We start from the raw sequence: 67,448 nt of genomic DNA, 5'->3' as shown, positions 1-67,448 counted from the left end.
TATACACAGCAGGCTGTGCGTTAATGTAACACAGGAGTTCCAGAGATGCTACATTGGTGTAGCTTCTAGGCCATGTCACGGGGGTCTCTGGGCCTAGTTGATAAGGCTGGTAGCTGATGGGAAGAAACTTATTGTGGGTTGAGGTTTTGGTGCTGATGAATCGCAGCCTCCTGCTAGAAATGGCTGAAATAGTTTGTGTCTGGGGTGCGAGGGATCACCCAAAATCTTCCCTGCAAGTGTACAGATCCAGAAGAGATGGAAGATTGCATCCAATCACCTTCTCTGCAGACCAGATGAAACGCTGTAGTCTGCGCTTGTCTTTGGCGGTGGAGCCAGCATACCAGATGTGATGGAGGAGGTAAGGATGTACTCAATGATGGAGGAGTACAACTGCAGCATTATTGTCCTGCTGCTCACTCTGATGACACATGACTGCATCCCTAGGTTCACCACCAATCAGATCATTAAGTTTGCAGAGATACCACAGTGGTGGACCTTATCAGAAACAACAACGATCAGGACTACAGAGAGGAGGTGGAGTAGCTGGTGGGCTGGTGCAGAGATGACAGCCTTATCTTGAACATGGAGAAGACGAAGGAGATCATTGTCGACTTCAGGAAGAACCTGCCTAACCACACTCCACTGCTCATCAACATCTCAGCTGTAAAAGTTGTCAGCAGCACCTGTGCACATCACAGACAACCTCGTCTGGACTGTAAACACCACCTTAGTGGTCAAAAGGGCACAGAATATATATATATATATATATATATATATATATATATATATATATATATATATATATATATATATTTATGTATGTATGTCTTGGAATGCTCTGAACTTCCATATCTTTGCGTTTTGCAACATGTTTTTTCTCCCAAGCTGTTTACATTTGATCATTGCTGCACTTTAGGAAATAGAAATGTTCATTTCACTGCTAAGCTTCTGTTCATTTACTGTCTGAAAGCTGTACAAAACAAAATTTCGTTTTCTATACACTATGTTTATACAATATGACACCCAGATATGATACTTACATACACAGTGCAGCATAAACAGTGAAAACTGAAACTGGTTTTTCACATGCAAAAGACCAACAACCTACGGACCAATCATCAGTATTCTGACGCCTGCCTATTGTTTCCAGAGGGTTGAGTCATGCATGCAATAACGCATTATCAAGTCAGAGGGGGGCAATTGAACTCAAAGGTCTTTCTCACAAAATGGGATTCTTTACTCCTCTCATAGAACAGAGTTCCTTTCTAGACAGAATTAGAAAATCTGCATCCCTGATCATTTTCCTGTAAATGAGTGTAAACCACTGGATACTGGACTGATTATTTTTGCTCTTCAGGGCTGGCCCATCCTTTTAGCCAGTGGCTCTTTTGTTTCCCCAATGTATAAGTGGTCACAGTCCTCCTCGTATCTAACAGCATACAAAATGTTACTGTGTTTCTGCTGGGGTATCAGACTCTCATTTTGATAAAGGCTGGAATGAACCAGCCTTTGTCAAAATGTGTGCTGGGATTTGAAAGCGATGTCATGTTTGGAAAATGAAACTTTTAGATCTCTGAAAATCCTGCAATATAAAGAACTAATGGTTAGGCTTTGGGTATCAAATTTTCAACTGCTGGCTGGCTGGAGTCCTATTGGGTTTATTATCAATTAAGTTAATCATCTTAATGAAAACTGAAAGGATGGGGACGCTACCTGACTATTAGGAAAAAGTTATCAGCTTGTTGGTGTTCAGCAAACAATATGGATTGAATAAACACAGGCAACTCTTCTCAAGAGTAGACTATCCATCCATCTTCTCCCACTTATTACGTCAGGGTCATGGTGGGGCCAGTACCTATCTCTGGTAGTCTATAGGCAAGGTCGCCAGTCAGCCACAGGGCAACACATAGAATAGAATTCAACTTTATGGTCATTAAATTGTTGCAAGTACAAAGCAACAAAATTCACTCTCTGCATTTAACCTATCTCTTTTAAAGAGTAGTGGGCTACCATTGTGCGGCACTCAGGGAGCAGTGTGGGGGTCAAGAGTCTTGCTCAGGGACCCAGAGCAGTAGTCCGTGGGAGTGGGGCTTGAATTCAGAACCTATGAGACCCAAGTGCAATGCCCTAACTACTAGGCCATTAGTCCCCTAGATTCAATACCATGCAGACACACCTAAGGACGATTTAGAGAAGCTTAACCAAGCAGTGGCAAACTCCATGCAGAAAGACCCTGGACAGGGAATAAAACCAAGAAGATTCTTACTGCAAGAAAATAACAACAACCTACATCACCGTGCAGCTTATACCTAAACTTCTTTTTCAAATACTTCAATTAATTTTACAAATTGGGGCTGCTGCAATAAACATGTGCTCCATTGCAAATAGAAGTGCAATTAATAGGAAATTTTAGCTTGTATAAGAGCTGGTGACGTTACAGACAATTACAGCTCAAAGAGAGCCAGCTGTATAGTAAACATAGTAGGACTAAGGGTGGTTACAGTCTTAAGTCTACGGGCTATTTAGGGATATTTTGATGATATTTTGGTAATGTTGGTGTTTTAAAGAATAACACAAAAATACATATAACATCATTACAGACAAGCAACTTCAGATGAAAGAAACTCCAAAAATGTTATTATAAAACCCTTGACAGTGATGTGCATAGATCAGAATAGGGTTAGTAACATCCAATGACATACAGAACATTGTTTACAGTATTTACACATGTCCTTCAAAAGACCCAGCAGATAGTAGATACGATTAAAACACATAAAACAAATTACTAAAAGATCAACTGTAGGTGAGTTTCTCTCTGTTAAAGACAAGCCTGTTCTCCATTGAGTGAATTTAGTCTTGGAGGGTGAGGTAGCCAGTCATTTTACTCAAGATTAACAATACTTTTATTCAAGTGAAAGTAAAAAAGACACTACATCAACACTACACATAGAAACACGTTAAATAAAGTTACTAAAGAAAATGTAATCACTTGCTACCTCTGCTGGTTTAGGATAGGCTGATGCAGAAGGCATCAGTTTCAGAAAGCACATTTGATTCTTTTATATGATTAAAGGTGTCTAGGGTGTCTCTGAGGTCCATTGGTTACTTTGTTTTAGTGTAGTATAGCATTTATAAATTTTTTTTTTATGAAACTGTAACAAATATATATAAAAAAACAGATACGATTATGTTAAAATGAGAAATAAAAAAACAGCCATTTCTTTCCTAACAATCAGCCCTATTTTATATTACACTGATTGTATATGTGAATGACTACCAGATCCTATCCTAGGTGGGATAATGGGAGCCGATCATACTAGGAGATACCTCCATCTGCTGTGTGGTCTTTACTGCCACACACATTTAGACACAGATTCACAAACAGTCAAGGATGGCTGTCTGGTTGAAAGGGCTGTCCCTTAAGCATTATACACTATATGCTTTGGCCACACAAACATGCTACGCCGGGGGTTTGAATGGCATCTGCTGACTTGCTCATGTAGCCAAGGCTTGGGGCTGAGGGAAGAGCCTGGGGGCAAGATAAGCTTTTCCTCTCCTGGTCACTGCTACGCCACGGGGACCGGACAGGCCCGGAGCCTCAGCTGAGCATGACTGATAATATCCACCAGAGTGTACAAGTGTGTGCAGTTGTATCAGTGTGAGTTGTACATGCAACATGAGGCTTGGTTATGGGGATGTAAGTCTGTCTTTGTGTATCCATAGTTGCACATGCCTTTGCACATTAGTGGTAATGGACTCATATAAGTCAAAAACAATGCTCTCTTAAGTAATAAACGTTAGCTGAAACTGCTAATAATTTCCTCCTGAGGGAAGCTTTTGATTTCTGATTCAACAAGAAAAAGTAAAATCAATGAAGGCACAAAAGTTGCATCTTTTAAAAGATATCTTTATAACTAAGGAAACTGACAAATATCACACATTTGCCAAGGAATGAGCATTACTGTCCCAAATAGTGTCCTTCTATCAAATTCCTTGATTCTGATTCTGATTTGGGGTCAGCAAATGTACACAGGTTTGATAATGAAGCCTCTGCAAGGTTTGGGAACACACAGTATATTACACCAATAAAAACATCTGACAATGAACAAATAGCACACCTCGCTGTATTTTCCTGGTGTTTTGTCCTATTTCCTGATTAAATGGTAGATTAAGTTTGTTGCTAACTGCGAATCAATCTGTTCTAATCCACTTGCTCCAGTTTATTGCTAAATAAGCATGAGTGCAACCTCCTTCTTTGTCAATTTGTTATTACTTGATGTATTGAAACTCCCTTTTTTTAATCATGCTAAGTTCACATCATCTACTTATGCTGGGGGTCGCAAACTGAATTAATTTGGGGCTGCTTTAAATTTTGTTGACATCTGTGTATAGCAAAATAGTTTGGGTGATGAAACATAAAGAGGAAGGATCTGTTTTACAATAATACAACCTAACTTTATTAAAATATGATCATATCATGACATTTCACAAGAAGAGCATTGGGATTGATCTTGGGTAATGTATCATATAAAAATGAAAAACTCTAATAGCCATAAACCATCTATTAAATGTGATGTTGGTGTCATTCTAACCACATTAATCATAACCATGTTGATTTTGGGAAGGGAATCTAATAATTAAACGGATAGCTATAACTCAAACTCATGGCACAAGAATTAGAGGCAACTGTTTAATATTAAACACTCTGTAGCCTTAATGAAACCTAATATAAAAGTCTAAATTATTTTAAGCAGCAGGCCAGCTGCATTTTGATTGCAAACAGAGGTGAAGCTTTAAACTGAAATGGACATATAGGATCACTTCAGCTTTTTTCTCATCCTTGTAAAGCAAGCAGCAAAAATAAAACAAAAGAACAAAATCAATAGAAAATATTTTGATTAAGGAAGCTTAGTAAAAGAAAGTTATCTTTATAACGGAAAGCAGTTTATGTTATGGGAGGAGTGGTTTACATTGCAGAAACACAGACAATTGGAAGGATTGTTATATGCAAAGTGAACATTTGAGTGTTTTATTGCATCATTACTGTATTACTATCCACCCGGTCCCTTTGCAGTTGCATTCATTTCATATTTAAGCGCTATTCTGTGTTGTCCATTGGACCTGTGGATCTAAGTTGTTTAATTGTCCTGCTCTTGTTGTGAATCTAGTATCTAACATCTGCTACCATCTCATATTTTGCGCTTTCTTAGCAAAAGGTGACAACTTCCATTGGAAATTTTTCTGGTCCTATTTGATATGGAAAAACCATCTGAACCAATTGAAATAAAGTTAATTTGCCTAAAATATGTCAACTTAAGTTTGCGTAATGGCAAGCTAGTATGTATAAAGAGGATCTAAGAGATTTATGTGACATGCGCTTTCTGTAGCTAGTAAATTATTAACCTATTTTGTTTGTCTTTTTTAGATTGTTTCAGTTTTGATTCCAGTTTCTCTAAAATGTTTAAAATGACATTATTGTGCAACGTTAATAAAAACATTTAAAACATGCCCTATTAAAAAAAAATGAAAATAGGTATTGTGCAATAATTTTTTTTTTATTGTACGTTTGTGATGTTTTATTCAGTTTTTGATATATTTTTTTCATTCTTTTAAATAGTATGTTCGTAGTTCCAATGCATAAATATGCAGTTTGCTTCTAAGTATGCACAAAATCCATCTTGAATAAAACGCTTCGATTGTTTTCTAGGTCAGATGCATTCAACATGTACGAAGTTGTCGTCACATCCGCCAAACAAAGCAGTAACTTATGAACCAAAGTAAATTTTTAAATATAGGCTACAGGCCTACATTGTTTTAGTCATAAATTTCAGTAAAAACTTACAAAATGTCTCTTTAAGGATAGGCATTTCAGACATATTGCAGATAGATAAACTAAACGAAAAATTATTTGTGCCATTAATTCATAAGGAAAACCAGAAGCAAAAACTTTTCTTTCTTATTAGTAAAAACAATGTTTCCTAAACATACTTAACTGGATATTGTTAACATAGATCTTCATTTTATCTAACCTCTCACAGTGACTGACTAGTTAAACCGATGGATTGCTGAGATGGAGTGGAGGCAAATAATTATGAGCTTACGATAGGGTGACCAAACGTCCGTATTTCCCGGGACATATCCGTATTTCAGGTCCTGTCCCGGGCGTCCCGGGTTTTTTTTAGAAAGTGAGGAAATGTCCTGATTTCACTGCGCACAACGCTCCGTGTCACGTAATCCCTGAGCCGCGTCAGTGCGGGCAGCCCTGTTCTTAATCAGAGGCTCTGTTGGAAAACCTAGGACGCATCCCCAAAGGACACCGGCTACCTAGACTGGATCCTTCGAAGTCCTTAAAAATAAGGAGGCCGGAAGAGTTTTGGCTGTAAATTCGAACAGGTCCTCCCTTCAGCGGGTTTTACTGCCGTATGCTCTGTTGCTTAGCAACCGTGAAAGTTGACACACAAAGCAGGAAAAGAATGAATACCGAGGTTTTCAAAACTGTTTGTTTATTTATTTATTTTTTTAAAAGTTAAAGTGAACAAAGACTACACTCACAAGAATCCAGAGTGGAATAAAGATTCCAACCACCAGGAGCAGGAACAAATAAAATCAAATGTAATGATAGAAACCTTAGTCAGTTAAATAACCTGCTGCTGTCATTCTGCACATCTCTGATGTTGCTGCTATTTTCAAATATCCATTACTGTAAAAATGTCCATAGCTGCATATTGGTTATGTATTCTCCAGTTTTATATTGTTAAAACACTTTACAGAATTTTATTTTTTATATTTTAACTCTTCCCTATTATGTTATTCTTATACATTTTTCTAAGGTCCTCATTTGTGTGACCATTTTCAATAATCTTTCTGCGGCTGTAAATTTGCCCATTGTGGGACAATAAAGGGATTTTCTATTCTATTCTATAAAAGGGGTAGAGAGATATAAGTAAATCTAAACAATGTATCTACAAAATGTATCTGCAAAATCTCTAATATTCAACAACAAAAAATACTTAGTTAAGCATATTGTGCAAAACAACAATAAAAAAATTAAACTCCTATCAGATTTATAATTCTTACTCTGCAGATTTATTAGAATCTGTCCTTAAATTCCAGCCAAACCCATTTACACAGTAACAGATAAAACCTTTAGATAAACCAAACATTACCGCCATATATCTGACTCTATAACCATTAAAAAAAACTAGTAGCAAGTAACATTTCCTCTTTCAATCATTTGTTCTTTCAATCAACCCCCACCCCCCACCCCCCCACCCCCGCTCCAAGGTGTCCTGGTTTTCCCAAATGAAAATATGGTCACCCTAGCTTACGATATAGCAGATGGACAGCAGGTGTGATGATGTCACAACAGGGATTAGCCCTTTAGCTAATCAGAGAATTGTGGCTTCACTGCTATTTGCCAACCCTTCTATGTCTCATATGTACTTTCATATCCTATTAATAAAACTAATAACTTTTTTATAGGTGCTGATGAGTTGGTACAATTGAACAAAGCTGGGACAGAATGAGCCGTATTATATTACCAAAATTATTCACTCACCTGCATTGACTTACATATATACAGTTAAGTGGCATCCCATTCCTAATCCAGTGGGGTTTAATATGACATCTGTCCACCCTTTGCAGCTAGAATAGCTTCAGCTCTTCTCGGAAGGCACTGCACAAGAGTTCGGAATGTGATTAGGGGTACTTTTGATCATTCTCCCAGAAACACATTTGTGAGGTCAAACAAGGGCCTGGCTCTCAGTCTCCTCTCTAATTCATCCCAAAGGTGTTCTATCAGATGCAGGCTAGTCAAGTTTGTTCATACCAAACTCTGCCTTCTGTGTCTTTATGGACCTTTCTTTGTGCAGTGGTGCACAGCCATGTTGAAAGGGGAACAGGCCAGCTCCAAACCATTCCACAAAGATGGGAGCATAGAAATGTCTAAAAGGTTTTGGTTTGCTGAAGCATTCAGAGTTCACTTCAGAGAAACTTAGAAACCAAGCCCAACTCCTGAAAACAACCACACACCATAATTCCCCCTCCACCAACTTTATACTTTGCACAATGCAGTCAGTACTGTTGTCCTGGAAACCACCAAAGCCAGACATGCTTATCAGATTACTAAATGGGGAAGCTTGATTCAACACTCTATAACATCTCAAATGCTCTGGAGTCCAGTGGCAGCGTCTTTTCCACCACTAATGCTTTGCATTACACTTGGTGATGTATTACTGGTATGCAGCTGTTTGACCATGGAAACCCATTCCATGTAACTCTCTGTGAACTGTTTCTTCAGCTAATAGAAAGGCCACAGGTATTTTGAAGGTGTGTAGCGAATGACTCTGTGGAAAGTTGGGACCTCTTTGTATTATGCGCTTCAGCATCCACTGGCCCAGTTCAGTCAATTTACATACTCTACCACTTCATTGCTCAGTTGCTGTCATTCCCGAACACTTAAATTTTATTATGAAACGCTGACTGTTAATTTTGCAAATTAGGAGCGAATTGGATTTGTCGCACAGGTTGGATCCTATCACAATTTCACACTGGAATTCACTGAGCACCTGAGAGGGATCCATTCTTTCACAAATGTTTATGACCACTTTCTGCATGCCTAGGTGCTGGATTTATACCTGTGTGCATGGAAGTGATTGGAACATCTGAATACAGTAATTTGGAAGGGCGAAAAAATACTTTTGACAACAGAGTGTATGTTGTAAACACATGGTGGCACATATAGTTGTGGAAGAAGGAAGGGAAAACAAAACAAAATGGAACAAGCCTCATTACTGGGCTATGAGCTCTCAAACCACTCCAAGTTTATTCTTCCTGGTCAGAAACAACCTTTTACTGAACTACATTGACGAAGAGGAAAGCAAGCTGAGCACAACAGATCTAATGAACAGGGATTATTTGAGGGCTGATCTGGGTGGTTAGGGGGAGCTCTGATCAAACTGATGCACACATCAGCAACAAGCTCCAGTTGTGGTTGTTTTACTTTAAGTATAAAGAAAACAACTTCATAATTAAAGATAACAATTGACATGATATCTGCTAGAGTCAGCTCCAGTAAAGAAGGTGATGCTAGTCCAATAAAAACCAAAACAAAGTCCAGCTGCCAAAATTTGTACTTTTTTAATGTCACCATATCCTTGGATACCTGGAACTGTCCTGATATTTTGCCTCTTTGATTTATTTACACAGCAGCATTTACCTGTGATACAAGTGGGAAATATTCATTCTAGCTAAAAAAAAACAGCTCAATTGAACTGTGCTTGACCATGGACAAGCCAGACAAATTGTGTTTATTGGATTAGCATCTGGTATTAATAGGATTGCTTGCATGTGATTAACTTAACCTTGGGTCACAAGTTCAGGATATCATTATACCAAAAACAGCTCAGGCAGACATGGCGTGTGCAGCAGTGCAACCTCTCACACAATGTCCAATTCTGCCTTGTATTAAAAGCCAGAATCTAAAGATAAACAACCAATTGCTTCTGGATACTATCAGTGCTGCTGTGATGGATCTGAGTTGAGGTTTGGCATTCCAGCAGCGAATGAGTAGCTTGTTTCTGCCAGTGTGCATGTAGTTAGGATTGTATTGATGGCTGGCTGTTTAGCACCATGGAGCATGTAGTGGTGCCAGGGACCTAGAATTTAATGCTACCTCTTGTCTGACTGCATGGCAGAACAATGGGAAACCAAACCCCCCCCCAAAAAAAACAATGACAAGAATTCAACAGTCAGCAATATTTGGACATTAATACTAAACCTGGGATTGAGTTCTACCAGAAAAAAACAAACAACAGACCAGATTGACTGTAAGAGTGGCCAAAATTACACTTCCCCAACAAACATAAACAGCACAAAAGCTGGTGAGTCTCTGACAACTTAAAAAAAAAAATCCTCAGTTTAAGAGCCAACAGCCCTCAAAGTTGTTTTCCACCCTTAATCATGCAAAAGTTATATTGGATATTTATGTAAACCTAAAAGGTCTACTCGGAAAAAAAACATTTTAATATTTGAAGGTTTTTAACAAAGTTTGATCAGAATCTGTTTTTATTTTGCAACTCAAATCTGTTTTATTTTTATCTGAAACCTGGCTTCCACTACAGACTAATTGATTATGGTAGGGTATGATGTTTTTTTCGACGACATAAAATAGTCCAAAGTAAGGAAGGGGTATTGTTTTATAAAAGGGAAATATTAAGGGTTTGAGTGTCTTAAAACATGTGCAAATGTGTTTTGATATTTAAAGCAGATCTTTAAATAGGGAGCCAAATAAATTTTGTCCACAATTCAGCAGACAGCATGTGCAAACCCTTTTCTCTGTGTGTAACAATATCTAGATCATATTCTAATGATGGCAAACTCATGGATGGAGGATATATAAATCTAAACATGTAGCACCTGCAAAGTAATTCTCCAAATCGGAAACTCAACTGTGACTGCAGTTTTGCGTCTTCTTTAGTACTTTTAAAAGTAAATGCAAACTGACATGCAGACTGTAAGCTTTCATCTGAAATGCTTTGGCTTTTAGGCTCGGCAGCAGGTAGATCCTTGGGCCCTCTCCACAATTCAACAGATCCAAACGTCCCTTCTCCTAGCAGCTTGGACAATAAGCATAAGTCCAAGGACAACAACAAGTAAGAAAGTGGATATTAGTGTAGAGGCAAGGATTCATTTTGGTAATGTCTCTAAGGGTAGGCTGCATGTGTTAAAGGTATGTATGGGCATGTGTGGGTGGAGCTATAAGTGGGTGTTGGCATGTGTCTGAGTGATTGTCTAATTAATATTACCTGGATCTGCTCTGAGGCTGTTTTTGTTTGTTTGATTCAGAGAGAGGCTAAGACACGGTGCCAATATTTCTGTTGACCGCAAGTTGTAAGCAAATAAGTCTGCAAATCGACCTGTTGTACAATGCCTCACAGAAAAGGAGTGCAATAAACATCCCTAACTGCAGAAAAGCTTTATGTTTCCTCCTTGAATTCAGCGCGTCAAACAGATCCCTGCTCTCCTCTCAGTGACTATTTTTTGGATGATAGTCGCCTACAATTAGTATTGCTAAATATGAAACCATTTTTTTTATATTACAAATAAGCCAAGCACTTCAAAGAATTGCTAAAAGCCTGCACTCAAAAAATAACTCTTTGAATGAACTTTAAAAAATTATGGAAAGTATTTCCGTGTGATTAAATAGCTTTCTTTCAACATTAAGCAGTTTTGTTTGTCCAACTTTAGACTCTTCGATAGATCCAATGCAATTTATCACGGTCGATTGAAGTTATTTAAAAGGTCTGTTCCCTACTTAATGTATAAGGGTTGGGTCAGTTTAAATATATGAGTTTATTTAACTTGTTTTATATGGTAGGGATGACTGAATGTATTGGAACTGCTTATTTGACAGCAGTAAAAGATAGACCTGTAAATCAAGTTGATCCAACTCATATAAAATAAGTAGGCCAAAGATAATTGGTTTTTTAAAAAAATCAATCAAATTGAAATACTTTCCATGATTCTGTAAAGGTAATTCAAATAATATAAATTCCGTATTAATGCTACAATTTGCATGGAATTCTAGATAGAAAATAGAGAAAAAAATAAACTGTAGATGTTACCATATAGTTTTTTTTTTTTTTTTTTTTACAAAACTTTTTTCTTTACAAAACTTTTTCTATAAACAAAAAAAAAAAACTTTTGATAATTGGGAAAAAAACTAAAATAAAATAAAGCACACTGTCCCAACCCTACTTTAAGTACTATGAGAATGAATAACAGTACTAGAGAGAGAGAAAAAAATCATTGCAAATGCGTGCAAGATGATCTGATTACCAAGACACTTTGGGAGTGAGTTCCCCAAACATAACCTGATTTTAATAAATGGTTTTAGTCCCACTCCGTGCTCCACACATCCATCTGGATTCACAGAAATGCTACAGCTTTTCAGGACAGCACCCCTTCTTCTAAATCTTAACATATTTTTCAGGGCAAACATATCTATGAATTACAATAAATGGTTAGAAAATAAACCAGAATATTATTGCTAACATCTAAAGTAGTTGCCTAAGTACCAACTACATGTTCTTTCAAACTCAAAGATTTCCTGAGTATTACAGCTGCTGTTCCTGTTTTTATGACCATAGTTCTTAGGTTATGACCGTTATAAGCCGGCAAAACAAATCGGAAGGGTTTTATCTGAGCAAAGGAAGTAATTAAAGTAAGTAAAGGAGAATAAACTGGCTTTTAAAGATGATTTTAGCTCCTAATTCCAGACTCTCTCTATATAGATTTTAACGTTTTAATATTAAAGGAATAGTACACCCAAAACATGATTAGCCTTCATTTTCTACTCACCCCCATGCTGAACAACACTCTGGAGTACTTTTTTGATATCTCAAATGCATCTGGAGATCTGGGAGGCTTCTTGCTGTCTGCTGACATTCAAATAATGGAGGTCTATGGTGCCCGAGGCAGAAAGGTCCATAAAAGTCCACAAAAAACGTGTCAATATTCCTCCATACTGCTCGTCCAATGTATTCCAAGTGTCCTGAGGGGGTAGCGTCCATAATTTACTCGAAAAAAAGTCATTTAGAAGGTTTTTAGAGCATAAACAGTAGTGTATAGGATTTCCAAAAAGCGCGTTCACGAGTCTACGGAAACTGCGGCAGACCAAACCAGATGAAAGTGCGCATTCAGCGTCTGCTCTGCCGATAATGCAAGCGTAGAAGAAGAAATGTGCTGTTTACCTGTGCAAAGAAAGAAAAATGTCTGAGGACTTCAGTGTTGAGGAAGAGCATGAGTTCTTTGCCGAGCTGAATGCGCACTTTCATCTGGTTTGGTCTGCCGCAGTTTCCGTAGACTTGTGAACGCGCTTTTAGGAAATCCTATACACTACTGTTTATGCTCTAAAAACATTCTAAATGACTTCGTTTTGAGTAAATTATGGACGCTACCCACTCAGGAAACTTGGAATACATTGGATGAGCAGTATGGAGGAATATTGACACGTTTTTTGTGGACTTTTATGGACCTTTCTGCCTCGGGCGCCATAGACCTCCATTATTTGAATGTCAGCAGACAGCAAGAAGCCTCCCAGATCTCCAGATGCATTTGAGATATCAAAAAAGTACTCCAGAGTGTTGTTCAGCATGGGGGTGAGTAGAAAATGAAGGCTAATCATGTTTTGGGTGTACTATTCCTTTAATACATGATTGAATGTAACTTTTGCTGGTTAATATTTTCAACTAGTCAATATGCACAACGAATGCTTGGTTCCTTGACTGGAAATCTCTGCCTGACAAACAGAGCTTTTAGAATTTATGTTTGTTCATGTTCTGATAGACAGAGCTTGGGTGAAATTTACTTATAGACAAATATATAGAGATCCAGGTCAGCTGTGTGGCCTCAGCTGGAGTGGAAGGCTACACCTGTCAGCGCCTGGGGGCCTCTCCCTCTCTTTTTCTGTCCAGCTGGACGTGCAGAGCCTCTCAACCCCTCCACCCACCCAGCCTCCCCTTCACAGATCCAGGCCAGTTCAGCTCAGCCATGCGTGGCCATCTTTGGGAATACATTCTGGATGCTTTCTGTTCCGCACTTTCACTCCACTCTCGCACACAGTTCTTTATAGTCAGTCATTCACTGACTCCCCCGTTACTTCTGAATGATCCGTCCATAACTTATTTGTCTAATCACATTGCTGTCAAAAATTGAACCTTTTCTGCCTTCTTGATCATTTTACATTATACAGTAATAGTGCAAAAAAAAAAAAAACAAAAAACAAAAAAACAAAGCAAAAGGACATTTTGGCAACAGTTATAACTCTTTTGGAATTTTATTCAAAACTACACTTTGAGCGTATTTTTATTGCCCCTGGCACTGTAAACCAGAAAAGTTCAACTAACAGAGAAGAGAATTGTCCAAAAAGCCAAATAAAAAGTCAACCTTTCTTACTGCACTTCTCCACTGGAGAAAATGACAACACAGATACCTAAATTTGACTTTCATTGTTGAATTTCAGTGGGAACCACTAAGGAGCAAAACACATTCTACCGACTTCTGTTTCCTGCTGTGCATCCAACGCCTGCTTCCAGCGCAGTCAGCAGAGACAGCAGCTGGAAACACTAAAATCGTTCTACAAGCATCTTTTTTGGTCCGATACTGTGTCTGCTTGTTTTTCCCAGTGTGTCAGCACTATGAATGTATAGAACCAGTATTGACTACCTAGTTTAATGTGTCCTTCAAGCACTAGCAAAAGGACAAGTGCCTTACATGTCCTTCTGTATTTTTTGGTCTGTGCTATATTTAAAGCATAAACCTTTAAAAATTATTTTTATTTCACATCTAATCTTGGTATCTTTCTCTCCTGCCCACAGTCTAGTGGAGACCATGTCCTCCTTTGACCTAAAGCTTCCCTTTCACATCTCTGTGACATCTTCTGCTTTTATACATTTGTTATCAACCAAATCAGAAGATGGTTCTGCTCCCTCCACCTTCAATCTATCTGTCTGTAGAAGTCAAGTGAAGAAACAACTGGAGTGACAGAATCGCAACAAAGCACCAGGTGTGATGGTCTTAGGCCCCAAATTCTGTAGACCTGTGCAGAGCAGTCCTGTTGAATTCTACACTACCTTAGCCTGACACAGGAGATGGTTTCGGTGATGGAGAAAAACCCTTGAATTGTTTTGTTACAAAAGTCAGCAGTCCTCGATGACTATAGGTCCTGACATACCACATCATGAAGATCCTAGAGAGAATCTTAATGATCCAGCTGAGCAGACAGACAAAAAGCTGATTGACCTGGAGTTGGAAATCTAACAAACTTCAACAAACTGCTTCAACAAACCCACTGTAATTTAGACAAGGCAGACAGTACTGTGTCGATTGTGTTCCTTGATTTTTCCAGTGCAGTTAATAGTTACTTCTGATTTTCTTTGATAGAAATTCCAGAAGACTCAGGTGTAGGCCTTAACAACAACCTGGATCGAAGACTATCTGTCAAACAGACCACACTTTTTGAGACTGGAAAGTCAACTGTTTAACCAGCTAGCAGGATGCGCAGGAGCATAATGAAGGATGGTGCTCTCACCATTTCTTTTCAGTATTTAGACCTCCAACTTCCAATACAAAACAGAGTCCTGTCATCTGCAGGAATATTTGGGTGACCCTGCAGTTGTTGGGTGCAATACTGATGGACAAGAAGCTTCTTACAGGAAGCTGATAAACTGCTTTTTTGGCATGGTGTGGAATAGAGACTGACACTGGAGTGGATTTTAACTCCTGTCCCGTCCCACTCCCACAGAAAAAAATGGTGTCCCGTCCCAATCCCGGGCCAGAGTAGAAATCTAAATCCTGTCCCGTCCCACTCCTGGTGAAATTACTCCCACTCCCATCCCGCTCCCATTCAGAATGACTCCCGCTCCTGCACCACTCCCATTCTTGTTGTCTTCAATAAGATTTCTGCCAATACATTGAATCTGAATTTCTATGAAGGGTCAGTTAAGTTCCTGTTTCTAACTGTAGTAAAGGTCAGTTAAAGTAAAAGGAATAGTAATTATAAATACATAATAAAAGTAACAAACAAGGAAACAGACCATGCTTATCTTAGGTGAACAAACAATCAAAACAATCAAACTTTTCAAAGTCGAGTTTGCCACTGACTTTTGGTCCCTCCATTGTTGTTTTTGAGCATGGGTGAAAAACTCAGAGCGGAAGCACTGTTGGTTTTTGGGTCGTGTAGTTTTTTTGACTCGCCTTATAGTGTAGGCTTCAAGGAAAATAACTACAAAATGGCGGCGCCAGTACTGGATTTTTTTTCTTTCCATTTTATTTAATTTTTTGGAATTGATCCTAGTTTTTTTTTAGTTACTATTGGTTTGCTCCCGCTCCCGTTAATGTTTAATCCTGTACCGTCCCAATCACATGATCGTTACTAATACTTACTCCCATCCCACGAGAATCCCACAGGAATCCCGTGACCCGTGGGATTCCCGAAAAAATGTCAGTCTCTAGTGTGGAAGCAATAATCTGATCCTGAATGTGAGCAAAAACAATGGAGAAATCAGTTAATATCAAGGGAGAAGAAGTGGAGGTGGATGAGCATTGTAAATATCTTGGTATTCATCTGGATAGTGAACTTGACTTGAAACGCAACTGTGAAGACTTCTACAAGAAGGCAAAGATCAGACTTTAGTTCTTATGCTCAGATTTGTCAATGTTAACAGAAAAAGGCTACATATCTTCTGTCTGTTGTAGAAAGTGTGATCTCCTCTGTTATCATCTGTTGGGTCAGAAGCATTGGAATAAATTATAAAAAACAAAAACAAAAATAAACTCAGAATTCTGATAACTAAGGCCAGCTTTGTTGTGGTAACTGCTCTAGAATCTCTGTGTATGGTTGGGTTCTAATTTTTTGATACATACAGAATCACCATGGAATTTTAACATTTTATTTGTAAAAAGCAATCAAGAATCTGGAAGTGGAAAACTGCAGGAAGTCAGTTGAACTTTGTGGTTGGTCTGAGGGGAGAAAACAGACGGATCAGGAAGGAACTGGTTGATGACATTTGATGACTGACTGATGACTGTTTACTTCAGGGATAAAGGGGAGGTAGCATGAATCTGTAGGGATTTGATTCAACAGGCTTTGTAGACTATACACAGAGGTCCAGGAGAATATGAGTGAGATCCAACAGTGTTGGTACTTGCAGGAGACATTGGAGAACATTATAGACTCGTCTTCCAGTTAATCTGGGAACAAAGTTGCAGGGTCAGCAGTCTCTGCAGAGATTTCTAGACTTTGCTATCCCCTGTCTTTAATGGAGGGAAGAGGAGCCCCGATGATCTTCTCTGCTGCTCTCACCACTCTTCTCACCTTCTTCCAGTCTGAGGCGCTGCAGCCTCCACACCATACAGTGACACAGCCGATCAGAATGCTCTCTATGGTGCTTCTGTAGAAGGTTGTAAGGATGGGTGGGGGAAGCTATTAGGGACACCTCCTGTGGAAAGAATGGAGGTCACAATTATTGTATACATCATGCAAAGAAAGGGACAAAGGATGGGAAAGAAAAAGCAAATGGATAAAACCAAATATTGGGACTTAGAAGAGTAAACAGACAATTATATAAGGATGGACTGGATGAATAAATAATACAAAGAAGAAAGGAAAAATGGTGACAGAGCCATATAAGGCCAAAAAGGATGGATCAAAGGGCATGAGGAAAAAAGAATGGATGAAAAGGAATGAGAAAAAAGGGGTAGCTTTATTCAGTACTTCATCTTCTCAAGCATTCCATTTATTCCTTTACTGAAGGTTTGATCTAGCCTGGGTGCCATTCCGAACTTAGTCCCGCCCACAAAGTTTGAGGTCGGGAAGTTCGGTCTGGCTCTGCTCCATAGTAGCGCGAGTATTATCGCCCACTGTCAGGCGATCCAATCAAATTGTCAGGGCGGGCTTTATACGATGATGGACAGATGACCAACAGTAACGTAATCAACCACGTGACCAATGCGCGCTTGGGTGACAACAATAATGGCTGCCGCTGGAGAGTTGAGGTGAGTAGATTCTGCTATTAGGTCTGTTCTACACTGAAAAAAATAATGCAACCATTTTTGACATTTACTTAATCATATTTAGTTATTTAAACACAATTGTTTAATGTTAGCAGGGTAGGATATAAAAAAATTGTGTTAAAGTAACAAAACATGATTAACTAAAGGCCAAAAGCAGTTGCACAATTTTTTTAAGTGTAGAAGATATCGACAGCAAATTAATTTTAAAAGAGGAACAGAGAAACGCGATCAAGTCTCATCTTCTTATTATAGGCGTGCAACTGCACGCTTTGATTTTTGTGGTAAACAACTATGCGTGGCTTAACATACGTCACGCACTCCGTTGCTCTTATTGGTTGTAGGTCTATCCAATTGAGTGCAGAGGCATTTTTTTTTTCCTGGTTCGTTCGAAACACGCCCCATAATCACAGCTCTATGGAGCAGTATCAGACTCATATTCTGACTAGAATTGAGTCGGACTACGTCAGGCTAGGTTTGATCACCTATCAGTGTAATATCTCCCCCTAATAGTTTGGAGCACTTCCATTAGGCATAGCTAGTTTTTAGCTTTTCATAACTTGCGGTTTAGCTACTTGAAGGAATTTTCCTTTGCAATTATTTTGTGTGTTTTGTATTAGCGTCATTGTTTGTAGCAGTTATGTGTTTTCAGACAGTTTTCCCTTTGCATACTCATATTTTCTCTGACTGCAAAATTTCTCATTTGCATGTGCTGTGTGTAGTTATATATCTGTGCTTGTTCATGTGTTTTTTGAGGTTTTTGCAGGACTTCTTGAATATGCTGTGAATTTATGGATTTGTATATTGTTTGCATTTGTACAGCGTATGCAAATGGGGGAACCCTCAAAATAAAAAAACAACAATTGGTCAGATGTATTATACAATTTTGATTCCATGGGAGTATAAGATCTGTTATTGAGATTTAGTTCAATAGCTTTAAGGAATAAAAACACTATAACTGATTGTTTTTTTCAGTTTAGAATTCAATGAAAAGAAGCTCTGCAAATAACACTGATGATGCCAAATAACATAGGCTATGTCTGTGACGAATTGAAAAGATTGTCTTTTTGCCTCTTTTTTTCTCCCTTTAAAAAACACCAACTGAATCCCTTAGTTTTATGTTGTCAAAGCCAAAGAAAAAGGGTCGCAAAAGGTTTTTCAAGGTTTGCCTTTTACCAAGTTGTTTGACATATTTGACCATTTTAAGTTTTATGTCATTTTGACAAGGTTTCCTGATGTTTAGCATTAAGATAGAAGAATTAAAGATATATAAAATATCTATTATAATTTAGACTACTGGACTAAATATATTCTGTTTACCTTTATTTAAAGTCATTGAAGAATAAAATATAAATAAAAAATGCAATGCAGAATTATTTTGTTCTCTCTCTCTCGTTTATCTACATTTCACTGTCTACACATAATGCACTATGTAATTTTCTCTAACCAATGGACAATCTAAGATGATATGGTATCCACAGATAAGAGTAATGGCTTTTGTTAGGAAGGAAAGGAGTCAAATCTCCGTTTGTTACATGCTGATTTCTGAAAGTCTGGACATAGCTGTTTGCTTTATAGCTTTCTTTGTGTATGAATCGATTCTCACATAAGTGGTTTGCCGATGACATGAACTGGCATTAAAAATAAAACACCACCCAGCTGCTGTCAGTCTCACGAGAACTAAAGCGTTGATGTATTTTTCTTTCTCTCTGCCGGATAGTCGACGTGTATCTCCGGTAGATCAGGCCTGGGACAACATGGGGAAAATCAGATATTTAACCTTACTCAATCTCCATTTTGTCCCCCAGCAAGATGGAGCTGAGAGATGAATAACGGTGGACTTATTCTCCAGCTGCACTCACACCCCATCCTGCCCGACAAGCCAGCTGCTGAATTATTCAACTGTTTGTACCTGTGAGGCATGCAAACTCTGTTAAAGGCTGCCCCAGTATGATCTATAATTAAATATAATGAAACATGAAAGTGCATAAGTCATGAGTGTAGGGTTTGGACAAGACAGCAGGACTTCCTCCAAGTTATCCGTTTCACCTAATTTAATCTGCAGCTGTTTTCATTTTTTGAATATCCTTTTTTGCTGTCTGCAAACAGTTAAGGATGTGCTCTATTTTGCCAGAGATCACTCTGATCCTGAGTGTTTGCCACTAGCGATTGACATAGGGAGGACAATAATATCATGTCATGTTTGATTATACTGCTTATGTCTGACACAGCACCCAGTTGGGCCACAGCTTTTAACAGTATGTTTGTTTTTATTCCCTTTGCAGCTCAATCACAGAGCCTTTCATAGCATGCACTGAAACAGTCCTGCTGTGCAATTAGACATTTGAGAATAACAAAACCATTCACAGACTCTCAAAACTGCCCATTTGGGATACATAAACCTCAGCAAGCATCTATTGTTCTCAGCAAGTGTCCAATTCTCTCTTAATGTCGACACAAACTGTTTTTTTTTTTTGTTGCAGGGCGCAAATTGAAATTTCCCACAAGAAAAAAAAAGAAGCATTTGAAAATTTGCTCTGAGTTTTTTTTTTCTTCTACAAAACAAAGGATCTAAATTAAACAACCACAGACAATAGAAAATATGAAATTGCCAGAGAAAGCAAAAGGCCTAAAATACACACACAGATGTACACACATTGTAAACGGATCTCCGCATCTGTCCAAATGTGAGCAGCTATATCTTCACCTTGCAGGCGGCTGTGGGGAGGGAAGGCTTAGCGGCTTGCTCACTTTCTTCCTTCACTGGCTGTGAAGTGGAGTCTGAGGTGTCAGGGTTTTTTTTTTTTCTATTTCCCTCCCTCCACATTTTGCTACCCTTTCTCCCCATTTTTTTCTCCACACCAAGTATGTCTCTATAGTGGTTGACTTTGAGCTTTTAAGGGAACGCTGCGAGGGTGTGATAAGAAGCTAAAAGCTTGATACTGTATATACATCCCAGAGTGAGCTGCAGAAACATAGCCAGTGTGACAGCAAACAGATCACACGCAGTACATTTCTTTGATTTACATGTAGCACATGATATGGAATTACTTGCATGAGGTGGACGTAAAAAGTTATTTTCACCTATAATGTATAATAAAAGGACAAGTTAGGGAGATCATTTGCATTCCCTGCTTCCATTCAGGCAGACTGATGGGACCTGTATTATCATGCTCAAAGAGGAGATCAACTTAATATTTAAAATTTGATATAAATACAGCATTTTTTTTCCTTTTAGACCATATTCTTGGAGTAAAAAAATTGCTCTCCTCAATCAAGCTTTTAGCTCTTTCGCTTTTATTAAGAAGAAGCAATTACTCTGGTTTGCTGACACCCTGAATACCAATACAACAATGCCTCTTCTTTCACCACAGAACACCCCCAACAACATTTCTAGCACCGTGAAAACACACACACACACATTTCACCACTCTCCCCACCCAAATCCCCTACACTACACCGTGCTCCCCTCCTTAAATACAAGTTGCAGCTGGTTGCTATGACTACAAGAGTTCATAAATCCAACCACAGAGGGACTCTTCATTCCTTTAAAATTATCAGCAGGATTTTTTTTAGGTGTGGGTGGGGGGTACTATGGCTGGAGGACACAGGGGAGAAGGATTTGGGTAAAGAAGGTTGAAGGGATAGAGCACATGGAGGAAGCCCATCCTTTCCCTCCACCACGTGTCCTGCTGAAGCAGATGGTGCCGTGTGGCTCCGCCATGCCACTGCGGTCGCCTTGTAAGAGCTGCTGCCATAAGGAGGTGGGTTAGAGGGAGATTTGGGGTGACAGTGTTTGGCAGGGGCTACAAAGTGAAGATGTAGGGAGGAGAGAAAGAGCTTGGTGCCTTGGGCTGACACCAAGGTAAGCTGCTGTTATGTTTCTGTCTCTCTGACTTAGTCCCCAAGCGATAAAAGAAAAGAAAAAGCCAGAAGAAGCTTTGGGTTTATGGTTTAAGCATGTCAGGCCAGACCATGGTACATTTTATTTCATTAGATAGTTGTTCTGCCATTCATGGTTCAAAGACACATCTGTTACATTAAAAGGAATGTGAAAAAAGGGCATACAAAATGTTACAGCTTGGATGTATAAAGAATTTTTTGATACCTTTTTTATTTTTTTTTGCTTTCAGGTTTTATAACTTTACCCTAATTCCTAATGCTTACATCACCCTTTCTATTTTTAAACCCTTGTTCAAGAAAAAAAATAAAAAATAAAAAATACCCTCACACTAAAAGTATTGCAGCATTTAATTCACAAAATTCCGGAGGTAACTTTCCTCATGTGTTATATGACAAGGTCAACCTGTGTCTCCTTGTTTGTTAGTTGCACTTAGGTTAAACTTTTTAAATATTATTTTTAAGTTGAAATATGAAGACTTTTGGGATAGAAGCAGTTTGTTTTAGCTATTCATGTTTCAATCAATAAGAATAAATGTTTGTAATAATGAAATGCCTTTTTTTTTATCTTGAGTTTGACTTTTCAAAAAAAAAGACAATAAAATATATATTTTTGGTGTATTTTAAAAAGATCTATACCAAGAATGCCAATAACTGTGTAAAATGCACCAAAAATATTTTTTTTGTAATTTAATTTCTTGATTTGCTGTAGTTGTTTTCATGGCATTTTGTATAGGAATTTTACAGTACTTTGCTTTCATTACATTACTAAGCAGCACTTAATTCAGCACACCTTAGCATTCAAACTTACATTTTTACCAAACTTTACAAAAACCCCTAAAACTGAGGAAAGTTAATCTACTTTAAGCTTACTGAATAAATGCTATGTAACATAGAGAGATATCAACCTGTACAGCACAATCCAAAAAGATTATTAAAAAAAAATAAAAGTAACAATAATCTTTTTGAGATCTGTGGCCTAAAGTACAAAAGGGATTACATTTCTAAAAAAACAGATTTCAAAGTAATATTACTCCAAACAACTGAGCCAAAAGTGATCTGGAACAGTTTTGTTTAAACAAAGGAACACAAATGTAGCGCTAAACATAAATATAAATTTAAGTAAGAGAAAATATTTCTATCAGGACACAACAACTGTTAGCAAAGTTAATTGTAAAGGATGTTATATCGTCATATAGTACCTTAATCGCCTTAATAGGCAATAAAAAGTTTTAAATAAAAGCTATTTAGGGCATAATGTGTTATGGTATGTTAAAATAGCAGAATTATATTTTTGAGTATATCTTAACTCCTAATGACCCAAAGCACTAAACAACCATCAGCTCAAAGTAAGGTTAAAAAATAAATAAAATAACTGCTATACTTTGAATCCATTGGGCTGAAATCCAGGACTGGAGGTATTTTTCTCTCAGGCTAACTGGGAACATCATGTGGAAGCCTGATCACTGTGAGATGGAGTGGAAGAGTTTAAGATGCGGGCATGTCGAGGTGAGATGATGTTCTGGATTGGACGGGGGATGAGAGGTCATTGAAGAAGGTCATCTGCTTCAATACTCTTGCACACATCCTGACGTGCTCTCTCTGCGTCTGTCACATGCAAATACTTTTGCACACAATAGCTTTCTGCTTGGATGGAGTCCATCTGCATTCTATGCCTTGACCACAAACGCTAACAGTGCAATCAGTAGAAAAACATAAAACACAACTGCTTCTTTTAGTCCACTGCTCACACATGCACACACGCACACACATACAGCATGATCATTACACTGTATGCCCCGATGCACTCTAACACATGCAGAAACAAACAGACACATCCACATTCTCAGTCCATGACATGGAAGAATGAAGCCAGTCTGAGTCAGGCCGCTATACCAGACAAGAGCAGGGCACAACGTTTTTTCAGGGGTGGCTGTGAAGGTTATATATCTGCATGCGTGTTCTTGTATTTTATACATTGTGTGGCCCATTTTCTGGAGGAATAGCACATTGTGGGGACAGGCTGCTCATAATGGGGCCAAATGCCTAGACTCCATTAGGGGAATTATTGTTTTAGGGTCAGGGGTCATGTTGAGGACTAAGGTGTGAATTGAGTTTAGGTTGGGGTTAGGGTTAGGTATGAACTTGTAACGGTTAGGTTTAGGATAAGGGTCATGGTTAGGCTGTAGAAAGGTTTAGAAATGAATGAAAGTCAATAGAAAGACCCAACAAAGATAGAGAGAGGTATTATGTGTGTGTGGGTGTGTGTGTGAGAGTATATGAAAGACTGTGTGTTGGGGGTATAGCAGGCTTTGGAAATGTGGGTTGGTTTTGGGAGGGGCCTTAGCCAATACATTTGAAATGCATTTAAGTAAATAGACAGCGACACAAATAGAATCAGAGTTGTTCTGGGAGTCGAAGTGACATACTGGGAGATCTGTGAGCACATTTGAAGTACAAAGCCCTTGAAGGCTGTGAAAGTTATTTTTTATGAGCTAGTTTGGGAACAAATGATGAAATCATGGATTTTTCTCAGCTAAATTTAGCTTATCTAAAAACAGAACACAAAGGATAAAAAAAAAAGAATTACAGCACAAAATCAGAAGCCTGTCCCTCTTTGCGCACCCTTTGCTCCATCTTTACTGAACTAGTAAACAAAAGAAGTTAAACAAAATACAGAGTAACCTAGGAAAAAAACAAAAAAAACAAAAAAACAAGACAAATAAAAAACAAAATAGACATAGGATGGATATACATTGTACGTCTGGGCTCAGTTTGCAAATTAATACAGGAATACTTGTGCTTCCAGTCCTCTTTAAAAGAAGCTCTTTAATCTACTAAAGATCTATTGCAACACTTTTTCTGACTCAATATGTGGTATATGTTAATATCTTATTCAAAAACCCATGTTGTTTCAGTAACAGCATCTTCTCAACAAGCTAATTTGTTTCTTTTGTAGATTTACATATTATAAAAAAAAAATTAATTAAAAAATAATAATTTCTTTTTTACATTAGTGCAATTTGTCTTATGGTTGTTAAAAATAGGAGTAACGGGTGCATCACTATCACTGAATTAGGTGAAAAAAATTTGAAAACATTTTAGGTTCTAACTTACAGTAAAAAAAAAAAAAAGAAACACATTTCTGCTAAATCTCCACCCCCACATACCTACAAATAGTGCTTCTAAACTTGCACAGCAAGAGGTTTTAATGCCGTGGAAAAACTTCAAAGTCCAAGACACCCATTTAGTTGGTTCCAGTTAAAGAAATAAAACCACCAAAACTACAGGTGTTTTCTATTCAGTAGGCGAGTTGTGCAAGACTTCTGTGACATTGTTGGGTATTTCTCATATTCAAGCTAAAAATGCTGCATTCATACCTCCTTTTCTTTACTATCTTTGTTTTTGGAATTCAATTAATGAACGCAAGGGTGAAGGAATAAATACTTTTTCATGCACCATAAAAAAATCACTAAACTGTATTTATTTGTATGTACTAAAGGTATACTAAAATCAAAGTTAAAGTATTTTTTTTGATAAAATCATCATCACATCTTGCTGAGGTTTATTCTAAATTTATAAAAAATTTCTGTTTGTAAAGAAGTATTAGGGATAGATTCGTTTTTTTTTTTTTTTTTTTTTTTTTGTATAGGCTCTTACATTTTTTGCTGCCAGTCATCAGTTTCTCTGTCATTATGCCACATTGTTTCACTCATTGCCCTCTTTTTTTCTCTTCACTAATCATTTTCTGTTCAAAGCAGCAGATGTGAATAAATCTGCATATGTGCAAGCAACTTTTGCGGTTCCATATGTGAATGTGTGTGTGCATGACTGTGTGTTTCAGAGAGACTGTGAGGGAAGTTAGCCACTCAGTCTTTTTCTTTTGAAACCCAGAGGGCCTGTGACTCCAGTAACCAATATGGTCGCTGTAAATCATAGGGAGAAAGAGCTAAGTTAATTGCACGGGCGTTTATGAAGGAGAGAGCCTTGATTTACTCCAAAAGCTTTACATCTCCCCTGCGGATGTGGAGTGATGAAAGGAGTAGATTCAGAGAGAAGAGGGGAATGGCAGGAGGGACAGGGATAGTACATATGGGGTGTGAACAAAGTTCACCCAAAGCGCATTAGATTAGATGATTGGTAAACCAGATTATAAAACGATATGCATCTCTTGCCTTGGGAATAATTACTAAAAAGTCAGGATAAAGGAACTTTTTCTTTGTTGTGGCAAAACTTTACACACTCATTGACCTAATGCTTTCCTTTCATATTTTCAAGGGACTCTTAAGAACTGTAATGAAAGGAACTTAAGAGTTTAATTTTTTTTTTACTTTGCCTTAATTAAATTATTATATATATATATGTATATATATATATATATATATATATATATATATATATATATATATATATATATATATATATATATATATATATATATATATATATATGTGTATATATATATGTACACATATATATGGACCTCTTGCATCTAATCATAATTCTTATAGTGAGGGTTTGTAAAAGCAAACACCACATATCAGCTTCATTCTGTTGTGATGTTTTCCTTTGAAATGGAAATGAAGATGTTCAGAGCTGCTGAGAGTTGAGGCAACAGGACTTCTGACTGGAAAACAGGTTTACCAGATTAATGAACCTAAACATTCAATTAAATGAAAGCTATTTTGTTTCTTTACTATAGTATGAATGAACAACATAGGTAATCTTAGTGACTTAAAAAGTGAGTGCAATTAAATAACTCCATTTAAGGTACATATATTTAATTAAACCTAGTTGATAAACAATTTAGTTATGTACAAGTTATTTAAACTGGTTATGCATTTTTTATCTAAGGAAACTCAGCAGATTGCATGGAGTGACTGACCTGGTGAATAGCAAGTATTGTGTTGTTAACTTCGCTGTAATCCATGCATGCATGCATCAATTAATCATGGAAAGGAAATTACCACTTTAACAGGAAGAATCCTGTTAAACATACAAGAGTTATAGTTAAATAGTTTACCTCAAACCATACATTTGTGTAAAATGTGACAACCTACGCATTGACAAGCCTTTTCTATCTAATCAGACTGTCAGAACTTGACTTTTTCTCAAACCAAGAATTAACCAGAATTTTGTGAATCATTGGATGTGGATACAGTAGATTTGACTGGATGTGACGTGGCCGGACTGGAGTTGTGACAGTTAGCCTGGGCCACAGGCTGCTACGCTTTATCCCTTCTATTCATTCGGCTAGCTAATCTGAATCGTTCAATTCCATTTCGAGAGCGAGATCATCTGTGGTATTAGCACTAGACATCTTCCAGGCATGTGAGTAAAACTAGCAGCAGTTCAGCGGACAGGATGAATGAATGGTAGCCGGCGTGCGCGGATGACGTCATAAACGCACCGTTTTGTTTTTAAAAAATATAAATAAAAAAATATATAACCACAGATGTCTGGGGAACAGTGATTTGCCTACATGTTATGAATGATGGCATACCATAAAGAATAAATTATGAACAGTTTGTGCCTTCAGGTCATTGCTCATAGGAAGATGTTACTTGGATATAACCTAACCGAATATTTTCAGAACAGCTCCAAATCACACAAAACTAATATGGGTGAGTAAAACATGATGTAATAACGTAAAATCAAGGGGCCAATTAAAAAAAAAACGGCGTTCCGCTTTAAATACCTGGCTCTTTTGTCTACAACAGTACTGTGAAAAAAAAAAAACAGTCACAGCATTTCAAGGAATTGGTAGAAACGGTTGAAGCAGGGAAATTCAAACTACAGGGCAGTGCATCTCTGTTCATTGCCCTTTAAAAAAATGGTTTTAAAAAGAAGAAGTTGCACGTTAACTTTGAACCCAGTTTTTTTCAACACTCTAGTTTCCAAGTTGTTTAGGATTCATCAACTCATGATTTTGTTAAGGTATCACCTATTGTTTAGGCTTTTATTACTTAACTTCATACTGGGCTCATGGATGGGGGGGCACCCTGGAAGAGACATAAGAGAGGTCCAAATGCTACATGAGCGAATGTTTTTTTCATTGCTTATATCTAAAAATATACTTTTTTATAATATACAGGTTTTTATCAATTTATCTTTATTATGATTAGCTACTTTATTTTTTATTTTTTTAAACCCTCTTCTTTTAATCTCTGCCTTGGTACTCAGTGCCATTAGCACAGTGTATTACACTAGAGGGTGGAGTGGCAGTACTGGTTAAAAAAATATGGCTCAGGGAGTTAGTTCAGGTCAAGCCTCATGCTGAGAAAACATTCACAGAGGGATGCCATAATGGCCCCATTGATATATTAGGATGGAGTTATTTGTCAAAGGCATTCATTTTATTTCTTTATTTTTTAAATGATATATTTCCATATTATTGGAATGAAATGGTGTGGGAAAACACCACTTACTGGACTGTATTTTTATGATACCTGTTATAGCTTTTTTATTGATATATTATTGTAACATATGACATAATATGTCATTGCTCTACTCACGAGCCTTGAATAGAAACATACATATGTCCAGAAAAGCAAAAAAAGGTAGACGTGTCATTATAAGTTATTTTTAGTATGAAAACGTTTGCAGTGGAATCATGTCTGCATAGCTGAGGCTTCCATCCTCCCTTTGATAGATCCATAAAGCCTTTGTACGTATTCAGTTACACACACTGTAGACCCATCATTACTAATTAGAAGTGATAAACTTCGGATAACGACACATTGCAATCCTGCCCTCAACAAAAACGCCATGGTGAAGAGGTTTGATGGGTTCCCATGCTCGCTGAACATCTGTCTTTTCCACAGTAAGACAGATTATATGCAGCACTCAACCCCACTTCTCCCCTTTCCTCCAAATTTAGTAGCACAAGCTAGTGTCTCTAGCTCTCTAGCTTCTTTCCTGTGTGATGATGCTATCAGGGTTTCAGATGCTTTTTCGGCAGCTGTGAGCTGCAAGCAGTTCTCATATAAACATGCGTGCACACACACACACAGCAAGAAAGAAGGTGGAAGCGGTAAAAAACCGTTGAGGCCGTGGTTTTGAAGGTAGGCTTATGTGGTTCATGATGGGAAACGTTCGTTACAGTAGCATAGAAGACCTGAAGCCGCGACATAGGAAGGCAAAACTTAGGAGAGACAAAATAGATTAGAGATACAATGAAACACAAAGGAAGATGAGTAGAAATGTAAAAGGGAAAGCTGTAAATTTACCACATTTTATTTTGTGGGTTTGGATCAGAAGCAGGGCACCATATTCTTCTACTTTAAATGCTATCATCTTATTAATTTTGCTCATTAGAAAGCAATTATATTATAAATGAAAGTCTTCTAATGTGGCCTAACTCAAGTTGATAGTCAACCATGGCAGACTAAGAAAAGTGCATAAAGTTTCAATTGGGGTGTAACAAATGATAGAAAACAAAACCAGAAGAGTGCAGAAACCAAAACTAGGAAACATTCATTTAGACCACAGAATGAGTAATTATTTATTCAAGTTTTAACACAAACCTATCTCAAAGGTTTACTGTTGTTAATCATGAAGGGAGACCAGGCATATGAGTGTTGACTAAAAGAGATCACAGGAAACAATAGTTGAATTAGTATCTTCATGAGCAAATGCTCATGAAGGTGGAGCATTTCAGGCGACTAGTTCTTAGCAGAGGACTACCAGAGGGTTTGTCGCATCTGAGTTGACAAAGAGAATTTCAGGAATGGGACTAAAGCTTCTGTTAGCACATTGAGATGGCGACAAGTACATCCAAAAAACACTAAAAGAATTGGAAAACCATATGTTTAATTCTAGGTTCAAATTATGGACAATCTGGAGAAGAAAGACGGTCACACTGGTTTTCTTAAATGCAGGAGGCCTAATGAGATGAGCTAAGGTGAAGAGATAACAGCCCTGAAGTCTGGCTTCATACCAAAAGAGGATCAGCAAGGTAAGGAAAATGGAAGATAAGTAAATAAGCAACACTGAAACAATGCATTACAAAAGCAAATAAGGAAAGTATTATCATGGTCCAGCTGTTTTAATTCTTCGCCCCATCTGGAAGTTTGAATGCAGGTGTTTGACCTACTTTGCTGTGACCTTCCTCTTTATGTTACTTTATGTTTCCGCTCACATATGTATAAATTATTTCTATAGCCATATTGGCCCTGCATTACCTTGTTCTTATCCACCTTTTAGTCACCCTTTGTGTTTTTAATTAATTTGTTTTTCTCCTTACCCATATAAATATTGTAGATTTCTAACAGAATAATGCTGTTGTTTTTTTGGGAGATATAAATTACCTTAAGGGCTTGACATACAGCTACATTTTCAAGTACATTAAATACTTGGTCCAACCATTAAACATATGCCTTTGATTATATGATTTTCAGTTCAGCTGAACAACCATGTACCTCTCAGAAATCTATAGAGTTCACTACAGCCCCTAAAGACTGATAAAGTGCTGTTGCATGGTCCATGCCTGTAAAAATAGCAGATCTTTCCACACTGACTTTCTGTAAACCACTGTAAGCTATACTGTTTTTTGCTGTTTCTGGTGTGACCATTCACACTGGTGCCTTCTAATATGATCACATGCAATCTAGGCTTCAATGCACGCCCCCCTAGCTTCCCATCCTAGGTTGGTACAGATAACAAAATATATGTTGCTTACTATAGGTTTTGTGGTCAAGCTTCCTTTGAGCTAGAAATAAGACCTGATTGCAGGTTTTGGACAAAAGTCTAAGTAAGAACCACCGAAATTGATTGTATTTAACAAGGTGGGGACTCATTTCCCACGGCGCGTCTCCAGACTAACTTAAATCTTCAATTACTTCACTTTAGACTTGCCTTGGAAAATTGCTCAAAACCTTAAGACTTGGATTTCTACCCCAATGACTTGTAACTTGGATTGGGCTTGAATCTGTTTACTTGAAAATACTTGATATTTTACCCTCAATCTCAAAATTAAAACATCTGTTAATTAAAAAGGGGGGAGCAGTAATTAATTTTACTCATCACACATTTATAAAACAGAAATAAAAAACAATGAATACAGATAAAAAAATATAATTTAATATATATAATTTAACTTTCAGTAAAAGACTTGAAAGGACTTGAAATTTAAAGTTTCAGACTATTGATTTGACTTGAGAATTACCTGTCTTGCCTTGACCCTCAAATCTGACTTGACAAAAACTGACAGAAACAGTACAGAGAGGATCATGTACTTTGCATTCTGCAATGCATTTAACACAATTCATTCTGATTTACTTAGTCATAAACTTAAGGAGACTCAGGTGAAGGCCTCAACAATTGCCTGAATCAAAGACTACCAGACAAACAGCCGCAAGACAGGGTCAACTACTTAACCACCTAGTCAGCAGCACAGGGGCCCCACAGGGAACAGTACTCTTACCATTCCTTTTTACTCTAAACCTCTAACATCTAGTACAAGACAGAATCCTGTCATCTGCAGAAATACAGGGTTAACAAGGTCATGGTTGGAGGCAATAATGATGGAAACAATAATCTGATCTGAATGTGAACAAAACAAGAGACGAGAGGAGATGAAATAGCAACAAGTTGAATGCTCTTAACATCATGGTGAGAAGGCCTGGAGGTGGTGGAGGAGTGTAAATACCTCAGTGTTCACCAGGACAACAGACTAGACTGGAGACATAATTGTGAGTCTATCTACAAAAAGGGACAGAGCAGACTGTACTTCATAAGAAAAGTTCTTTGATGTTTTCAGAAAGATGCTACATATCTTCTATAAGTCGGTTGTGGAAAGTGTGGTTTTCCTTTGCCATCATCTGCTGGGGTAACGACATCGGAACAAATGACTTAAAAAAGCTCAAAAAGCTGATAAAGAAGGATGGCTTTATTCCAGGGAATGCTCTACAACCTCAGTGATGATTTCAAATAAAGGAATTCTCATAAAAAGTATAATTTCTCATTTGGATCAAGAAAGTATTTTTGAATCGATATGAAGTATTATAAAGCTCTTTTTCTTACTGCAAGAACGAGAACAGAGCTGTGAGACTGCCCCCAGGTAGTGGGATAAAAAGTTACTAGTATGGTTTTCACACCTAATGCAAATAACACGATGGAGTGGGTGATTTATATGTTATTCCTTTATAGAGATGCATTTAGGAGTAAAGCAATGCAAATTTAGCCCGTTAGCTTGATAACTTCACCGCTCAAAACAATACATTGCGCTAGTGTTTTTTGACCTCCAGCAGTAAACTGGGCGGCAGAGTCTCGAGCATATGATGTCCCTTTTCAACGTGCCTATAGTGGATATTTTCAAAATACAAATTATGTTTTTATATATATATATTAGTGCTGTCAAAATTATCGCGTTATTATCGCGTTAACGCGAGGCCATTTTAACGGCAATAATTTTTTTAACGTGAGATTAACGCTATGTGGTTTTATGGTACAATTTTCCAAGTACATCCCGCTGCAGCCTGCGGGAAGGCGGGGCTATTTTCCCCCAGTCTATGCATTTTCCATAGGCTTCAAGAGCGGAGCTCCTCAAGGGAAAAAGACGCTCATACACTGGGTAGCGCTAGTGCCTTTTCTTTAAGCCCCACAACCAACAAACAAGTTGAGTGTCTGGTAACTAGTAGCAACCTGAAATACGCTGAGAAAACAGATTACTGAGGTGAAATGGAATCTGCTACGGCACTCTTGCTGTCTGTGTACGCCACAGGTCGGTATCGTGTGTGTGTGTTTGTGTGGGTGGGTGTGTCTGTGTGTGGGTGGGTGGGTGTGTGTGTGTTCTCATTTTTGTTAAGAGGCTGAAAAGTAACTTTCTAGAGCACAGACTACCTCCATCTAGTGATGTCGGTGTATTGATTTTGATGTATTAATTGAAAATTGTTCATTATTATCTTGGTTAATTAACATCTAATGTTAACTGTACTACATTTTATAGCAGTAGGGTAAAATGCTTGTCTTTGTTCAAAAGACTGTATTAACTGTAAAGACTGTCTTTTACATCAGCCTGTTTTCAGGGCCTTTTTTTTGGCTACATGTTTCTAAGGCATAAATCAGTGTCTGTGACCTGTTTTCATTTTAAAAAAAGAACATTGGCACAAACCTAGCCTGTATGTATTTTTTGTATGTCATCGAGAGTATTTAAATGATTTTCAATCAGAAAAAAAATGTGCGATTAAAATGCGATTAATCGCGAGTTAACTCAGGCATTGATGCGATTAATTACGATTAAAAAAATTTAATCGATTGACAGCACTAATATATATATATATATATATATATATATATATATATATATATCAATATATTTGTATGCTGTATCCTTCAAGTGTAAGGAAAGGAAACTAAAGCAGAGCTTTGTTATTATGTTACATAAATTTCAATACTTATGCCCATTTAAACAGAATATAAGAATTACTTGTTTTTCCTGCAAACAATGCTGCTTTTGGAGATTAAAACTCCGGACAATGTTTTATACTGAGGCCTGACCTTAATACAGAGCTGCTAAGAGCTTAGTTTTCAGGTGCTTGAATCCCTTCAGTTTCACTCCAGAGGGGATTTTAAATACATGAATATGGATGTTATGATGAACTCAAAGATGACGGCAGTTTGGTCTCTCCTCTGATAAGCGCTAATCGTATTTGGAGACTCTATCCGTGGAGCTAGATGTAAACTTGGCCAGCAGCATTATCTAGGTGGGGGTGATGAAGTATGTGTGAAGGTGCTTTTTTGTATATGTGTGTAAGTGTTCATGTTGGGGTGAATTAATTATTTACCCTAAAAGAGAGCATATCTGTATGGCAGTGGGTGGGGTGGAGAATTTTATGGGAGCCCAGATTATCCGAAACTAGGGATTGATCTTTTGACTTCTTATAATTTCTTTCCTCCTCCCTCCTCTTCCTTCTTTTCATCTTTCTTCTCTCATCTTCTGATCATCTGTTTTTCTCCTTTTTCAACTTTTTTTCAACTCCTATTGCTCTGTGGAAGCGAGGTAGCTGAATGAGAGGTTATATTTAGCCTAAATAGTCTTATTCATATTTAAATCACATATCTAATCTCACCAAGGATTTCTAACAAGGACTAAGGATTGGATTGCTCATTTCCATGAGAAGATTTGATAGGTCACATTCCAAAGAGAAGTAGAAACTAAATCTCTTTTAGTATGTTAAATTCAGTACAGCCTTCTTATATGAAAACATAGATCATTTGCATAAACATGATCCTGTACATGACACCTGAAGCATTGGTTCCCAAGCTTTTTAGTTTCACAGATATAACAAAGACATGGACTTTTAACCAGGACTAAGCAGGGGTGTAGGCAATGTCATATACGGGTCAACAGTAATCACTTCAGCAACTTTTGAATTTGCACTTAACCACCTAGAAATGAGCAGTGCTACATATCAAGGCCCAGGATTTGTATGACCTCATTTTTAGGAAGCATCATGTTTTTTTAGTCAAGCATCAGCTGTCCTTGTCATGGTTCAGAAAAGAATGACACAGTATTCGAGCCAAGAAAGACAGTGGGATAATTCAAAGTGTTTATTTAAAAATGGGTGGGTGCTTCAGCAGGGCATCTTTCTGTAAAAGGAAACACAGGTTAGTGACCACGTAAATCTAATAAAGGATGACATGAACGGGCGAGTGCTACGCAGGTTTAACAGTTCAGGCCGTGTCATGAAAACAATCGCTGCTTACAAGATGCGGCGGGCGCCTAGAGTGTCCCCAACGCTGCAGCCCCGTAGGACCGAGAACAAGCATGAGTCCGACGCCAAGTGAGGCAAACAATTCAGAACAGGAAGGCTCAGAGGTACAGGAGTTCGAAGACAGGTCAGGCAAAAAGATCAGACTGGAACAGGCTGGCTTAGTGGTTGAGAGGCAGAACAGGTCAGGATCAGGTAATCTTAAACATTCAGGGACAGTAGAACCACTGGCACGAGAGAACAAGATAATCTGGCAATGATAGCTGGATGCAAGCACCCTAAATACAGGCAGGAGCAGGTAGATCAGATGAGCAGTGATTAGAAACCAGGCAGAGTTAGACAGGTGAATGAAATGAATGATTAAGCCAGTCATCAGCTCCAAGATCATAACAGTCCTGGTCCATCTTTTTGTGGATGAGCAGCTGTAGGAGGGTTGTGTGCTCCACATCCAAAGATATGGGCTTAACAAAGAATATGAAGGTTGGGGCCCTTTTTTTTGTGACGTCAAAATGAAACACATGTAAACATGGTTGTATTCAATTTTAAAAAGCTTTTAGTTTCAATTTTTACTTTATTTATTTTTAGTACATTGTTAGATAATCATATTTGTATTTTTTTGCAGTATATTTGCATCCATCCATTCCCTTTTCCATCATGCTTTTTCCAAGCAGGGTCACAAGGGGTGCTGGTTCCTATCTCTAACTGTCTACAGGCAAGACCCATGCATGCTCAGGCAGAACATGCAAACTCCATGCAGAAAGACTCAGGGCCAGGAATCTAACCCGGAACCTTCCTGCTGCTACCCACTGCCCCACTGAGCAGCCCTCAGTGCTATATATATATATATATATATTTTTTTTTTTTTTATTATTCTAATAATTTTAAACTGTATACAGATGGGGACCCCACTTCGATTAAAACTTGTATTTACAGCTCTTAAGATAATAATTCAATTTATCTTATTGTATCAATATAGTGCCAATTCATAATACATCATCTTAAGGCACTTTACAGACACAATTCACTTAAACCATACAGACAGACTTTGGAGGATTTGCTTCTCTCCAATGAGCATGTGGCCACAGTAGACATTAACTTGCATTCCCTCACACCAAGCATGCTTTCAGTGACAGTGGAGAGGAACATTTTCCTTTGAACAGGGACAAACCTCCACAACTAGCCAAAGATAAATGGGGATTCAAGAAGACACAAGCAGATTCATAAAAAGACATAGAACCATTCTTTTTTAAATTTCTGAAAAAGTAAACCTAAAGGACGTTCTGTCTAGATAAGGAACAGCTTAGCATATTAATTTTGTACTGGTTTTTACATAAAAAAGGATGCCATACTCATGGATCCCGGAATACCTGAGGCTGTACAAGGTCAACAATAGTCTAACAGCCTCTATTCCAAACTCCATGGGTTGTGGAAAACCACACATCAGGCCAGCTTCAAGCCAATTGCAAAAATGTCCTTCAAATGTTGAATATACCAACTGATGAAGAAATGGGGCCACTGTTAGCCAGCTCCTGTACATGGTGACATCAAGCTGTATTCTAAGAGCGAGCGAGACATCGACTCGCTGATCCACACCACCAGGAGCAGAGACAACGGAATGTCATTTGGACTGGAGAAATGTGGCCAGGAACTACAAGTACATTGGAATACCACAGAACAGTCAAACACCTGCAAAAAGTAAGGCAAATTCTGAGAAGTTAGCTAAATGATAAGAACAACATCCAGGCGATTGACAGCTATGACCTGCCAGTAATCAGACACCCAGTTGGGATAATAAGTTAGCCAGAAAAGGAAAACATCATGGGAGGAAAAACGACTGATAGAGAAGGCCGGACATTCTTCATACAGTAGTTGAAGCCATACTGTATATCAGTACAAGGTCCAAACTGTGAAGCTGAGAATACACATTTTGAACAAAGCGAATCACGTCGAAGATAACACTAAAGGCTGTGTTTCAGTTATCACCATAAATGGAGGTGTGGATAGAAAAGAAAAAGAAAAGAAAAGACCACCAGGTTGGCATAGAGTTATAAGTATGATTAGATAATGGGCTGTCAACCTGATCACGTTTGGTGGAAAGCAAAACCAATGAAATATAAAATAAACATTTGTTGCAAATGTGTTTAATCAAAACTTTCAAATAAAAGTGGAAGAAAAAGATGGAAAAGACAAATGAAAAAAACAAAAAACAAACAAAACAATGAAAGGTTTGAGTACTTCAAACTGTGTTCTTTAATTATATCAGTTTATCTGTTAATTTAGGAAAGGACTGACCTCTTTGTCAATGCAGGGGTTATGTTAAAAGAAAGCAGTGAAGCTTGTTTGACATGTCTTTAACAAAAATAAAAGAAACTAAAAAAAAGCCCTTCTCAACTTACCTCAGGGCGTGTGGCGCATCCATGCCCTAGATGCTCACCCAACCATAAGCTGATGAAGCCTCTCCCACTCTGGCTCACAGTTTGTCATTTAACTCAGCTAAATGTGTTGCAAGAAAACCCGTTGTTTTAAGATAGAAGAGAATATATTATTTTAAAGATTTTTCTGCTTAGATATGCGCCTTTTACATTAAGAGTTTTACCCATTTAAATGTAAGAAAACCAAAGAGGCAGGATGTGTGTTTAACATTTAATCATGCTTCAACTAAAAATGTCCATGCATTTTAGTAGGATATATATACATAATAGGATATATATATATATATATATATATATATATATATATAAGACCAACTCAGTGCATCAAGGGTATATGTTCGTATTAACTACCCATTACTGATATACCTTCTTGAAATCAGGCACAACCACAAGGTATTAGGAAAGAGAATATAGTCAAAGGGATAGCCGATATATGAAGTCAAGATACTAGGTGCTTCTTAATTAAATTCAGTGAATGTTTTGATATATTCTTGAATTTTTTTACCCATATCTACAGATTTCTGCATGTGAATATACTACAAATGAAACACTGTTATTGACTTAAGCAAATAAAAACAAAAACATTAGAAAAATAACTGCCTATACAAAGTAGAAATCTTATCTATAAAGGATGTCTTATCAGCTAACTTTGATCAAGAAAAAAAAACAAAAAAAAAAACTTTTTAATTTTGCGTTCACACCAAATGCATTTTGGGCATCAAAGCATCTCATTTACATGCAATAGGGACGACGCTGAGAGATCCAGCGGCAAGTCCGAGCATCGGGAGTGGCCCCATCCAGAAAACACAGGCCAATATGTTATTGAGCATGTCGTCAGAAAGAGGTCACAATATTTCTTCCTTGTGTTCAACACAACACAGTTGCGCATGATTGGATAAGCTATAAATGTTTTGGTGGATATTGGCTGTCCTAAAAGAACCTTTGGAAAATTTTGGAGTTACACTGCAGATTCTTGTGACAAAAGATAACTTGCAATGAATGTCAAAAATTGTCTGATATTTGGATCTCATAGTGTAACATCAGTTATGATCTATGGCTACTAATTAGCAAATGCAGATCTGCAGCTACTTCTTGAGATGCAACACAGTAAGACACAAAAGAGAAGATGAATGCAAAGAAATCTACTTCAAGAATTTTTTAAGCAACAGAAAAAAAGCATGTGCCAAAAACAACACAGAGAATATCACATATTAATTGAGAGACTATAGTAGCATTAACCCTGGAAAGTGTTAATAGATTAATAGCTTAATCCACATAAAGTTACCACATTGGCTTTATAGTTGAACTATAAAGATGAGAAAAGTATGATTATTAATTATTGCAATGTTAATACAAATAGGTAAGCAATGACTTATTAATTCATCCACTACGAGAATCATCTGCAACACTGAATTGTCAGACATTTAATTATGGAGGGAGCATTTGCATGAGGAGCAGGAGAAATGTCACAGGATCTAAATGGTTCTCCTCCATAAATGAAAAGGAAAGGTAATATGTTTTGAATTTTGGAATCTTTTGGAATTCATCTGTCATGAAGAGCTTGCTCTCTTTACTCCAATTGCAGCAATGAAATAGTGTACCTTCACAAACCGGTGAGAAATGTTATCCCTATTTTCTGATTTTAGCATGTTTAAAGACTAATAGATATTTTGGGGAAAGAAAAAAAAAATATAATTTCTCTTCAATCATTTCCCTTATGTATTCGAATTGGACTTTTGCGCTACATAATGACATTTTGTCAAAATTCTTCTACAATTTATTAATTAAAGGACATTGCCATTTGATTGAACACATTCATCCCACATGTTTTATTTATTATAAACTGTTTTTTTTACTGTGGTTATGCTTTGGTTGGATTCAGGTTTAGGTGTGACTTTTGCTTCTTAAATTGCACAAGTAAGATCCAATGGACTTACAGCCATTACATCCTGAACACGCCTGATATCGTCTTATCTCGGAAGATAAGCAAGGTTGGGCCTGGTTAGTACTTGGATGGGAGACTGCCTGGGAAATCTGGGTACTGTAATTATTTTACTTTTTGATTTTAAGGAAGCAGCCTGCTTTTTTGTGAGAGTTTTCTTTAGCATTCTAATAATACATTTTTTATTTCATATTCTCCTTTAAGTGCCAATATGTATAATTTGTCATTGCATATTAGTCAGAATATAGATGGAATGTAAAACAGCATATATAAAGGAACACTCATTATAGGAGTTTTTCTAAACTAAACCAAGAAATTAGATAATGTACCCGCAAAACTTTTCATAAAAAGGTCAAATGAAGATTAGATTTTAAGGTGCATTTAAATTTCATTACTTCAATTTGTAGTGTGGCTAAACATTATAACAGGGAAAATGTTATGTCTGTTGAGCTCCATATACAATAAATAGTAGTACCCAAAAAAGAGAAGATAGAAATTAAAGCAATTACCAAGTCAACAAACTAGATATGCAAAAGAAGGAAAGACTCTTTTGGTTTGCAAGTCAAGTCTCGACTCTCAATGGAGAGGATGTTGTATTACATTTGATAAATGTAGTGTGTTGCAAAGTTTTGTCCAGAAAGATAAAGGGAGAGGAATAATGGGATAAAGAAGGAAAATAAAAATCTATCAAGTTACCAAAGTCGAGCACAGCTCAGGAGAATTCGGAACTGCAACCGTTGGAACAGCCGTTTCCCTACGACTTTAAGATGGAGGTATTAGAAAAACCTGGCTGAACAACTGCTCAATATACATGGATCTAAATGTAAACTCAAAAGCATTACTTTGTATTCATGTTTTGAATTACTCCTTCCATTTGAAAACCAATAATAAAATGTTCAAACTGACAGATGTCACCTTATGCCATGACTGATGGCTGTTTAGATTTATTGAGTGATTGACAGCAATGACATTTCATGGTTAGAAGATCATTCTTAATAAATGCTCTGTCTTAAGCTTGACCTGTCACAATGTCCTTAGTCTCTACAGTGGTTGAGCATGCTTCTTGATCTTTCATGTGTCTTCCTGATGTTAGAAATGTGTTATTTATTCCAATTTCCTCAGTTTCCATCTCTGGATATAGGTGGGTGTGACAGCTGTGCACATTGTTACCAGTGTCCTCAGGCAGGGCACAGCACACTCCATTGCCCACCATGTTATTTTAAATGTATTGACTTAGGAATCAAAAAGCCTTGCAAATACAGAGTATACAGACTAGATCTGTGGACCAGGCGCCATTTGTTGCTCCTATGTGGATTTTGTGCAAAATTAATTTAATTCATTTAAAAAAAGACTTTATTGATCCTATAGTGAAATTAAATCTCTTTTCTTGTTTAGCAGTTCCTTAAGTTCCTATGCAATCCAGCATGTCTCTCTCTCTCTCTCTCTCTCTCTCTCTCTCTCTCTCTCTCTCTCTCTCTCTCTCTCTCTCTCTCTCTGTCGCAAGGTTATCTCATATTTCTTGTCCAGTGATTATTTTCTGAAATGTTCGTTGTTCACAATATTGATGAGATACCTGTTTAACCAAATAAAAAGAGATGCCATCCTTTATTTCTGCATGTCTTTGAGAGGAAGATGGATAGGGTGTTTCCTGCATTGTTGCAAGTAATAGTGTTTTGGTTTTCCATGCCCCTGTAACAGACACAGAGGTTGAACAACCTCTCTTTACAAAACAGAAAACTTTGAGGTAGGTTTTTCTTATTTCTGGTTTTTCTAATCACTATAGCATTTCCAAGCTAAATTACTAATACTTCAACAGAAAGGGTGACTAATACACAATATGTTACAGATATGAAAGTAGTTTTTTTAGAGGTCAACATATGTCAAGAGCCAAATAATAATCAAGCAGCGTTATCACCACGGACTCTGTAAATAATTTTATTAAAACAGCTGACTGGCATTACGCCTTCAACGTTACATATTTTGTTGAATATTGCAAGTTAAAAAAAGTATTTTACACAGAATTTAGTCTTTTGAAAATTCTTTACACAACAGTTTAATAGACATCTGTGTTGCATACATGCTTAATTATGTGTGTGTTTACACAAAATATAAAATATGTAAAAGGAAAAAAAAGTGATCAGCAGTGAATTCTAGCTGAGCTGGATATTTTTCTGTAGTTTTTTCATCATACATCTGAGCTGTGTCTGGGTCCTGAAGGAGAATTAATGGAGTGTGTCTTTTTCAGGCATTGGGAGGCGACTCCCTGCTGTTAATGCAGTGAGAGAGAAGCAGAGGAGCAGCCAGACGAGCAAAGACAGCCGGCACCTCACACTGGGTGATGACTGCACTAACTCCATCTTGCACACTAATAATACAACATCAGTGGCTCTTCGTGCTGAGCTTGCAGACCAGTGGAATCACCAACTCTGTTTCATGTTGAGAATTATACTCACCTTATCAAAAGTATAAGAGTGCCCTATTTCGTCACCCTTTACAGTCTTAGTCAGTTTACACTTTTGATCTTTTTAAACATAAACTCCAGGTTAAACAAGTCTCCATATCACCATTGAATCTGGTATGAACATAAAAAAGATCATACCTAATCTTGAGTTGGCATTGTTGCCCACTTTACTGACTTTGCATGGTAGAGTTGTTAGGACAAGAAGATTCAGAGTTAGATATTTCATTAGCTTTAAAGTTGTAGGGAAGTCATATTTAAATGTCAAATAATTCTGGCTTAAAACATGTATATAAATGTACTCTTTATTAGACTATATTGTCCCAATATTGAGAAAATTTCTATTTAAAAAAAATCCTGTCTTTAAATCTGTGGGGGTTGTTCCCTGTTATTTTATGCAGGCCAGTTAGTTATACGTCAGCCTGTACACCTAAATTCGGTCAATCATATATCAACGGTCATCTGTCAATCAAATTTTTTTAGTCATAGTATCATATGTCGCATCTAATATTTCCAACACTTGAAATAAGAAATAAGAATCATTATTTACTTTCCCATTGAGTAATATCCCAGTGTTCACGGGAATGGACGTCTATGTCTTCGGCAGGCATAGAGCTAACGAAACTGGCAGCGCTGACTCATCCATGACCTCTGACACAAAACTCTTCTCCTCCTGCATTAGGAACCTACTAGCACTAGGTTGCTAATTGGTTAGCATGATGCTTACCAGCCACAGCCAAACTTGCTTGCGAACCTTCCACCACAACAAGCCCGCCCTCCTGCTAAATGACCACTCACATTCACTTTATACTCGTGTAAAGTCGTGCACCATTCTGGAGAATTCGGAAATGCAACGGTTGCCATTTCCCTACTACTTTAAGTCATAGGGCCTGATCTTCAAAGGATTCTGCAACTTAGAGCACATTTGCAGAGACAATCTTATAGGAAGGCACAAAATGATTTCAGCATGCAACTCAGCAGCTTTTTCATTAATATGCAGCTCATATTCTGATCGCCAAAACATGGAAAATTATGGGTGGAGGATATCCAAATGTAGGTAATTGACATTTTCAAAAGAATTTTGAAATCTTAAACTCAATGGCACCCACGTTTATATTCCTTTTAAGCAACTTCAATCAACAGACAAAGGCAACTTTCCCATGTTTTATAATTAGAATAGAAAACAAAAATCTCTTTATTATCCCACAATGGGGAAATTGTGGTGTTACAGTGGCAGGGGTCCATCTTACAAACAGGGTGTAAAAATCTTTCACTAAAGCTAAACTAAAGCTGCTCAGCTCCTCTACAGTCTGGTGCAGAGAGTGGAAGATGCTATCCATGACGGATGTAAGATTGGACAGCACCCTCCTCTCGGCCACTTTCCCCACTAAGTCCAGAGTGTAGCCTAGGACAGAAGCAGCCTTTCTCACTAGTTAATCACAGAGCTGGCCTTCCTGATCAACTTATCTAGCCATTTTATAATCCATTATCCATTTCATAATTAATCTAATGTTTTTGTCTTAATATGATCATTAATATTACTTTGGACAAAATATTGTCATGATTATATTTCCACTAAATGGTTTATGTTGGAGTCACACTGAATGCAGTGTAACAGTGGTGTAAGTATCATCAAAAATCATACACTCATCGCACTTTTTAGGCACAGGAATGTGAACGCATGTATAGAAGCGGTACAGATCATTGTAGGGATTCTGTAAGAAGTTTCACTGGACACAGCAGAGGTCTCTGTATCAAGCTACTGAATTTCAGAAGACAAAAGTTCAGCACCAGACAGAAACAAGTCCCAATGAATTTTAGAATAAAATCAACCCACTAACCTGCCCTAACTTGAAAAGCAAAATCAAAAAGTAAAAACAAAAACACAAGAACACAGAGTGGATATTGGAGGATCAAAGGAACATTCATGTGCTTGGACACTGAGTTTTGCCCACCAATATTTGGAAAGAACATCAAGCCGTGTGGACTTCTTTTCACTAAAGTGCTGTTTCTTTAGCTAGAGCCACAGCAGTGCCAGTCTGGTCAAGGCATTCAGTATAACTTATTTTCTGCAGCATCCCTAGAGCTATACCAGGGCCTCATCATATTGAGTGTGTTACCCCATTAAAACTTTATTTTTTAACCACTCACAAACTGCTAACAGTTCTGCTCATTTCAATATGGCGCAACCAAACCGGTTTACATGTCTTGTCATTTGTACAAGAAATCTTTGTAGATCACCCACAAGGGTCACCTAATGCATGCACAAAAATATTTGAAGATCTGGCCCTAAAAAATAGGAAATCAGAGGATGTGCAATAGATACTTCAAGCTACAAACTGTACCTTCTAATGAAGCATGTCAAAGTTCCAGAGGCAAACTAGAGGTATTTTTTTGGCTTCAGGCAAGAAATTTTTACAACTTTATTAGAACAACAAATAAAATACTTGACATAATGAGTTTGGCTTTGATGACAGAAAATTTATATAATACTGTTTTACGGCCTCCTTTACATTTCAAGCTGTATGTGTGTCCAGTTTTTCCACATATTTAATTAAGGTCACAGCAGTCCCTCTTCGAAGATTTTCATTAGAGTCAACAGTGGACGTGTCAGGTGTGAGCAGAGAAAATAAGTTAACACATAAAATCTCTATCAAAGCAGCCTGATAAGGAAGGTCTTGACACCACAGAGGGGATCATCTTATTAATTAGAATAAGGTGCATTCCATTAAAACTTGCTATCTTACTTCCTCATTCAGCCAAAGGAAAAAACTGAGAACAAGACCAATTTTCCAGAAAACCTGAAAAAATAATTAGGAATTGTGCTCATTCAACCTTGAGCCTGTTGGGAAGCAACAACTCCCAAAGGAAAGTAATCCAGGGATCCTTTTGATTGTGAGCCCTTACTAAAATTCTATATAGGAAAGAAATTATGTTTTGAGGTGAGGAGGTTCTTGCCTGCTTCCTGTTGTTGTTGTTGCTGTTGCTTGTTTGTGGGCAGGCGTGCTTGGTACTGACTCGGCAGACATTACTAATTAAGGTCAGCCTCATAAGCTAGAAAAGCGGAAAGATTTAATACAAATGTGTTTATACTTAAAACCTACCCTTCACTATTCCCTCTTGCACTCACAGGCAAACACACAAAGCTTCCCTAACTCCTGTGACATGCACGGTTTGTTGCATTACACCAATGCATGAGCAAGGGATGAAAGCATTAGAGAACCTCTGTAATGAATTGAACAACTAGGACACTACTCATTATAGATACATTTGTGTTCACATGAATTGGGCGTATTATTATGTCTAACCAGCATATTCCACTGCAAGCCACTGAAATCATAGAAGCGTAATGTGCCCAGAGAATCTGCTCAGTAGTTAATGTGAATGTTTTAAATTGCTCCCACTGTCTTTATATTCTTTCATGGTTGTGACATACAAGTTAAAATGCACAAATATCCTATTTAAACTCTGAGGATGAAGGCACAGAGCAATTTATTTGTGTTTAGATAATCTTAATTGCATTTTAATATTTTCTTTAAAATATATTAACTCCTTTTCAGTCTGAGATTAAACATGCATGCTCAAGTGAGGTGCAAATTAAGAACAGAAATTGCTGGCACAATGCCTAAACAAATGTATTATAACAAATCAAGCAAATCAGCCATACTCAACAAATCCTTCATAACTCAATCTGCCCGTTGCTTCTACCTTGCAGCTGCTAAACTCCAATCTACCTCAGGGTGAAAATTGCACAGTAGCTTGGCTTCCTAAGGGTTCAGTTGATTAACACTTCCTGGAGTTTAGGGCCATGGTTAACCAGCTCCTTTGTGTTCCTAAGTACTTGTCGCTTTGGTCATCAGTACGCCTCACTTCCCTTTTACTGGGTAAGAAAAACACCAAAGACAACAGAGCTCCCTGTCCTTTCCCTGTCATCACAATCATGCTAACCCACTATTGTTTCCTATTTTGTTCTTTTGAGGTTCTTCAAGAGTAGTAAACTAAATACCTCTTTGTAGTAAGCCTTTCAACATGTTTAGAGCCCATTTGCTTTTTTCTGCTAGGCTCATGTCTTCCACAACAACGGTCTTAGCATCCCTCTGTGAGAATATACCTTCTTTCCACATGGTTCTGTATGACATCTTTTAGCTTTTATCTCACCATCAACTTTATTGGACAAAATAAATGTTATCACCCAAATTAGTAACTACACACACACACAAAATAAAAAAAAATATCTTACCAGTTTTTTATTTTTTGCGAATCCAGCTTTCCACATTGTTTTGATATTTTAAAGAAAAAAAAAAGCTGTGATAAAAATAAAAAATAAAAGATCCATGCAAAGTACTTTTGTCAAATATCAACGGGAGAAGAAAATGGGATTCAATAATAACAATCATTAAAAAAAGTTATACATTGAACCAAAAAATGGTTCATGCTTTTAATAAAAAAAAATCGTACTTCACTGCATTTTAGTTTTTTACTTTTATTTTACCATTTCTATAATAAAATTGCATTCATTTTTCATTTCTCTGTGTTGTTGTTAAAAAGGGGTATCAAATTCCAAACAAACATTAACAGATATTCAATTGCATATTGTTACAAATTTTCAGAATAGATTTTATTCATAGTTTTTTCTTTTGGCTGAGGTCACAATTTCAGACACCTTATCGGAGCCTCATATAAAAAAATATGTGATCATCATAATGTTGGAATAGGCCGTTTTTGACCGTCTCCCTGATGATCTAAGGTAAAGTCAACGTATTTTGAGGTAGCCCTCCATCTTCATTATTTCATTTTCTATGTACAATGCATTTCAACCAGTTGCAGTGAAACAGAACCTCAGTATGATTCCACCATTTCCCCCCGTTGACAGTCAGTTTTGTCAAGTGGTTTGACAGCGTCACATTAAATCTTCTACAGATGTTTATATCTCAAACTTTGTCTCATCTGACCAGAAAACTTTCTAAGAAGAAGCATTTGGCTGGTTAAGATTGGAGAATACAAGTTTTTGTTTTGCTTGAGGGTGTGAGTTATCAAGGAGGCACTTCCTTCCAAAATGATACTCTCTAAGCTCAGGCTGATGTTTACCTTGCTTCACTGTAGACACTCATACTGGTCTTTCATAATTTTCAATTTCATTAGATGTTTGAACTTGTAATTGCTGTTTCAGGTTTTTCATGAACATTCGATTTCTTCTCATCTTAGGGTAGCAGTTTTTGTTTAATGGACGCTGGAGAACATTGGGTTTTCCAAACATGGCTGTGGTCCAAAATGAATATCAGCATTGGTATTAAATGGTTTGTCACAACCAAATTGAACATTTGTTAGCTGTAGCTAAAAGGTGTACTCATACTGGTCAAAAAAACAACAAATAAAACTTGTGAGAGGATTGGCAAAATATCCTGTCGTTATTATGCTAAGACCTCATGGTTAGAAAAAGCCTGTAACTTTCTTAGGATTGTTTATCAAATTATTGGAGTAAAACACATATTTTTGTGTTTGTTACGTTTGGTTTGTTCTTTTTTTACACCCTCTAGTGGTCTGAAGTACATTTAATGGCCATGTTTGCTGCTGTCTTTACCATTTGCATAATTTTCTTTCTGTAATTGCCGTATTTAGATTTTTCTCACTGCATTTTGTTTGTGGTTGAAGCATTTATTATTTGAGACTCATTGTCGTATGTATGTATTGGTCTTTATTTTTAGTGATTACAACATTTCTTGTTTGCAGCATTTTTCTGCTGCGTTTGTTTTTATCTGGTTGTCTGTTTTTGCATTACACATGTTTTGTCAGCTTGTTCCTCATTTACTGTGCATTTGCACCTGTCAGCCACCCTATAGAACAGAATACAAGGTGTATTTAAAATGCTTATATCATAAAGCCTAATTTTTTTTGGTAGCTAGTTGTTTTCAAGGGTAGCAAACCTAGAAGTTGCCATTCTAGCAATTCTAGTGGCAAAAAGTTAAACTTTTTATTTATTTATATATTTACCAAAATAGGGAATTAAAGAGAAAAAAAAAACTCGCCTTGCATCACTCGGGTTAAACATTGTATTTTCTGCTCTAATTCTGACTTGCAATGTTGCTCTTATGAAGACCGTTATCAGGAATTAAATCTCTGCTAATTTATATTAGGGAGCCATGCAGTTGCTGTGTAAGTCTCACTTTCTTGACATTTTTGGTATATTTTCTTGGCATTAGAGTGGGACTATGATACAGTAATGTAGTTGTTAAATGATTATATTTAGGGTGTTATTGCCGATAATATCACCAAGCTCAATCAAGGCCTAAACACACGAAAACAATTTTGAGTCCGATACAACAAAATATCTTATTGTAACAGGTTGTGGCAATGAGAGAGTGAGAGGGAATGGGAATTAAAACACCTGACACAATTTTCTGTAAGGGACCTTTTGCAGCTCTGACTGAGATAGACACTAGGTCTATTTTAGTCGAACTTCACAGCAATTCAGCCGCAATTTCATGTGTTTGACAGAAAAAGGGATACATTTGCAAATTAAACACATCTGCTTTAGGGGAAATGCTAAGTAAAATCTCTTAGTTGCCAAGGAAAACAGTAAGGTTATCGGTTTGGAAACACACAGTGTGTACTTTGCAGGCAGGGGGGACTCAGCCATAAACAATTCATTAAACATTTAATCGAAGATAATACCTTACCTATAATAGGAGTTCAGTAGAACAGACAATAGATGAAGTAAAATAGCGATCCTCTTTGAGCCACAAAAAAAGAATGTGCTTCTTATCACGTTCCCATTTTTATGAAAAAAAAGGCATACTTCAACAAACTTCACAGACAGCTCTCTGAGAATCACCTCTCACTACCTCACCCAGTTCCTATATAAATTGTCCAACAGCCCATATTGCTGTGCGTTCCTTTTGTTTAGACGTGGTTGCCATTCTGTTTTTAACAACGTGTATCTGTTCTGGTTTAAAAGCATGCTGTGCAGGCTGGCCATGAAGTAGAGCTTTGCTTTGTAGACACACTGTCTGTTTACTTATTTCTTTTTTTTTTACTTTTACTAATTTGACATAGTCAATGTGTGACATTGGTTCAATTTCTGGGGCACAGAGACAAAAGTGAAAAAAAGTTAGGGATCTGTTCACCCATTGTATAGTTCTCTATACACACTGTATACAAACTGCAGTCAGTGTGACAAGGAGAAAAATGTCTTGAAAAGTCAAATGCAACCGGTGTGACCCGGGCTTTAGTCTTTGCATTCAAATTCCCCACATCATATTTAGCCTTAAAAAGTCACATCAAACTGAACGGCTTTATATTTTGAAAATGATGGGTGTTACAATGCTTAGATGTCTGCTATGGCCAATATTCTCTACTGAAATTGGCTTATTTAAAGACAAAAGAAATCAATCAAAGAAGCAAATGCTTGTTTTAATGCAATTAGGTAAAAAAAGAATTTGCTCCAGCAAGCATTTTTTGCTTTTTGAGTCTGGTTTAGTGCCCGTGTCATGATCTTGTACCTAATAATGGTCTGATTACTCATTTTATTTACCTACCTATCTCTGCCCAGTTCTCATTACTATTCATCTGATCGACCTGCTTCAGCATCTATTTAACCAGCCTTCAAACCACTTCAAACCAAATAGTTCTCTAGCATTCCTTTGAGTTTCTAATTGCCTGATCCTGACCAGTTCTGCCTCTGGACCTCTGAGCCTGCCTGTCCTCGTTCTGATCTTTTTGCCTGACATGTCTTCAGACTCCTGCTAGATTTCTGCCTGCCTGTGTACCAAACCTCGAACAGTACCCTGACTCAATTCATACCTCTGATTTCCTGGTTCTGATTACCATGCATGTCTTTGACCCAAGCTTTGGGTTTGTCCTCTGGATTATCCTGCGTTCCTTGGTCTGCACGGCTCTGGTCTCCTGCTCACTCCCCAACCTCCGACCTGCACTTAGAACTTTCTGGGCTGTAACCTCAACGTCTCGTTGGCAGCCTACCACCTAAAACCTACCTTATCCTCTGGGCTTGGACTGAACTATAAGACCAGGTTAGTTACTCACACATTCATCATCATCCTCTGCCATTTAGACATGGTTACTGACCTGGTCTTCTAGTCCAGTCCGAGTTAGTGACTCACAAGTTCATTATCATAATTCGCAATATTGACACGGTCACTAACCTGTGCTCTCCTGCAGAGGTTCCTGCCTTAGATGCCAACGCTGTTCTCTTCAGTTTCGTCTTAAATAAACGATTTGTTAAATCTGTCTTTCCACCTCGGATACTGGGTCCTTTTGTTCTGAGCTTTACAGCATGGTTTATTTTGGTTACTCTATTTTGGTTTTGGTTACAATGGATGTTAAGCAGTTTTTTTAAATGGCTACGTCATGTGCTTTTACAAGGGACCAACTACTATGAAACAAACCCTGTACAACTTGATTGATTATGAGAATTGTTTTCGGCGCAGGTTGTAAACAACAGGTTGTTTGGCCCGAGAGAGGCTGCAGGCAGTTTAAAGCATGATTAAGTCCAAAGGCAAGGTGGTGAAGGGACTTGAATGTCAACATGAGAACTTTATACCAGCCTAACATCACACCACTGCAACAGCTCAGCTGTAGAGGTATTCAGCAGCACCAAATCCCTGGGGGTGCACATGACAGACAACGTCACTTGACTATAAACACCTCACTGATCGAAAGGGTACAAAAGCGCTTGTAATTGCTGCGGAGGATGAGGAAAGCCCACCTGCCCCCATTCATCCTCATGACCTTCTACAGAAGCAGGATAGAGAGCATTCTCACAGTGTGGTGTGAAGGCTGCAACACCTCAGACTGGAAGATCGTGAGAAGAGTGGTGAAAACAGCAGAGAGGATCATCGGTGCTCAACTCCCCTCCGTAAAAGACATTTCATCCCAGTGCTGCATGTCCCGAGCCCATATCATCATCAGCGACCCCTCACACCCCCAGCATGGTCCGTTCTCCATGCTGCCCTCTGGGAAGAGGCTTTGCAGCATTCAATGCAGGACCAGCAGGTTCTATAACAGCTTTTTCCCCATTGCCATAAGACTGTTGAACTTTTGAAAACTCTAATCAAAGTCACAAAACGGGACTCTTGATCACACTTTAAACATTATACATGCACTACATAGTGAATATACATAATAGAAAATAGGGGGGAGCCGGGCCTTTGAAACAGACTGGGTAGGGATTACTTTCTTTAGCCCTGCCCTGTCATGCCCGCACTGATCTGTGGTGCAAATCATCACAGCTAGATTGCTAGCAACTGTGGTTGTCTGCTGCTGCCTGTCAGATTTACTTGTCCCATCTCCTTTGCTTTACTGGACTTGACTCGCACATTTCAGTCTCTGCACTTGTTGAATTTAATGTCTTATAAATATTGGCACTAAACAATGCCTGTCTCTTGACTTCTGTCACCTCTAGGAGCCAGTACTGACAATGAGCAGGAGCAACACTTGCAAAAAGGCTTTTATTTTACTCAACCAGAACACGTAAGGAAATGTGCTGTACTAAAAGAGAACATATAAAATGTAAATATCAAAATGTCACCTCAGTAGTCTGGCTGTTGTTCCCTGCTCATGCTGTTCATAAACTGTGTTGTGTAAACTTCTGTCAGCTTTTGAACATTCCGTCCAGATTCAGCTGTTACATAATCGCAGAACAAAAAACTAGTTCAGATGAAGAGACAATTTTTTTGTGTAAAGATCATATTGGCCCGTTTACTTCTTTGTGGCTCTAACAGTTATGGGGGTTTGTTTTACTGAACAGATTTTACAAGGATAAGTGTTTGCTAGGTTATAGAGCAAGACCAAAAAGCTTAGAGATATCCTTTCAAAAAAGCTTCTTAAAAAAAAAGAGGAATAAGGTTTAGGGTCTATGTACAATTGATTTTTTTTATATAAATTATGATTTTTCAGGCTCTATTATAATATTGAAATTAATAAAACAATTAATAATCATTTTATTTGTTAAAAAAGTGTAAATGTTTCTTGTTATAAACGAAACCTAATGAATGACAAGGGAAAAAAATGACTTCTTGTATGTTATTGTGTCTTCAATAATTTATTTTTTTGTGGGGTGGTTGGATGGGTCACACAAGGAATGATCAACCTCCTTGTTCACTTGCCCCTTTGTCTTGGGCTAATTTCATTTTGTCCCCAAGAATAGGACTCCCAACCACCATGTTTACAAAGGGCCCTCAAGCGTGACCCCTCATTATGTACAGTCCCTCCCCTTACAACTGAAAAGGCCCCTAAGGGCATCGAGCATCAAGTGTGGAAAAAAAAAAGCTCACACAAATGCATTTGCATTTGATTTGATTATCCTTCATGGTTGATTCATGGCCCCCAGGAGCTTTTGTTAGGACTTTTATACGAGGCCTATCTCTAACTACTTTTTTGCGTCTCATGAAAGAGAAAAAGAAAACCCATATTTGCTTTGTCTTTCAGATTAAGTTTGCACATCACCAGTGAATACTTTTATATATTGCTAACTGCATTACACCTTGAAAAACAAAAATAAACAGAAAAATATGAGGTATAAGTAAAGTGCATATGCACACACTGTTGGTTAGCCATCTTATAAATTTATAAGATTTTAATATCTAAAATTAACATTTCAAGTATAGTTTGGACTAATAATTACCAATGCTTTAGAAAAGAAGGATTTCAACACCATTACACATAATGCTGAGGAATTGCAGAAAATCTCAGACTTCATTCTAGATTAATATGGTTACAGACTCCTGATAGTGAACTAAAATACAAAATAATGGAAAGCGGGGGGGAGGGGGGGGCTGGACTACCACTTATTTTTTTGTTAAATGTCTAGACACCTGTTCTGGAGTCGGAACACATTCAGAAAAACTGAGCAAAGATCTGATTGCCTCCAGTTTAAGCCTACTTTGTGGTTTTCATGACCCAGATGACTGAAATTTTTCACAGACATTAGCAAAGATAAGCTCACTTTATTTTTTCCCAATTGATTAAAATTAGGGACTTAGTAAATTCTAATTTCATAAACCTGTTGCATAAATCTGCAATTTTCCTCAGTTCACATGAGGCACATTGTAAATATCAATCAGACCTTCGATTGCACCTCCTAACAAATCAACAAATTAAAGCTGGATCTAACAAAAGACTCTCTTACATTCTACATTAACTGTCAGACTATCTGTATGTATGTATATATATATATATATATATATATATATATATATATATATATATATATATATATATATATATATATATATATATATATATATATATATATACACTCACCGGCCGCTTTATTAGGTACACCTGTCCAACTGTTTGTTAACACTTAATTTCTAAGCAGCCAATCACATGGCGGCAACTCAGTGCATTTAGGCATGTAGACATGGTCAAGACAATCTCCTGCAGTTCAAAGCGAGCATCAGTATGGGGAAGAAAGGTGATTTGAGTGACTTTGAACGTGGCATGATTGTTGGTGCCAGAAGGGCTGGTCTGAGTATTTCAGAAACTGCTGATCTACTGGGATTTTCACGCACAACCATCTCTAGGGTTTACAGAGAATGGTCCGAAAAAGAAAAAACATCCAGTGAGCGGCAGTTCTGTGGGCGGAAATGCCTTGTTGATGCCAGAGGTCAGAGGAGAATGGCCAGACTGGTTGGAGCTGATAGAAGGGCAACAGTGACTCAAATAACCACCCGTTACAACCAAGGTGGGCAGAAGAGCATCTCTGAACGCACAGTACGTGGAACTTTGAGGCAGATGGGCTACAGCAGCAGAAGACCACACCGGGTGCCACTCCTTTCAGTTAAGAACAGGAAACTGAGGCTACAATTTGCACAAGCTCATCGAAATTGGACAGTAGAAGATTGGACAAACTTTGCCTGGTCTGATGAGTCTCGATTTCTGCTGCGACATTCGGATGGTAGGGTCAGAATTTGGCGTCTACAACATGAAAGCATGGATCCATCCTGCCTTGTATCAACGGTTCAGGCTGGTGGTGGTGGTGTCATGGTGTGGGGAATATTTTCTTGGCACTCTTTGGGCCCCTTGGTACCAATTGAGCATCGTTGCAACGCCACAGCCTACCTGAGTATTGTTACTGACCATGTCCATCCCTTTATGACCACAATGTACCCAACTTCTGATGGCTACTTTCAGCAGGATAATGCGCCATGTCATAAAGCTGGAATCATCTCAGACTGGTTTCTTGAACATGACAATGAGTTCACTGTACTCAAATGGCCTCCACAGTCACCAGATCTCAATCCAATAGAGCATCTTTGGGATGTGGTGGAACGGCAGATTTGCATCGTGGATGTGCAGCCGACAAATCTGCGGCAAATGTGTGATGCCATCATGTCAATATGGACCAAACTCCCTGAGGAATGCTTCCAGCACCTTGTTGAATCTACGCCATTAAGAATTGAGGCAGTTCTGAAGGCAAAAGGGGGTCCAACCCGTTACTAGCATGGGGTACCTAATAAAGTGGCCGGTGAGGGTATATATATATTTATATATAGATAGATAGATAGATAGATAGATAGATAGATAGATAGATAGATAGATAGATAGATAGATAGATAGATAGATAGATAGATAGATAGATAGATAGATAGATAGATAGATAGATAGATAGATAGATAGATAGATAGATAGATAGATAGATATATGCAGGGATATCTTGGAGCTGATGACTCTGATTAATCATTTCATTCATCTTCATTCATCAGCTTCATTCATCTGCCTATCTTCACCAAATTCTCATTACCATTTATCTGATCCACCTGCTTTAGCCTCTGTTTAACCATCCTTCATCACTACCATATTATTTGAGCCTTCAGTAAGAGTTCTCTGGCATACCTGATTGTTTCTGATTGCCTGATCCTGACCCGTTCTGTCTCTGGATCTCTGAGTTCTCTGCCTGTCCCCATTCTAATCTGTTTAGCTGACATGACTTCAGACTCATGCTGGATTTCTGCCTGTCTTTGGACCAAACCTGGAATTTTTTTCAGCATATCTTTAGACCTCTAATCTCCTGGCTCTACCGAGCATATCTTCGATATGGATTTGACTTTGCCTTCTGGATTATCCTGCCTTCTTTGTTCTGCTCAGTTCTGATCTCCTGCCTGTTCTCCGACCTCTGGGACATCAGCGCCTGGGACTCTCTGGGCGGTACCCGCATCTTGTTGGCAGTCGACCAGCTGAAACCAGCCTCATCCTCTAGGCACGGAAGGACCTATAAGAACAGGTTAGTGACTCACATGTTTATTATCATCCTCCGCCAGATAGACATGGTCAATAACCTGTGTTTTCCTGCAGCAGCGGTTCCTGCCTTAGATCCCCACTGTGTTCACTGCAGCTCCTTTTTTAATAAACATTTTGAGAAATCCAACTGTCTGTCTGCCTGGAATACTGGGTCCAATCTTTCTGAGCGTGACATATGTATAATTTATGCATTTTGTATATATATTTAACTATGTATCTTTCCCTGTCTCATTAAAGCTATTGGACACAGATCCGATTTGATGTTAGATCCTGAACTACAACATTTTGCTTCTTGCTGAATCTTTTTGGCAAAAAAAATGCTTAATGTCATATAGCAGAAATAAGGTTTTATGCTTTTGCTGTAAGTCTCTTTCATTTTCTTGTTTGCTGCGTGCATGCGAGCTACAGTATGTGTATGCTTGTTTGTGCAAGTGTGTACGTTTCCATGTACGAGCACATGTCTGCAGGGCAGCTGTGTCCTCAATATGTGGAGACCTGACCCAGCTGTCACAAAGCATACTGTGTGAGGTCTCTGAAAGCAAGGAAATGAAATGCATGTTCTTCACTCCACAGGAAGTGGCAAAGAAATATCAGTAGTTTTATTAACAAATGAGTTGAATGTGAACACATATCACATTTAATATCTCACAGAAAAAATGCTTCTTTTTAATTTTATGTACAAAGGGGAACAAAGTAGCTACTCTGGATGTAAGAAAACGTGATTTTTATGAAATATCTTGTACATCCACATAAGAATGTTCAGAATAACTGTATTGTATTGATGCACAGAGGAATATTTGGAAGGCCACAGTGAATCTGTGAAAGAGATGCTCTGTTTGAGGAAGGACATTTATTTCACTATATTAAGAAAGGCAAGTTTATTTTAAAGCACATTTGAGTAGTAAGACTATTCAAAGAGATTTATGTGAAAAAATTACTAGAAACAATCAAAATGAAAAATATTTTGCAGAGTCATATAGGCAATTAAGTAGTTAATGAATATAATTGATTCAAGAGAATAAAAATGAATCCTAAGAATTATAAGATAATTATAAAAAGATATAAAATAATTGATAATAAAACTGAAAGAAAGCTTGATTACAGCTGTAAAATATCAACGTTTAAATAGCACAGTTGGCCACTCTAAATATGTTTTTAATCTGAATTTTAAGCAACTTTTTGTTTGTATATTTAAGTCAGGAGACTGGTGAAGTCTGAGTGGTTGGTAGACCGACAAGTCTGTAGTATTAAACCGGCATTGGATGCACTCATTAAGCATTAGTCTGGCAGGTTACTTGAGAGCTTTTTTTTAGAAACTTCTCATGTGTGGTCAAATCATTAACCAGGTTGGTTAGCCCTAAAATCGACTTGGTCTGGACCCCGGAATGTCAAATCGCATTCGATAGTGCTAAGTCTCTCCTCTGCTGCGCTCCTGTCCTGGTTGCCCCAAACTTTTCCAAGCCTTTCAAGCTGGAGGTGGATGCCAGTGCTGTGGGAGCTGGTGCCGTGCTTTTGCAGGAAGATGTAGAGGGTATTGACCATCCGGTATGTTACTTCTCATAGAAGTATAATCGCCATCAGCTTAACTATTCGACCATCGAAAAAGAAATCCTTGCTCTGTCGTTGGCCTTACTTGGTCTATGTTGGTTCGAGCTCTTTGATGGTTGTAGTTTACACAGACCAGAACCCACTTGTGTTTTTAGCCTGCATTTATGACCATAATCAGAGGTTGGCATTAATTGTACAAGAATACAATCTGGAGATACAGCATAAGAAAGGTTCAGAAAACATTACTGCAATTGCCTTATCTAGACTGCACTCATGAGTAAAAAAAAAGTGGGGGAGTTTGTGTTGGGGGGGAGTGTCTCGGCTGTCGCCATTATATTTGTGTTTCCCTTTTTTTTTTTTTTCCCTCTTTCTCACTTCTACTAAGTAGGCTGCATGTCCCTGTGGAAAGACACGCCTATTTCCTGGTTTCTGGGGATCTGACCTCAGTTCCATCCATTGGTTCCCTTGGTCCCACCTCAACCAATGGCTCGTCACCACCTGCAATCACCTTCTGCTCATAAGGAGAGCCCACCAGTTGATTGAGGCAGCTTGTCACAGCCAGTTGACTTGTGTGCCTCGTGTGAACAAGACATTGTTAGTTAGTAGCTGCGTGTGGGTTTAGTGGAGTGGCTTATTTAAGTTTATGGTTACCCATTTAGGTTTGGGTTTAGCAGCCTCTGCCAGTATCTTTTGTTGTTTGGCTTATGTTTCTCTACTACCTTAAAGCTAGAAAGAAGGTGGAATTAGGGCCAGAGTCCTCACTGACTGCAATACTGAGTTGCACTGAGTGCCTGTGTTAGTCTCATAAGGTGTAGTGGGTGCTGTGCTCTTTTTTTTTTTAGTAAGAATCTTCTCTGTTTAAATGTATAGTTAGGCATGGTCCTCCTTTTGAGGATCTCTTTTATTTAACTTGGTTTGTTATTTTCACAGCACCCTCATCCACCCTCCTTTTGTTTTTTGTTTTTTTTATTGCTTGCACCTCTTGTTACCAAATAAATGATCATTTTATAAGAACTTACAGGTTTTTGCCTATATGTTTATGCCCCCACACACAAACATGCACAATCCTATGGTAAATTTGTTTACCATGTTTTTGGTTTGTGGGAAGAAGCTGGAGTACCTGCTGAGAATCCATGCATGCATGGGGAGAACATGCAAACTCCATGCAGAAAGACCCAGCAGCATGGGAGATACTGCCAGGGATGGAATAGATGGAACCTCATTTCAAAATGGCTGACATATTGAATAGAACATCTATGCAGAATATAACTAGAGACCCCTAGTTCAAAATAGGAGCCACCCCCTAGAATGAAAGAGGTAAGATCCTGCGGGTCTCCCAGATACAAACAGACAAAATTGTTTTGGCCAGACAATGTGATCATTGATAAGCAGCAGAGAATGGCTTTGATGATCCATGTGGCCATCTCAAATGTTGGAAACATTAGCAAAAAAGAACATGACAAATTGGAGATATTCCATAGGGTAATGGAAGAACTAAAAAGAACCTGAAAGGTGGAGGCAATAGTAGTGCCCGTAGTCATTGGAGCAATCAGGTTGATAACCCCTACACCGGACAGGTGAATCTTTGGTACCCATGTAAGGAGCTTTTAAGCATCTAAAGACAATGAATAGAAGCATCAAATAAGGCATATCACAATAGTCTCAATTTTGAATTAAAAGTTAAAAGATGATCCGTTAATACTGACAAATATTTCAAAGTAGATAAAAACTCAATTTTGGACAGTGTCTTGTTTAAACCTGTGAGAAGATGCTGATTTTGCTGTCTCTAGTGTTCAAAAGTATCTGCAGTTAAGAGAAACTGCTAATTACAAAGTTTTTTGTATCTTATTAACCTTCCTCTTGTGTTAGCTTTCTGCTGCCATCTGTAGTGTTAGCGGGTCATTTTGGACCCGAGTATTAAATCAGCCATAAAATACCCTAAAAACAATCTTTCATCATCCAATGTTTTTCTTAACGCTTGTTTAGCTGATTGGGCTCCCTTATCTATTAAAAGATTGGTTTTAATATTTTTTGTGGCCCCCTGGGCCTTTGTTTTAGCAGCATACCCCTCGTTTTCAATGTCTAAAAAGTGGTCAAATTAACCTTAAGAGAAGAAGGCAACAAAATAATCAGTTGTTCTGTTACCTGAGTGCAACTGAGAGATATTAAAACACATTTCATAAATGTTCAACAAAAAAAAAAGATTTTAATTTTAATATTATCAAATATAGTAACATCTATGGTGTTTCGGGTCATTTTGGACCCGTATATATTTACTTCAAAAAAAGGGCAAAAACAAGTCTTTTTTTCCCACACAATAGAACTTGAATACAATATTTATATTTGTGTATATTTACACTTTTGGTGTGTTCTTTGCAGATTTATTTGTTGCAGGTGAAGCACACTATGTAGGTTTTTCTGTCCATATTGCTAGGGCAGACCTGACACCTCTTTCTTTTTGAGCGAGGTGGTCTCACTGGCATTGTGGCTGTGGATGGAGTGCTTGAGGCAGGGCTGGCATCAGAGGGGGAAGGTGATGCTGATGCTCTTCTTGTTGCTGTGGATGTGGATGGCATGTTTGGTGACCACTGCAGCTGTCTGACCAAGTCTGCAGTAGCTGGGTCTCGGGGCACCCGTTCCCATTGCTCAATGTGCGGCTTGACAAGGGAATTCACGAGCTCCTCAAGAAACATTCTCCACTTAGTGTTTTGGGTTGAATTCCACCCTTGGTGAATATGGGTCCACAAAACAAATGCATTGTATGCAGACACATTGAGGATGTTGTAAAACACAACCATTGGCCATCTCCTGGTCATTCGCTGGCAATTGTAGGTGGCAGTCAGCTTGTCCAGATTGTCCACTCCTCCTGTCCTTCACCAGCCACATTTCAGCGGGCAGCTCAGGTTTATTTTTTTTTATGGTGCCCACCATGGTGAGTTTCCTCCTGAGAAGTTCTTGTACAAGGTCATAGCATGTAAAAAAATTGTCACAAGTGATGTTGTGACCCTGCAGTCCAGTAGTCAAATCGAGGACTACCCGTTTTCCTTGGTTTTTACAGGGATGCCGCTTGCAGATTTTCCTGTGTAAATCTGTAGGTTCCACTCATAGCTTGTTTTAGCATCACAGGCTGCCCAGATTTTTATGCCATATTTGCCTGGCTTACTGTGCATGTATTGCTGGAACGGGCATTTTCCTCAAAAAGGGAGAAAACGTTCATCCACTGTCACCTCTGGCCCTGGGTTGAACATCAGTGGAAGGAGTTGCACCCATCTCTCCCAAACATCCCTGATGGGAGCAAGCTTGTCAGATTTTGCTCTGGTGTATCGATTGTCAAATCTGAGGACTCTTGAGATCATCTGAAACGTCCAAAGAGACATTGTTGCCGGTTCTCAGAGGCCTGCTCATCTCCATCGCTAAAATCCTGTGTGTCCTCTGCCTCATTTGCAGCAAAGATGTGATCCAAAGCTTTATTTACAGTGAATCTTCTCCTTATTGTTGCATCCTGTGAATTGGCGATGTGTACTCCTCAAGTCACCACCTCTACACTAAAATGGCTTGACAAGCCTGGACATGTCTCCCTTTGTTTGTTTTCGCAAAAAGGCAAAGACAAAAGGCCCTAAATTAAGCTCAAGTGGTTGGAGGAAGAGCCTGTTGGTTGATTGTGTGTTCATGATTACATTTTAGGCATTTTTTTTATTGTTTTATAATCAAAAATTGTAACCGGGTCACAAATGAACCGAACACCACAAAAGTCATTTTTTTCACCAGAGCACTTTATAATTTAGTAAAAAAATAAAATTTGATTTTACTTTGTTAAAATGGAAGTCCTTGACAAAGTCAAAAAGTTTCAATGCAAAAAACAAATGTATGATGTACTTTTATGCATGCTAAAACTCAAAACGGGTCCGTAGGGACCCTAACACCATAGGAAGGTTAAAAGCAGATTAATGATAATGAAGGCCCCTGCAGTAGTAATGGCTATGCAATGTCTGATGCTTCCATCTACATAGAAATGAAAAGTAGATATATATATATATATATTTTTTTTGTGGCACAAGCTCACTAAGCAGGAAGTCTATAGGTCAACAATGAGCCATACTACAGTAGCTGCTCTTAGTATTTTCCTGCTTACTTCATACAGAACTATTCTGCATAATAATGTGTCCTTTTTGAGATTCTGCTGTTTTCTACATTGCACATACAGCTTTAGGGTTAAAAATAATATGGACGAAAGCTTTAAAGCAAATGTGATTTGAAAGGCTGGCAAAGGCGAGGGGACGCAGCTGTCGGCAAAGCATATCTTTTTTAAGGACTGCCCCTAATGATTGGAGACAGTTGGCAATTACGTAAGTATTCACTTTTAGGCCACTGGGCTGAACACTGTGTCAAGGCCTTTCAGACTCCTGGCAAACATGTAGCATGAATTAAAAAGAAGGATTCAACGATGCGGGTGGTTGAAGAAAAGGAGAAATTGGTGATCTGGCATTGATTGCATTAAACGCAAGGTTACAAAATGCAACATTAAATATTTCTGTGCAACTTTACATTTTAAATAGGCTATTCCAAACAATTATGTGAAAGTAATTCTGCTTATACTCCTCTTAAACATATTTATAGAATTTTCAAATTATAACCATAAACTTTTACCTTAAGATGTAATATGAGAAACTAGCACAGTACGAAACATGACAAGGTTTCTAAAACAACACAACATAATTCTTTTGTCCATTTATTTATTATGTTAATGTTAAAGCAGTTGGGCTGTGAAGGGTTTATATGGTTATTTGTGAACAATGAGTAAACAAACAGACCAAGTAGCACAACAGAGAATTCACACAAGAGTAAAACATCTCACAGATCTGTTTAATGGACCATTCAAAAATGATTTCCCTCATCTGCAAACACCTTTACACTGCTGATTTATATTCCAAGCTGTGAGAGATTGGGATTCAAACTGCTTGAAAAATGCATCATACAAAAGAGATAGGTGATTAACTGTACAGAGACATGCTAGTATCAGCTTCAAATGTGCGTTGCATCAAAAAAAAATTCTAGGAGTAGTGGAGATGATTTATACAAGAATAATATCTAGTCAAATGTCTTACATGACCTGCCACCATTCTCATAAGCTGGGCCTGTTTTCTGCCTTGTTATTAATTGACTTATATTTTACTTGAAAATAATTCCCAATTCTTAAGTCTTTAAGGGCCTGTGGGCAAGGTGGACCAGGATCTACTAATGTTTTTTCGTATACAGAAAACTTTCATAATTTCAGAGGTAGGTAAACTGTACACCTATACCTCACACTGCTCCCCCTCTTAGGTGTATGGCTAGGTCAGAGTCTGTTCAATATATTTACCTTTTTCTGGGAGCCAAAAAAAACAAAAAGGCTAAATAATTATTTACTCATGTCATGCCAGCTCACCTTTATGAGCCATATCAGCCTGCGTGGCTGCATGCTCAAGTCAGCAAAATCAGCTGTTTAACTCCATGATCAACTACCAAATCCTCGGAAAGAAAAATCACAAACAAGTTCAAAAATAACTGTTTGAATAATAAATTAATCAGTGCTCTTTGCTAGAATACATTAAATCACCAAAGGTTGTATAGGCAAATCTCCAGGCTTGCCTCCTATAACTATATATATATATATATAAAAAAAAAAAAAAAACTGTTTTCTCACCCCTCGTGGGGTGGTATGTGTCATCCTCAAGCTCGGGTCCTCTACCAGAGGCCTGGGAGTTTGAGGGTTCTGCGCAGTATCTTAGCTGTTCCTAGGACTGCGCTCTTCTGGACAGAGACCTCTGATGTTTTACCTGGAATCTGCTGTAGCCACTCTCCCAGTTTGGGGGTCACAGCCCCTAGTGCTCCAATTACCACTGGCACCACTGCTGCTCTTACTTTCCACATCTTTTCTAGCTCCTCCTTCAGTCCTTGGTATTTCTCAAGCTTCTCGTGTTCTTTCTTCTTGATGTTGCTGTCGCTTGGGATTGCCACATCTATCACTACTGCCTTCTTCTGCTGTTTGTCGATCAACACGATGTCTGGTTGGTTAGCCATCACCTGTTTGTCAGTCTGGATCTTGAAGTCCCATAGGATCTTAGCTCGGTCATTCTCAACTACCTTAGGTGGTGTCTTCCATTTTGACCTTGGGACTTCCAGCCCATACTCATGTATATGTATATGTATATATATATATATATATATATATATATATATATATATATATATATATATATATATATATATATATATATATATATATACGTATATATATATATATATATATGATGCATGTAAGAGGAGAATATATATATGATGCATGTAAGAGGAGAATATATACTGCTCAAAAAAATAAAGTGAAGAGCGTAGGGCTGCAGTGGTGAAGTTGCCCATCGTGGTATTCTCTGGCAAATGCCGGGCGTCCCGTATAGTGTTGGGCTGAGAGAACATCCCCTTCTGTGGACGTCAGACCCTCATTCTATCCACATGGAGACGGTTTCTAACAGTTTGTTCAGACACATATATTTGTAGCTTGCTGGAGGTTATCTTGCAGGGTGTTGACAGTGCTCCTCCTGTTTCTCCTTGTTCAAAGGTGGAGGAAGAGGTCCTGCTGCCGGGATATTGCCTTCCTATGGCCTCCTTCACATCTTCTAGTGCAGCGGTCCCCAACCTTTTTTGCAATTTTTTATATTTTTCAAAATAAAACATCACTCAGACTCTGATCATCGATAAATTATATATATATATATCTATATATAGATATATATATATAGATATATATATACTTTTTTCTGTGCGGCCCGGTACTAAATGACCCACGGACCGGTACCGGTCCACGGCCCGGTGGTTGGGGACCGCTGTTCTAGTGTACTGGGCTGCCTCCTGGTTGTACCTCCAGCCTGTGGACACTACTCTCACAGACACAGGAAATCTTCTTTTCACACCTCGCATTTCATAAGTGTGAAAGCACCACCAACATTCTAAAGAAAGCATAGGTAATGAAAAGTGGTCTGTGGTTCCCATGTACAGAACCACTCCTTTATTGAGTGTGTATTACTAATTGCCAGAAAATTTGACCTGTTTTCTATTTCTATTGCACAACAAATTGATTGTCAATCAGTGTTGCTTCCTGAGTGGACAGTTTGAAATAATTGTGTTGTTTATGTTTTCAGATTGTTTTCTTCTGAGCAGTTGATGTTTATGTAAGGAAAAATTATATGAATGTGTGCAAAAAACATGGATTTTTAGTAAAGGTTATATATGTATGTTTCAAAGTCCATGTTTGTTTGAGGTTTATTTTTTGTGTAGAAGGAAAGTAAAATGAATAATGCTTTGTACGGTTTGTACGGTTATTATATTTTTTTGTGATCTATTTTTTTCACAAACTGTGGAAAATCAATGTTGAAAATTTTGGCAAAGAACTTTCAAAAGGAAAAATAATTTAAACTTAACAAATATCCATGTTAGGTTTACTAGATTTGAATCCACACATGCTACAGCAGTAAACAAACTACTCAGCAACAAAACATTCTGAATCACCTCACTAGGTGATACTTAGTACGTTATTAGCAATGTGTCAGCGATTATACACCCTTTGTTTTTTTTCCCCCTCAAAGAGGGAGCGCTTGGCCCTCCACCTGTTTCTCATTCAAACCTGGAAGCTTAACAACTGCCTGGGAAGATGACTGAGACATTCACATAAAAGCACACACATCCAGTACAGTAACCCCCGACCCCACCACCACAATTACCAACACCTTCAACTCCTGCTGAAACACACACGGCATATGTTATATATTATATATTCTATGGAGCTTACTTTACTCTTTATCACAAACCTTCTTATTTCCAAATATTTATCTCAAGTGTCACTATAAATAATCATTGTAAGCAGCTCTTTTCTCAGACAGTATCATTGTAATTACTGTTTGTAACAAAGCATGAAAAAGCTTTTTCATTTCCTTCTATATTGATTGTGAGGACGGAATTGCAATTTCTTAGCGCTCCTCTTATATTATAAGATGTGCCTTTACCTTGAGGTGTGTTTGTGTGGCGCATGTGTCTATGTGTCAGAGACAGAGAGAGAAAACTAACACTGTGTATTTAACTGTGTGTATTAACAGCAAAGTATGTGTTTTCCCTGCTGTCCGGATAGTTATTGCAGCCCTCAGCACATGAGTTACTGATTGCCTTTGCTTTATTAGCAGACTGGTGTGTGGTGCTCAGAGTGGCATCCCATGGAGCCCATTCATCTGCTGTCAAATATTTATACATTTTATTGGGCTAGACTTCCAAATGATTGTGGGATTTTCTTAAATAATCACAGTATAAACCTGTTTTCATTCAGAGTTTTGAAGATGACCATAGCAGCATAATATGTTCAGCCTGCTACTATTGCCCGTTCTCACTCATTGGACAAAAACTGATTTGGAGTTTATTTATCAATTGGAAAAATTTTTACATAAAACCAATATAAAATATGTTAAGTGGGACTAACTGAGAAAATATTTAGAAACTTGATAGTCACACATTCTCTCAAGACTGTTGAAAAGAGCAATCTTCAACAAATTAGTGTGTTTTTGAAGCTGTTAGGTTCTTCAGTTTTTCAGATTCTTCTCTCAGAACGTTGTCCTTATTAGCCTGTTCAGTAGTATATTATTTGCCATTAATGAAAATACTAGTTTTCATGGATTCAGTTTTATCTGTAAACTAATTTGTGGCTTGTTGTCATCATATATTTGTTCTTATTTATAACCCATAGACCCCATTCACACTCTCTTATCACAGGATGTAACTACTTTGTGAACACTTCTGTCTGTCCACACATATTTAATCAAAACAAGTTGGTAGCACTGCTGCCGTGCAGCAAGAAGGTTGCAGGTTAAATTCCTGTCCCAGGGTCTTTCTGCATGGAGTTTGCATGTTCTCCCTGAGCATGCGTGGGTTTTCTGTGGGTACTCCGGCTTCCTCCTTAGTTATTTGGCTTCTCTAAATTCTCCTTAGGAGTGAGTATGTGCTAATGGTGGTTTGTCCTGTTTGTCTCTGTGTTGCCCTGTGATGGACTGGTGACCTGTCAAGGGTGTATTGTCTACATGTGACAGCACATTTAAAAATGGAAAATGTCCTTTTTTTGGAAGTTAGATTGTATTTTTTTTATGAATCACTTAGAAATTGAGAGGCATATCAAATAGACAACATCAATGCCATATAATTTATAATGCAAATGCTGGAAGTTTTAAGGCAAGAGCTTGGTTCAGTACCTTTGCCCCACGAACAGCTACCAGAGTTGTAGCTATAGCTGCAGAGGTGCTATTACTGTATGTGAAAATATGTTATTTAGGGGGTGTTGCCAACTACTATAAATTTGTTTGTATTATACACATTAGACTCGGTTTATTGACTTTATTTGAGAAGAGTTGCAATGCTGTATTTTGTTGAATAAAATCTGTTCCATTGTGGTGTGTTGTGAGGGACCTGTCGGTGTAGAGTAGACTCTGTAGGTCCAAACTGTGTCTATGTTTTTTTTATCATCATATGTAAGGTCAGTTCTAAAATCTTTCCCACCCTTATGGTGCATAAACCAAGTTGGGATATTCTTACACTTGGTCAAAGAAATAAAATAAATAAAGTCTATGTATCTAGTTTTGTAACAATTTTTACTTTATCACTGTCCCTTGAAAAAAATAAAATAAAAATCTGTTAAAGAATTACGTCTCCGGTGTTGTGGTTCATCATATTTCATTAAAGGTTAGCATTACAAACAGCCACATCTAAATATCACCAACCAGCAAGGTTTGCAAAGGATTATTGCTTACATTTTCTGTGCAAGCAGTAATTAATATTCTGCTTATAATAATTGACTCCAAGCTCTGCTTTTTGAATTTGTTCATTAGTCTATTGCTTGAAAAACAAAAAAAAAAAGGCATTTCAATAAATATTCTCAAATTAAGATGGGAATTCTTTACCCTTTATGGGCTAAACTTAAATGGATCTTGTCTGTTTTATAAGAACCAGTCAAAGTATTTTAGATTAGAACTCGATTAATCCAATTGCCAAGCAACTCATGGTTAAAACCTTACAAAAGGGGGACATTGATATGTAGTGGAAGAAATGACTAGAAATGCATTTCTGGACTCTGTAAGACAACTCTTTAAATAAAGCCACTGTCTGCAGTTATCAGTACTCTACACAATAAAAGCACTAAATCTCTTATATTAAGATTACTTAATTTTCAAACACAGATTGTTTTATCAGAAGATCATGTCCATATCTTCAATAATCCAAATTTATGTTTAGAGACCTAGATTGAATCTTTAAAAAAACTATTACATTCACTTTCCATGTTGTTAATCATAAAATTGCTCAAATATTTTTTATGATACTTTTTGCAATATGTCAATAATCTCCACTTGAAAATATAGAAAATTAATTTCTTATAAGATTTTTCAAAGTATGAGCGAATGATTATGTCTAGCAAATGAAATATGTCAGTTTTTTCATAGCTACAGATTTGAACACTGAGAATTTTTCTTGATATTTCATCAGTATTTATAGCCAAATTGTAACATTACTAAAAGTATATATGTTATCATAAAATCATCTATATTGTATTAGATGAGACTCTTTAATTTTTTTCTTTGAGAATTATAAATTAGACCAAGCTACACTCAACAAAAATATAAACACAACACTTTGGGAGATAATATAAAACGTTTTCCACATACACAATATAACCATTTCCCTCAAATATTGTTCACAAACCAGCCTAAATATGTGACGGTGAGGACTTCTCCTTTGCTCAGATAATCCCTCCCACCTTACAGGTGCGCCATATCAAGATGGTGATTAGCACCATGATTAGTGCACAGGTGTGCTTCAGACTGCCTACAATAAAAGCCACTCTGATAGGTATAAGGTCAATTAGGGATTATGCTTCACAGCAATCTAAGAATATTGAATGCACCAAAGCTTGGTTAAAGGTTTTGCCTTTTGAAAAAGTGTTATTTTCAATAAAAAATGGAATGCACTAATTACAAAGTCGATTTCAAATTTCAGAGTTTTAAATAGCATACATCCAGATTATTTGTTCACTAGGTGTAAAAGCAATATATATATATTTTTAAACAGCTTAGCTGCTTTTAGCATAGATGATGTTAGCGCTGGTGACTGGCTTTCACTTTGATGATTTGTTTATCTGTTTAAAGCAATGTCCTAGTGAGGAACAACAGCACTGGAGATGCGTTTATTTCATCAGGCAGTACTTGTCACATTTTGTTTGTTTTAATCAAAGGATTAACTTAATGGTTTTAGTCTTTGTCAAGACAAACAAATCATAGCATAATGAGCAGAATTATGTAAAAGTCTAAACCCTTAAGGTTGTTTTTACAATTTTTACATTTGCTAATTTTCCTTAGAATCATTCTGGTACATACCTTGTTTATTATATATGTTGGAATATTAAGTTAACATGAAAGCTTGTAGACTGATATATATGCTTTTAAAAATAAACATATTAATATAAAATCCAAGATTAAATATAAAACATAAGATCTGTAACTCATACTGGCCCCAGCAGTGGGAGCCTCCATCTTTCATGGACAAACAAAACCAGAGAGCGCCAATCA

General features: G+C 37.7%; 1 long non-coding RNA gene and 1 pseudogene across 2 annotated transcripts; both read left to right on the top strand.

The window, feature by feature from the left end:
• Positions 1-21,220: 21,220 nt before the first annotated feature.
• LOC119787647 lies at positions 21,221-49,906 on the top strand. 2 transcript variants are annotated; one of them, XR_005281346.1, is made up of 5 exons: positions 21,221-21,436; positions 29,352-29,428; positions 40,804-40,893; positions 48,862-49,043; positions 49,192-49,906. It is a non-coding gene; the product is annotated as an uncharacterized LOC119787647 (long non-coding RNA). The 2 variants fall into 2 exon arrangements; XR_005281345.1 differs by having other exon boundaries at positions 48,862-49,906.
• Positions 38,548-38,666, top strand: LOC119787770 (annotated as a pseudogene).
• Positions 49,907-67,448: the final 17,542 nt, after the last annotated feature.

This window comes from Cyprinodon tularosa, unplaced genomic scaffold, assembly GCF_016077235.1.
Source record: "Cyprinodon tularosa strain WSP-4 unplaced genomic scaffold, ASM1607723v1 ctg30, whole genome shotgun sequence".
NCBI classification, from domain to species: Eukaryota; Metazoa; Chordata; class Actinopteri; order Cyprinodontiformes; family Cyprinodontidae; genus Cyprinodon; species Cyprinodon tularosa.
This window is presented reverse-complemented; position numbering and strand designations above follow the sequence as displayed.